The 72,089-nt window shown below is 34.0% G+C and overlaps 6 protein-coding genes across 10 annotated transcripts in view; 3 read left to right on the forward strand and 3 right to left on the reverse strand.

Annotated features, from left to right (window-relative positions):
• The window catches only part of CPR55 (cuticular protein RR-1 motif 55), a 9,424-nt gene extending 185 nt beyond the window's left edge, over positions 1-9,239 (forward strand). The window contains exons 2-3 of the mRNA XM_013326098.1: positions 6,812-7,088; positions 7,865-9,239. Coding sequence (XP_013181552.1) covers positions 6,812-7,088; positions 7,865-8,460 — 873 coding nt within the window. The 3' untranslated portion in view covers positions 8,461-9,239. The remainder of the gene's footprint in view (positions 1-6,811; positions 7,089-7,864) is intronic.
• Positions 9,240-17,385: 8,146 nt separating this feature from the next.
• Positions 17,386-24,595, forward strand: CPR54 (cuticular protein RR-1 motif 54). 3 transcript variants are annotated; one of them, NM_001312318.1, is given in 7 exon segments: positions 17,421-17,445; positions 22,122-22,240; positions 22,589-22,712; positions 23,037-23,165; positions 23,363-23,539; positions 23,573-23,614; positions 23,862-24,595. In NM_001312318.1, coding segments are annotated over 7 exon segments (918 nt in total). In that variant the 5' UTR covers positions 17,421-17,424; the 3' UTR covers positions 24,168-24,595.
• Positions 24,596-26,954: 2,359 nt separating this feature from the next.
• Positions 26,955-29,100, reverse strand: LOC106124707 (uncharacterized). The gene has a single exon (XM_013321630.1). It carries the CDS (start codon positions 29,065-29,067, stop codon positions 27,010-27,012), a length of 2,058 nt encoding a protein of 685 aa, XP_013177084.1. The 5' UTR covers positions 29,068-29,100; the 3' UTR covers positions 26,955-27,009.
• Positions 29,101-31,159: 2,059 nt separating this feature from the next.
• Positions 31,160-56,561, reverse strand: CPH28 (cuticular protein hypothetical 28). Of its 2 annotated transcripts, none has more exons than XM_013325963.1 (4): positions 56,459-56,561; positions 33,506-33,628; positions 33,114-33,284; positions 31,160-32,906 (listed from the first exon to the last, which is right to left on the reverse strand). In XM_013325963.1, exons 1-4 carry the CDS (start codon positions 56,474-56,476, stop codon positions 31,665-31,667), a joined length of 1,554 nt encoding a protein of 517 aa, XP_013181417.1. In that variant the 5' UTR covers positions 56,477-56,561; the 3' UTR covers positions 31,160-31,664. The 2 variants fall into 2 exon arrangements, with proteins under 2 accessions (XP_013181417.1, XP_013181407.1); XM_013325953.1 differs by having other exon boundaries at positions 33,114-33,299; positions 56,459-56,560.
• A 7,173-nt stretch (positions 56,562-63,734) lies between these two features.
• wap (DDB1 and CUL4 associated factor wap) lies at positions 63,735-67,864 on the forward strand. 2 transcript variants are annotated; one of them, XM_013325759.1, is made up of 8 exons: positions 63,735-63,996; positions 64,077-64,162; positions 64,403-64,505; positions 64,749-64,884; positions 65,128-65,378; positions 65,615-65,740; positions 66,452-66,633; positions 66,726-67,864. In XM_013325759.1, the coding sequence occupies exons 2-8, from the start codon at positions 64,098-64,100 to the stop codon at positions 66,922-66,924; spliced, it is 1,062 nt and encodes a 353-aa protein (XP_013181213.1). In that variant the 5' UTR covers positions 63,735-63,996; positions 64,077-64,097; the 3' UTR covers positions 66,925-67,864. The 2 variants fall into 2 exon arrangements, with proteins under 2 accessions (XP_013181213.1, XP_013181222.1); XM_013325768.1 differs by having other exon boundaries at positions 63,735-63,916.
• A 1,888-nt stretch (positions 67,865-69,752) lies between these two features.
• LOC106126874 (spermatogenesis-associated protein 5) overlaps positions 69,753-72,089 on the reverse strand; it is a 3,364-nt gene continuing 1,027 nt past the window's right edge. The window contains exon 2 of the mRNA XM_013324779.1: positions 69,753-72,089. This exon is cut by the window's right edge and continues 217 nt beyond it. Coding sequence (XP_013180233.1) covers positions 70,418-72,089 — 1,672 coding nt within the window. The 3' untranslated portion in view covers positions 69,753-70,417.

Raw genomic sequence — 72,089 nt, forward strand, 5'->3', positions numbered from 1 at the left:
AAAAAGAGAAATGTGTTTTTAATAAATTAAAAAGTGATATGAAAATGATTAATTTCCTGTTTTGGATTTTTAATAAAATAAATAAATAAATCAATAACTAATTTACATAAATTGATTTAATAATATTTTAGTATTGCATATTGTTATTAAACTTTTATTTGTTACTAGAGATTAGCTTTCCAACAAAGCTTTTTACTTTATGTTAAATTTATATGTTTGGGCATAATGTTTTTTCACATCACTTCAACAATATATTCGCGAATGCTTGTACGAAAACAATAAAAAGATACTTTAGTAGTAGGATGGAGTTAAATAACCATTCTTAAACAAAAGCAACGCTCATATATTATGTACACTACAGTTTCATTAGTGCTTTCGACCTTAAGTAAGAAAAGTAAAATAGTATATAGGCGAGCTATGAACATAAAAAAGGCTCGAATATTCTGGAATGTCGAACTTATTGTATTGGAGTACAGCGTCAGCAAACCGATGTGGAACATCGATGTGTTCAAGTACTTCAAATATATTCTTTTTAAAATTCGAAGGGACAGAAAAATTAACATAAGAACAAAAACAACATACGACTCGATGTACATAAAAACGAAATAGTTTTACCTACATATTTCAAAATATTATTTTGTAAGTTTTTGTAACGTCACTTTACTTTGGGGCCGGTAAATACTTATAAGGGATTCAATGGCTGCGAATACCAAGTTCTTCTGTCACTTTCAACGGGAGTATAACAATGTTATTTTTACTATAAAATTACAAAAGTATGCCTAAACATATTATTTAGTCTCAGTCCGACTGTGCAGTTGAAACCGAAAGTGATGTCTACCTTTAAGTAAGTTTTTATGCGTGAAGAAGTAGCGAAATGGTGTTAATCCTGCAAAATAAAAAGATCCATTTTCTATATATTTATAACACAAATTAAGAAATTGTAATGAAAGTGATTTTAGATCTACAATAGCTAAAAATGTCTCAATCGTGAGATGTGGTGATAGATAACAAAGAAATGTTGTCTTCACTCTTGAACATTCACTATAGAATTAAAACATCATTTAATAAGTTGCACTTTTGTTCAAACACTTTCGTAGCAATCGTAGTAGTTTTCTTAAAAGAATTAAGGTAAGCAGAACTCTGAAAACCTCTTCTAGTATCAAAAGCTAGAACAAAACACTATGATGCAACTCGATATGAAAAAATACGTCTTATAGCCTCACTAGATTACAACAAAACCTTACCTTTTTCGTAATAAAATACTAACAAACAGTTAAAGTCTTGACCACAACGTTTCGGTTTAAATTTTTATAATTTAAATGAATTCATTTATCTCAATAAGTTGTTATTATTAGATCTCAAATCTATAGTTTACAGTGGTAGAGCCCGCTTTAACAACTTCGCATGAATCGGCCTGGCTCGCCCGGTGTAATACCACGACCACACAGAAGACAGGCGTGAAGTGGAATCAATTCCGCGTACAGTCTGATGAGTGTGCGTGCCGGAGGCCTAATTTAGTCCTCTTTCCCTTCCCACCTTTTTCTTATAAGGAAAGGATGGGAAGTAGAAGTGGACTTTCTGGATGAGAGGATGCATGGAAAGGGAAAATATTTTCTTTCTGTGCATCCTCTCCTCTGTCGATTAAAGTTAGGCAACGTATATGCAATTGCGTATGTCTATGGGCAACAGTCACTTCAGCGATTTCAGGTGGCCGCTCGCTCGTTTGCCACCTTATGATATAAAAAAAAAACAAAAAAAAAGTTTTTCCCACGTTGAATCTAATACGTTTTTACTTATATAGGAATTTTTGACGTATATAGTTAAACAATTAAGTAATAATCAACTATAGTGTATTACAATTAATCAAAAATTGTGTCACAATATGTTACTATTAACTTTGATATGTTGGTCGATACTTTACAATAATTAAAACAAAGTATTTGGATCATGTTCGACAAGACATAACAAGCTATAATTACCAAGTTGCCATAACTGGTGACTATCAATTAAAAACAAAAACAATGTGTTGCCATATGCAAGAAAACCCCGGATCTTTTACCAAAGGTTTAATTACGTTAATATAAAGAAATTAGCTAAAATAGATGACCTAAACTTGTAATAAGCTTTGTTGACGAACTGTATTAAATATTCCTTGCTATTTACGTAGGTGTATTGACAATGCAATTCATGAATTTATTTAAATAAATCTGTGATATTCCTTTGACTTACTTTGAGGTTATATTGAAAAATATGATACCGTCGTCTCTTTTATTATCTTTGAAAAAAACAGAGATGACAATATGTTTTAGTACACTTATGTTAAACCTTTGATCATTGGTATGCTACAGTTATTATAATCATATTTATATATGTTAATAATTTATGATCAAGTTATACCTTAGTCAAGTTAGAAGCCTCAATCGCCTAATGGTTAAGGGTACGGATTTCCGATCACTAGGTCGGGGGTTCGAATCCCGCCATTCGACTATTGTCGTAAACCATATCCTAGCACAAGCCTAGAGCTTAGTTGGAATGGTAAAAGAAATATTAGTAAATTTGTAAAAAAATCTGCTAATATTTTAAATACAAAAAAAAGAAAAAAAAACCTGTTGAAATAAATAATGAACAGTGGTAGAGCCCGCTTTATCATCTTCACACGAATTGGCCCGGCTCGCCCGGTGAAATACCACGACCCCACAGATGACACGCGTCAATTGGAAGCAATTCCGCGTTTCGTTTGATGAGTGTGCGGTCCCGGAGGCCTAATGTAGTCCTCTTTCCTTTCCTACCCTTTTTTCTAATAAGGAAAGGATGGGAAGTAGAAGTGGACATTCCGAATGAGGGGTTGCATGGAAAGGGAAAATGTTTTCTTTCTGTGCATCCTCTCCTCCGTCGATTAAAGGTAGGCAACGCATATGCAAGTGCGTATGTCTATGGGCAACGGTCACTTCGCTATTTCAGCGATTTCATGTGGCCGCTCGCTAGTTTGCCACCTTATGATATAAAAAAATCTTTATTTCTTAGTGTTTAGGTATTGTTAACTTTCCAGTTAGTTAAACTTTCAATGTAATAAAACTAAACAGTGAATAATAAGATAATAATTGTCGCAAATACCTTTCTGATCGTTTTAGCATTACGCAAAATAATCTATAACTAGGTGTCAACATTCCAACATGACTGACAATTTAATTTAGGTTAGATGTAGGTGGTTAATAATAAAAGCTTTTGTTATTCAAACTTTCGTGAGACATTATACTAAACTGATATATAAACACGGCTAAACACTCACGTATATACGTCCGGTGGCGGCACCGACTAGTTTCGAGCCCATCGGGGGCCCTTCATCAGGATGAGTGGCACTGGTATTATTTCGCGGACGCGGCCCGTCGCTCGCTTTTGTCTTCATGAAGTTTACTATTAATAGAGTCTTATAAGTTATTAGAAGAGCTTTTCGATTGATTCAAAAACGGTCATAAGTACTTACTTATTAGAATCTAAGTTATATTTCGATGACTTATTTAAGTTTATTATATTGTGTACTTATCGAGTAAACAGGCATAGACTATTTTTTTAAAGTTAAAAGATTATTACTTTAAAATGTTGCTATGTTAAGGCTGTATCTATATAACTTATTATATCAATGACATTTAAAAAGGAATAGGGTCGTGAAAGCTTAATTTTTAAGGCGGGTCCAGTATATTGCGTGAAATTATTCAGCTTATTCAAATATCTATTCAACAAATCGGATATTTCACGCACATTAAACTTGTATAGATCGAGATTTGTCAATTGATATATAATTGTATAGGTTGCACTATTTGGCAAATAGTTGCGCAAATATGCCGCGTGCCAGTGTTGCCAAAGTAATCGACAGACAGCCTACTAATAACGTGCTTGGATTGAAAATTTACCTCTTGACTTCTGAGCGAAGTTGATGTTAACATAATATCCTATTTGTTGACCCATTTTAACGATTACTGTAGTATTTTAGATTAGTAATAAAATATAAAGCTATATAGTAAAACTCGTTGTTCATTTTTCTACATCTTTATTTTCATTCAGTTTTTCGCGGGTGATGTCTCGTTTTTTATTTTTGTTTTGTTTTTCATTGTGGCCAGGATACTAAAGTTTCGGCTACTAAAGAGTTTTAATATAACACATAATATTAAAAATATTTAATATCGAACAGAAATATCGAAGATCTGAAACCAATGTTCATTAAAATTTTATTATATTATAATTTATGGTGAATTAAAAACTTGATGCATTTCTTCCGGGATAAACCATTATTGACTTCCAAGTATAACCTACATTAACCATAAATAGTCCATAAAGTATATTAATTAACCAACACAAAGTAATTTTATTTAAATGGTATAGAGTCGGTAACAAGGCGGCCTTGTATTGAAATTAATTCTACGTTCATGAACGCATTGTGACCTTTACTACTATGGTAATAAGGACCACTAGAGCGTGTACTGGTTTCTTTGGAATGCAGACTATAAGTCGAATTTGACCACACCTGTAGTATGCATGAATAAGTCACGGAAGTTTTCACTGAGCTTTATAGAACACATTCTTTAGGTGTACTATGATTATTTATGTTATGGTTATGTGTGATTGTATATTATTACTAGTTGTAGCCCGCGATAGCGTCTGCGTGAAATTAAAAAAGTAGCCTATAACATACCCGCGTACATTAGCTACCTTCCCGTCAAAGTCGCGTCATAATCGGTCCGGAGATTAACGCGCACAAACGTTGCTTAGCGGACAGACATACAGTCAAAAATATAAAAATTTGGTTTTTAGTTATCACCAACTGAAATACATTATGTGTACGAAATATGATTTTCTCTCGATATTACATACAGACACACCCAATTTGATTAATATGTATGGATAGATGTCACATAATGCTTATAAGAATGCGCAGAAAAATCAATGTTAAAAAGGTGAGAGAGATGTGTCAGGACCTGCTTACACCTCTGAGTTACATCGTGATTTATTTTTTATTTTATAACAAGTCGATTTATTTAATCTGTCATATTTAGCTTGTCCTTAATTATGAAACGAAGTAATTGCAGACCTGTAACAATACTTGAACAACAAACCCTGATTAAAAGCAATTTTAGATAAGATCAAGCGCTATACAATTACGGCTTTTAAAACTAAACTTTACAAAAGTAATAGACTTCGACATAACTAACGATAGATTTATCACAACACCGGATCAATTTGTTATCTAATTTCTATAAAGTATTTGCTAATAAGTTAAATTCGTTAGAAAAACTGCAATTTCCTGCATTTCCTGCAAGCTTCCTGCGTGACTAACGCCCGCTAAGGCTATAAACAAAAACAGGCGGACCTTTCCGCGTACCCAAGGCCCATACATTCACCAACTGACGTCCGATTTACTCGTTTCTTTGTAGATTTTATCGCAATAACTGCCAGACACGCCATTCTGCACTAAAATCATATACATTTGTATTTTAGCACAACAATTTAATCATTGTATTGTTATAAACATTTTTATAGCTATACAATAAACTAAAACTATGTATTACTAGCTGTCGCCCGCGACTACGTCCGCGCGGATTTAAAATAAACTGAATTAATTGCCTATGTGTTCTTCCGGAATGCTCTATATGTATGTCAAATTTCATTTGTGATGATGAGTTGTTTTTTCAAGATTGTTTCTAACAAACATCCATCTATCTAAACATTTGCATTTATAATATTAGTAATGATTTGAATAGTAAAAAAACAATATGACATAATACGAACATCTTTATATATATATAATTATTCTGTGAGTGTGTATGTCACTGAACTTCTCTCAAACGACTGGACCGATTTTGATGAAATTTTTTGTGTATGTTCAAGGGGATCTGGGAATGGTTTAGATTCACAATTTTGTCCGCTGGACAATGTTTTTTTAATTAATTTTTAATTTATTAGTAGTTGTTGATTTTGGAATGTTTTACATTAGATCCGACAGACGGCGCTACCATCGCAGTGTCAAATTTTAAATAATATTCGAATTTTAAACGTCAATTCAATTTTTGAACGTCACGACAGGACAACGTCTGTCGGGTCCGCTAGTATAGTATAAGATATCCTTTCAGTGACAACTTGCTAATATTTATCGTCAATTTATCATATTAATTTTGATAGTCATGATTGTATGTTGTGTAAAATATGAAGACAATGCGATCATTAAAGTCACATTAGATGCCCATACATACATACATACATACTTCCCCGCTGTCATCCATCATCCTTACTTAACAAAACAAAATGGCTGTCATTTCCAATTCTAACAGTGCTTTAGCACGGTAAATAATGTTAAACTTATGTACTTATCGATGCCAATTTGTATTATTAAATATATAATACATACACAGGTATTTATACTAAATAATATAATAAGAAACAGTTAACGACCATTCAGTTAACCATACTAATGGCTATTGAAATTTTACATACAATGTAACTTCTGCGAATGTTTGGATGGATAGATGGATGTGTGTTAAGGTATCTCGAGAACGGCTGCATTGATTTCGCGGAAATTTGGCATATATGTAGAACATAGACTGGCAGAACACATAGGCTACTAATTAAGTCTTTTTATAAATCCGCGCTACCGATAGCAAGTCTTAAGTAAGAGTAACTACACCGATCGAAAAGTTAGCCTTGGGGTCTAATAATGATAGGACGTAATTACTCTACATTTATCTTAAGAGGGCTCTTCCTAAAGTAATAAATGACATTAACAATTACTATGAATTATAACCATTGTATCATTTTTCAGACTATAATATTATGCGCAGCGTGGCTGGCGTGCGTGCAGTGTCAACATAACCAGCAGGGTCCCACCACCACGCCAGTGCCCATCCTGAAACAGATCAACAAACAGAATGACGACGGCTCCTACAGTTACGGTTACGAAGCTGCAGATGGATCATTCAAGATTGAAACTAAGTATCCGAATGGTGACGTCGCAGGGAAATACGGTTATGTGGATGAGAGTGGAAAGCTGAGGGAGATATCGTACGGCGCGAGCAGCAAACGAGGGTTTGAACCTCAAGGTAATGGTTTTTATACTAACTATTAGATTAGGGTAATATGGTTATTTGCATGTTTAACCTGGTTAAACACAAAGTACTAATATTCCAAAAAAATGTATTAATATCCGTAAGCGTATTAGAAAAGAAAAAAAACGTAATAAGCAAATTTAAAAATAAGTAAAAAGGTACTCACTAATGTCATTTGGTATTAAAGAATATGTGCAGAAAAGAGTACGGAACAAGATTCTTTAGATCACTTTCTTATTGTTCGATCGACGTCAAAGTTAAATAACCAAACTAAAAAGTTGAATGAAATTACTACCTTTGACTACACTCAGTAAGATAGCATACTTATTACCGCAATTAAAATGCTATTAAAATTCCTACTTTGATTTCCAAAGAGCTCATTGAGAATTAACCGGAAGATGTTGTAATCGGCCCAGTTGTGTACATGTCGGTCTCTTACATTTGTTACCTCACCGACCTACATGTGCCCCCAGCGGTCACTGTCACACTCTAGCCTTAGTTCTCACAACTAAAGTATTCAATGATACTTTGATCGACTACATATTGTTTATTAAAATCTAGAGAAATAAGGGTAACTTAAAAACTAAATTATTGTTTAAAGAACTTTGTCACAATCTTAAATTGCAAATACAAAGTTATACTTATTAGGTTTATTGCTTAAAAAACAAAAGCAATTAAAAAATTACAAAATCTAAATAACTTTAACAAACTAAGTATAACATTTTAATTAATTAGGAATGAATAAATTAAAAGCGCATTCCTAATTCCAGGTCAAGGCATCATGGTGCCCCCGCCAACACTCAACGACCCTTCAAACGCACTGACCGACGGACAGGAAGATGATGGCCAATACCGTGAGGACCCCAAGATCTACGAGGATCCCAAATACAACGGCAGAGCTCAAGCTAGACCGGCTTCCAACTTCAGGCAGTTCCACCAACCAGCGCGACCTGAACCCCAGTACCAACCGGAACCACAGTACCAGGCCCAGACACAGTATCAACCCCAAGCGCAACCACAGCCGCAGTACCGTCAACCAGCACCAACATACCAGCCCGAGCCTACTCCGCAACCTCAACCATTCCGTTCCTCCCTCTTCACTCAGCAATCAAACCTTTTCAATCAATCGCCCCAGCAATTCCCTCAAGAACGTCCCCAAAGCCAAGTCTACCACCAACAGCCCCAATTCTCTTACCAGGCGTACACACCTCAGCCATACAGTCAGAGTTCCAACCAGGCTGCCAACTATCAAAGCTACCAACCGCAGAGCTATCAGGGTCAAAACTTCAATCCCTTCTCTGGTCACCCCGCACAGAACTTTGATCCTAGCACCGGATCCTATTCCATTAACTTCACTGGAAAATAATTCAATTTATACCTCAATATATTAAACTTATAACAAACCCAAAGCTTTAGGAAGGCAGACTTTTTTATAATTTTGTATCTAAGACTAGTCAATGTAAGCGAAGCGTGTATTTTTTACTAAAATTTGAAAACTTTAGGTTTACTTAAATTGTTCATGCCCTAGGTTAACAACACAGTTATTTCCCTATAAATTGAGATAAATAGTTATTCTTGCTTTCAGATTTACTTTTTTCTTATTATATATAATACATATATATTTATTCCTAATCTGTGTATATTATATTTATGACATGATGAAAAAAATTAAAGTGTTATGAGTACAAAAGAGTTAAACGCGAACAAAAATATTATTAAAAACGTAATAATTTGAATATTACTTTATTTGTATTATTAAATGTATATTATATATGTAATTGTATTTACCTTATATTATGACTTTAATCACAAAATATAATAAATATTTCGGAGGCCCAATATTAATCCTTTCCCCTTCCTATCCAGTTCTTATAAGATAATGATGGGTAGGCGAAATATTCGCTTTATGTCCTTCTTTGTCCATTGTTGGTAGACAAGACGCATAACCATTTACTTCTTGGATACCTTATACTATAAGAAAATATTGGATACAAGAATTGTATAATGATCCGGAAGCATCAATTATGTTCAGTAATGGTATCGATTGCAGCGCTGCGCATGCGTGGAATTCAAAATGGCGGCCGCGTTGACACAAAGTGCGTGAATCAATTGCGAATTATGTTTAATTAAATCTTATATAAACGAGTCGAGTGTTTTCTTTTCCTGGTGTGAAAGTTATTGATAAATCAATTAATAACCTATTTGTATCATAGACTCCTAGAATATCTTTAATATTTCTTAAGTCTTGTATTACTATTAATTTGCTATCTCTTTCTTTCTCTTCAAAAAAGAGATAGCAATAGTGGTTAACACTAGCTTTATTGTTACGTGTTACATTGCTATTATTAAAACAAATTGTACAATATCTAATATGTAAAGAAAAAAATATTAAGAAGCGTTATTCTTAAATAATTTTTAACGTTTACAGTATTAACTAGTTCACAAAACATGTAATATATTACTAAGACTCATTTACTAAGATTTAGCTTTGAAATTAAGGACAGATATAATGAAGGTCTTTGAATAAGGCTTTAATAAACAAAATGTTTGTAATTTATTACTTCGAAATCGACAAAGAAGGTTAGTAATTAGCATATTTGCTAAAGCTTTAATTTGCTACATATTATAGTAGGGGCTACGAATATAATCTTAGTTAATAGTATTTAGTCATTTTGATAGACAATCCACCTATTTGTAACCGAATATTCGGTGTGTAAAATTCATTAAGTACATTATCGTTAAATGCCATGGAGTACAGCGGCCTAACCCAGAACTGGTTTTTTGGAGGTTATGTATTTGACAGTTGTCACCTACAAACATCTATTTTCATGAATAAATGCAGTAATGCTGGCAAGATAAGTTAGAATCGATGTTGCAAGCCAATTGTGCAAAAAAAGTAAATAAAAAATATTTTTTTCAGTCTGCCTTTACTCCCGACGTCAAGGATAGAGCGTGAAAGAGACTGATTGGGAAAGTTGAACCCACCTTGTAGGATGCGAGCTAGGCAGAGAGAGAGAGAGAGAAAGAGATTGCCTGTCTTTTCTCTGTCTTTGATCTGTCTTTATGCGCTTTTATGTTTACGTATTGATTGACATTTTGCTAATGTCACGGATTATTTTATATGGCTACGAAATAATAATCAATTTGTTATAACATTTAAAAGAAGAAAAATGTCAAGCTTTATTCAGATTTGTCTATATTATTAATCCAATAAATGTATATTTCTTAACTTAACTTGATTTTTGTTACAGCATAGAAATAATGAACAAGGAAAATTTATGACGAAAGAAAACTATGGGGAAATGAATGTTAAGGCAAACAGAGCGCTCCATACACGTTCCTAACTTGTACATGCAAATGAATATTGTTAAGGAAGATAATTTCTGATCGCGTCATAACTTCATTCGCGGAAATCCTGTAAAGTAACATCTAAGAATTTTATACTTTAAATTACAAAAAAAAATCAAGAAACTTATCATGTGAAAGATTTTCCTTGATCGTTAAAGTTACGCAGACAAATAAGCCTAAGTAATCACTGACTAAATAAAACCATAGTCTTCATAAAACACTCGCAAACATGTTAAAAATGATTGTTTTCAATATTATTTCATCCGTCAATTTAAGTGTAGGTTAACAGGCTTAATCTTAGTTTGGACTTTACACGACTTCCGCGATGTAATGGGACGAATTCATGACATTGCGCCATGAGAAACACTTCCGTCAGGACATGGACGACGACATTTTTATTCAAACACCGTGTGATTATTATTAATACTTGATTTTAAATAATTATGTAACTTGGCAATTTATTCATAACTGAAATTTTTTGTTATAATCTTAAAGTGAAATCACAGTGGAAAACTCAACCTTATTAATAGTCACGCTTAGTTTGAATTTTTTTTTTTGTATAAAATATTAGCAGATTTTTTTTTTGTAAATTTACTAATACCTCTTTTACCATTCCAACTAAGCTCTAGGCTTGTGCTAGGATATGGTTTACGATAATAGTCGAATGGCGGGATTCGAACCCCCGACCTCGTGATTGGGAATCTGTACCCTTAACCATTAGGCTATTGACGCTTAATATTCCGAAAGTATATGTCGATAGTTACCTTTAATACATAGCACATATATCAATTTGTATATAAAGTCATGAAGTCCTTATTCTGGATAATTAATTTGGTCATAAATTTATGATAAGACTAGTTGTTGCCCACGATTCCATTTGCGCAGAATTAAAAACAACTGAATTAGTTAGCCTATGTGTTCTTCCAAGCTATGTTCTACATTTATGCCAAATTTCAGCGAAATCCATGCAGCCCTTTTGACAAATATCCATCCATCCATACAACCAACCATTCGTATTTATAATATTAGTAAGATAGTGCACCAAAACAAGAGAACCTTCATCTCATGCTCGGCGGGAGGGTTTCAAGTTTCCTATTTCGAAAGCCGTCACTCGGAACTACGTAGGCGTGACGTGTGCACTTCAAGGCTGCGACCAGTGTGTCACTGCCCTTATGTAAAGCAGACATTTAGGTATTCAGTAATATTAATACGTCTTAACAAAATAATTACTCTAAATGTCTTGCACAATTCTTACATAAGAATTAAGTAACAGTAGTAGGCTACCGCGCTATTCACCGAATCAGGGTAAATGAGCTAGTTTTAGGCAACTTTTTTTGTAACGTTAAAAATATCGTAATAGTTTGTGTGTTTGGCCGTTTCTTGTCAACATAATTTATGCTTGAGTATATGTTTATTGCAGTAGGTTTTTACTGTCGTAGCAACGTTGTGATAATATTACCATCCTCCTTTTCTCTTTAAAAAGAGTGGTCTATACAAATGGTAGGATTTTAAATCCGGCTATTCCGCCGTGTTAACATGTGAGAAATAAATTCCACACGCGACAATTTCATCTAATAAACAAGCATCGAAGAAAAAAATTAAGGTTGTACTTAATGATTATTCGTAATTGAATTTAAATCAACTGGTTTGTTAGTTGCTTGAGGTCGAAATATCGTAAGTGCTACAGACCTCCGGTTTCGTCTTGCAACAAGTCGCGTGAGCTGCGCCTGTCATACATAGAGTATTGAAAATGTAGAGTTATTAAATTACTTAATATATTATAATGAGTATATTATTTAATAACATAAATAACACTTCTGTAAATCTATTTATTACTATTTTAAACAATTTTAATCCATAAAATAAGTTTAAATATATCTTTATAAAAATCCTAAAGGTTAATAAACAGGAATAAATAATTTGTTGTCATCGTCAAAACTCTTTCTTAGTATAATCGTATGTTATCACTATGTAACAAAAAAATTAAAAAACTTCAAATTGTTATGGCCTGTTTTTTTTCAAATAGAATAATAGAGAAAAAAATATGTTTCTATACATGAATTTCGGCAAACAGCAAATAGTATTTATAATTTTGTCCTCTCTGTTGTTATATACTCTACGTTTCACATTGACCACGAAATAAAGTGTTACGGAGCAGTTAAATGTCATTTCCTTGTCCAAGTGAACCGGTATCTGTATCAGGTACTCGTATGTATCGAACTAGTGTGGCCCATACACAAAAACAATAACACAACAATTTATATACAGCCTTTTTGATACCAAAATAATCAGCAAAATGTATCCTAGTGGAAAATAGTCTTAAATTTCAATCGTACTTTGAGTTAATATAATCTTACAAATATTATAAATGCGAATGTTTAGATGGATGTTTGTTAGAAGGTATATCTCCACAACGGCTGCGTAGATCTCACTGAAATTTGGCATAGATGTAGAACATAGTCTTGAAGAACACATTATTTAAATCACACAATGAATAGATTTAACTAATTGTAGTTAAAGATCTATGCGTAATCTATCTGTACTTCACATGATAGTAACAAGGTCGGGTCTCTATTTCCGTGACAGTTAATTAGGTTTCTTTATTTGCCTGCATTTAATACACTGCATTCAAATTCGTCTGGCGGCGGCCATTCGATAATCTACTGAGGGTCAAACACTCACTTCTCGTTTGAAGAAATATTATTATAATATACGAAATACTTCACATTATATAACAACTAGTAGTCGCCTGGAGTAGTCTATGTGTTCTTCCACACTATGTTCTATATGTATGCCAAATTTCATCGAGATCCGTTCAATCGTTCTGGAGATACCTTCAAACAAACATCTATGTATCCATCTACGCATTCGAATTTATAATGTTAATCAGATTCATGCGTATATACGGAGGAAATAAACAAAACACGATATACAATCTTTTTAAGTAACAATTTCATTACTTTATAAAACACCTAGGTCTGTGCTATCTTCAATTAGAAATCACTAAAATCCAGTAGTCTCATATTTAGTAACAAAAACTTGTAGAAAAGGAAAAAGTTTGTTCCTAAATCAAATGTTATAATAACATGGTTTGTATGGTATCACTCCATAATAAAAGAAAATAACTTAATAAAAGCTAACAATTGACTTCACAAAACCTACGTTTAATAAACGTTTCTATCTGCTTATAGCTTACGAGAGCCTACATAATGGTAGTTTCACACGAGGGCAGATAGTAGACAGAAATTTACTTCCACAATTTCAATGCACATGACGATACAAAACAATACAGTCAGTGTGCTTTCAAACAATAGTAGTACTGTTCTGTTCCACTGTTCTGCCTTTGCCGTCTTCGTGGTAAATAAGATCTAGTCCACCTCGTAGGCTGGTCGCATTCCTACCACAGAGGTCATCGCTGTCAGATAGACGCACCATTTACCTGTTAAAACATCATTTAACTGTTTATGCTGCGTTTATATAATAAAATATAATCTTATCCAAGATGCAGTATTTAAAATAAAGGACAATAGCATTTGATTTTTATTATAATTACGAGACGCCCTTAAATCGTTAATGGAATTTGGAATTACCTCCGAAGATATCTCCAGAATGGCTCCATCGTACTAGACAAAATTTTAGTATAGCTGTAAAAAACAGTTAATATGGATACGGCTTAATTATTAAACTGATATATAAACACGGCTAAACACTCACGTATATCCGTCCGGTGGCAGCACCGACTAGTTTCGAGCCCATCGGGGGCCCTACATCAGGATGAGTGGTACTGGTATTATTTCGCGGACGTGGCCCGTCGCTCAGTGAGCGGTGAGCACGAAAGTTTGAATAATGGCTTAATTATTATTCGAGAAATTTGTACAAACGGTGTGAGATATAGATATAGATATAGATTTGATTTATTTATTTACTCAATAAATCCACAACGATTTAAAAGCGCAGATATAGAACATAGTCTCGAGTAAAATATGAGATATTTTTTATCTTTCTGTTTTCTGCGAAGTCGACGTCGCAGGCAAATGCTAGTATTGTATAATACTCTCTATTGTCTTATTATTTAGATATTATGACAAATATCTTGTTTATAAGTTGCCAATGAATGTCATCTGTTCCAAAAAGATGATAGATTGTTGTGTAAAACGAGCAGGACATTAAAAATGCATTAGACTTGTTGTTTAAGTGTAAGCAATGAGAAGCGAGGACGAAACAATGTCGCTAACACCTTATGAGAATAAGGCTTTATTGAAGTATTAACTTTTCGAAGAAAAAACCTTTAAGTAAAATACACAATATCAAGTTAGAATTTAAAAATTAAATTGGTTGTAGAGTATTGAAAATCATCGACCCTTAGTGTAGATTTATCATATTAACACAAAGGAAGACCAATTAACAACTCTGTGTTGCATTTAAACCTAAGCTACCAGTTTGGTTAAAACAGATTGGAATAATTGCGTCTCTTTTTGTATTTGTGAAGGCATAAAACACGAACTACAGATTTTAAAAACATTTTGCATTTTGAAAACATGATGCAATTTTACGTTTTACACTAAGCAACGCTCTATGCATTGTGTTGTTTCCAACCTTTGTTAATAGATGTCGCTGTAACGGCTAATGTAAATTCCCTATTCCTGAAACAAATGAATCTTAGTAAATGCTGGTGTAGTTTTGTAAAGGAGGTTATTTTTTTATTTATTTTTAAATTAAATAAAGTTGTCAAGTAACTATTATCTAATTGAAATCAATTTGTGGTCTCTATAATTCGTAATCATCAGCAAAGAAATATAATATTTTCTTATTAAACATAGCTATATTAAATTAAACTGTGTTAATTTTCGTATTCATAAGTTACAGTAATTTCCTTCAAAAAAGGTCTCCGCTTCTTGTAAATACTGTAAATTAAGGATATGATTTTTTTCTGTTAATATTTTAATTCCAAGAACAACTACATTAACAAAAAAACTATCGGATGTTTGAGTCAACTCAGTTCATGTCCTGTATATAACTATATTAATAGTTTCATTACTTAATCCATTCTATTTCAATGACCTGTATAATATAAGCTGTCCCGGATATTAAGATTTTTTTTTAACAAACTATTTGTACGCCCGCGACTCTGTCCGCGCGGAATTATACTTAATTAGTAGCATATGTGTTTCTTTCTGACTATGTTCTATATGTATGTCAAATTTCAGCGCGATATGTAGCACTTCTGGAGATACCTTCAAACAAACAACCATACATCCATCCAAACATTCGCATTTATAGTATTAGTAAAATCTAGAAGTTGGTACCTACACAAATGTCGCAAAACTCACCTAAATTTCAAACAAGGAATTTTTAATCTCTTTTGTTTTTTCATCACTTATTATTAGGCTTCGAAGTTAGTGTTGGAAATTACGTCACTAACCCTTGGTTTCTGAGACCTACATGTCTGTATAAAACATATCGTCATCTCCTTTTGGTCTCAGAAACCCACGATTAGTTATATAATATGCCTTAATTACAACTAGCATTGCAATATAATTCCTTTTGGTAGATAATTAAAAATATATATATCGGTTGATCTAGGTCGCGTTAGTTAGTAGGCGACCTAAGGTTAGAATAAAAACGTACCTCGCCTCTCATGATACGAGACGCATTGTGTATTCGGACACCGTTTGCTCGACTTAATACATAAAACATCGAACTGCACACAATAATGTACACTTTCTATCTTAAACACTATATAATGGTGTAAATTGTATCAACTTTCAACTTATTTATACATACAATTATATTTATATTAAAAAAAAAAGTCAAGTATTTATATCTCATGTGCTGACTGTCAAATTATTTAAGCTATTGCTATAAGTGTAGACTTGTAAATAGCTATATGTTAACTATCTTGTGTCTATTATTGTTACTTTCTAGCTGTAAGTCTACCATGTAAATAAATAAATAAATAAATATTCGTTGTGGAAATAATATGTGCTGACAGAGCACATATTATTTCCACAACGAAGATGGAGTTGATATGTACCATATTGAATGAAATCTTACTTCTTACATTATAAATGCGAAAGTTTAGATCGACGGGTGGATTGATGTGTGAAGGTTTCTCGTCGATGAAATTTTGGCATACATGTAGAACATAATCTGGAAGAACACAATTAAGTTTTTTTTTAATTTCACGCGGACGGAGTGCGAGCATAAACTAGTGTGAGAAATAAATAAAACAGTAATAAATATGTAAGAGTATTAATATATTTATTTCAAACTTGTTCTATCAATATGTGTAGAAAAGAGAATTAATTGCGAAATTGTTTCAAAAGATTTCAACAATTTCCAATCGTTGAATTGTCGCAGTTCAATATACTTTTGCTTTATCGTTACTTTATATAATTTTGAAATAGCATAATAAAACTTTACGTACGCAACAATAATTTGTACTCATAAAGCACAAAGAGCGGTGAAAGCTGAGTGGTTACAAACTTACAATGCAAGTCACAGGTTGCAATCTTTTCAAGCAAAAATGTCACATTTTCGGGATACTGTACCTTCAAACGTAAATCTAAAATTATTACTTACTTATATTTTTGGTATAAATTATTCCTTTGAGTTACATTTAAATAAAAATAGGCAATTAAATCTGTCAAATTTTCTGCTACAATAAACTAAAAGTGTTGGATAGCGGTGGTGCGTTGATCATCATAAAAGGGTGTTTTTTATCTTTACCCTCTTCCCCGTTTAACCCCTGACTTCTCAAATACAAATGTGTGTGCTACTGCATCTAATTCGGCAAATATCATTAATTTTACTATTAGTACTCGATAGTTAATACAGTAACTAAAAGATAAGTAACTACAGTAACTAAAGGATACAATCGTCATCCCCTTTGCCGAAAAAAATATGATAAAGGTGTTCAGTGAAAGGTTTCCCGGCAGTATAAAAGTGGAGTGCACAAGCGCCGCGCCTCTGATTTGACGATATGACGCCGCTCGCCACTTTGGTACGTGATAATATTATTAAATAAACATATAAAAATGTCAAATTATTATCAGGAAATAGAGTAGTCATTTTTATCAATATTTTAATATTTAAATTTTTATTTGTCTTATTTCTAATGGTTGTTTTTGAATTTCGAATTTTACTGTTTTTTTAAGTTTTAATAAAAAAAATCTACAAAAAAGGTTAAATATTAAATAAAAATTATTACTCTAAGCTTACGAATTTGCTCTATTTTTGTTTTAATTATTATTAAGTGATAGCTTTATATTTAAATATATCGTAATTTTGTGTAACGTGCCAGTTTTTATGACATTAATACAATGACCTTTTATAGCAAAGTCAAGTGAATTTTCCGCATTAGTTTTACTTTCTAATAGTTAATGTGTGCGTGTGATACTCAAGTGACGTCACTGGTTGCCTTAGTGTGTGTTAATTAAAGTGTTGTGCGAAGTAAACGCTTGTGATGACATAGTGATAGAATATAGTTCATATATTTATAAATAGTGGTCAATCTACGTTTGCATTCAACTTATAGGATGTGAGTTTCCATTGTGTAAAAACAATACTATCGTCCCATTCATTCTCTTTGAAAAAAACAAAGACAAAATATATATTAATAGAAATACCACGGTTCACGTTTGAAGTTTGATTGATTAAATTGCATATTATAGTCGGTTTTGGCTGTCAAAAGACTCGTATTAAAACATACTGTTGTCTCTCTTGTATCTGAAAGAGTGAGCAGGATACCCATAGTGACTGTATTCTGTCTTCTTTTGCTTTCCTCAAGTTGTTTTTCAAATAGTTGGGTAACAAATAGTCAATACCCATTTCCATGTTTCCCAACCGAAATTAAACGATAAACTTTCCTACGACTATTAAATTTAATTACGATTAGGAAAGGGATTTATTAATTTTCACATCGTTACGCTTGGATACATAGTTAAGCCTTGAGGGCTCAGCGGTGAGTGTGCGGGGTGTCGAGTGTCGGTCAGTGGGTTGCAATCACTGCACGTAATGCCTTTGTGAAATTGTAATATTGCACGATGATAATATTGCATTGCAAATGGAAAACTTTAATCATCTATATTTTGCATAGTTTAAAGACATACAGTTACAAGCAGAATAATTGTTCCTTTTTATTTTCACATTTATAATGCACTTTTGCACTAATTCATTAATTTACTTATATTTATCTTATCATTAATTAAGTTAAAGTAGACAAAATAGACGCCGAAATATTTTTTATTGCAAATAATTTTTATAGTTAACGACTTAAAGTTTTTTAATCACGGACTAAACTTTGGCACATCGTGGAATTAAGTTTATTATTCAAGTGTTTATTATATTCAAGTACCAAAGTTTCTTTTTTTATCAGAATGTTAGAAGTTGTATGAAATATATTATACTTAACCAATGTAGTACACATACAATTTATGATAAAGGACTAGGTGTGTAGGCGTGGTGGGCAGATAATACCTCGTAGGTCAAACTGCACAGTAACCAGACGACGGTATAGTAACTATAATGAAAAGGTTTTCAAGCTCTTTATTAATTTAATATAGATATATGTCATACGCAGTGTAACTTTAATAGATACCAGAGTTCTCCCTGAGTAGAGGTTAGCATTAAACATGTCATTTATTAACTAACAATTTAGTTTATGCTAAAATGGTAAAGATGCTTCCTCAACGAAAGTCTTGTGATAATTTCTTACCCACCTGTCAACTGTTACAACCGCGAATACTAATTTGTTTAAATCAGTTTTCGTTTACAACGATCTTTGTCTTTTTTTTTCAAATAATCTTAAATACTAATTGAAATTGACTTAATTTCTATACACCTATGTAATCGTATCAATTCTTACTATTAACTTAATATTATAAATGCGAATGTTTAGATGGATGGATGTATATTAGAAGGTATATCCAAAAAACCTGCATGTATCTCGATGTTATCTGGCTTACACATAGCATATTCTGAAAGAAAACATAGGCTCCTGAAGTTTTTTTAATTGCATGCGGACGGTGTCGCAGGCGACAGTTAGTCTTTTATAAGCAAGTTATTGTGTCTTTTTAAATAAATTATAGGAAATGAATACAATATTATAGATAATTAAGTTGCTTTTATCAGCGCAAATAGACTTGATACTTTCAAGGTTTGCATCGATTTAAAAGTAACGACATGTCAGTAACGAGTCGCTCCTTTTTGTTTTATTCATATCACAGAGGCCACAACTTGACAGAAAAATTAAATACTCTTGTATCCATGATTGTAGAAGTTTATAGGATTAATCCATATCGGATATAATTAACTATTTGGTTCATTTTCAAATACGATTTCTATGTGGTCATTTTATTAACAAAAACAACTTTCTAAATAAGCTTTACTGAATAATTTTAAATTTCTATAACCACAATTTACAAAACTATTATATTGAAATATTTAACGAAATAACCATTAGCCACTTTTGTGCTTTACCTGTTAAATAACACTTTAATTGTCAACATTTAAAGATATTTGCTATATTATTGTAATTTTTTAAATATTTAAACGGGACTATCCTGACAGTGACAGATATCATGTCCACTCTAGTGTTAGTGAACGGCATGCAACCGGACCGTGGCCTCTAAATATTTCTACTTTCCGATTCGACGCCCTTTTGTATGAATTATAGACACTTGAGGAACAGATCTCGTCCCACTATAAACAGTAATAAGTGAATTTAATATACCTTCATTAGAGGTTTTATATTTTTTTATGCGTTATATATACGGAAGTTGCAGCGAAGCGCTACGAATTATGTAGAGATGATACTGCTACGTCGTAGCGTATGACGTCACAGTTACTTACTTTTTGCTCATAACATGTTATACGTAATTTGGCAATTTTGTCATTAATTTGGTATATAAAATGCTTATTATAGGACGTATTTAGGTTATTTTTTTCATGGGTCATATTTTACTGACGACATTTTTAATAAATTATAAAAAATAAATTCTCAGAAGATCTTCGTGTATGGTTCACTTTTGCAATAAGGAAATTGCGTTATATACTTTTTAAATTTTTTCAACACTTAGAAATGAATTTATTGAGTAAATAAAAGACCAAAATAATAAATAAAAGACATACCATTTAAGACATTAAATATAAAGGTCGTTTTATTTTAAAATTAGATAATTATTGACCTTGACTTACTTTCAAATCATTGGCATGTCCCGTGCAATAAATTTTATCTGGTAACATTGTCGCTTAAGTGAGTTACACATTTTTAAGTTGAAACTTAGGTAATAGTCTATTAAAACTTTTAATAGCTTAGTGATAACGATTTATATTAACCTAATTAGATTCAAAAGTAGACAAAACTTGAGATTTATTTTTTATTTGTCATTTTATAACGTAGCGTGAATCTAATGAACAACTAATTTAGTTTTAGTCATGAACAAACTTTAAAACCATTATAAAGAAACTAAATAAACACTAGATAACTATATTTTACATCAAATACTTATCAGGATGATTAAATGTTCTAACACATATGCAATATCTCGTTTATTTACGTAACTTTTAAGTAACTTTAAATATAACAATATATTTATTCGTGCATATCAGAGATCGTTGACCTCTTCTATTTTTTATGTAGTATTTATTGCGTGGTAAGTGCTCGCGCGTGGCCATTGTGTCGGCTAGTCATAGCGCGGCAACCGAATGGAAATTGAATGAAATTTGACACGTAAATTCATCATTGCGTGAAGTAAATGGTACAAGGGACGTACTGCAAGCGAACGATTCCAATGCAGAGACAGTCGACTGTAAAAAATGTTGCTTGCATTTGTTTCTCCATGTTATTTTTCTTATGTCTTAGTTTAGACCGCAGCGCTAAGTTAAATCATACAAGCAAACTAAAATCCGTTTTGGGCCTTACGTGCGATGTGTCCGGTGAAGACAAAAGAACGCGTACTTTAAGCGTCAACTCATGCAGGTCCCTGGTGACTTTAGTCCACTACGATGGTCCTATGCGGATTGACTAATTGATATAATGTCTTATATATATAAAATTCTCGTGTCACAATTTTCGTTCTTCTCCGAATCGGCTTGACCGATTTTCATGAAATTTTGTGAGCACATTGAGTAGGTCTGAGAATCGGCCAACATCTGTTTTAGCCCGTGCGAACGAAGTCGCGGGCGACAGCTAGTTACATATATAATTTGGTTGCCTTAATAATTACAAAATACGCTAACGTCGATGTCTTGGGCTAAGTTTATTTTCGCGAATATAACAATAATTCTGTGGGTACGCAACCGCAAGGTCGCTCGCCATGTTTCACGTCCACTTTGACCAATCTAGTAATTGGAGTAAATGTTTAGAGTAAAAAATATTTAAGTCACGTTTGTTATAATTTTTTTAAGTATAATTCAATTAAGTTACGATACGCTTTTAAATACTAATATAAAAAGCTTTACCGAGTCTTTCTCGTGAAACTCGGGGAATCGTAAAGATTTTCCAGATAAAAAAAGAGATATAATAACGAAATTTAAATAAAAGCCCTAGCAGTAATTTTTTTAGTAGTATAGATAGATATTTGTTTGATATAAGTACTTTATTTTGTCATGTAAGCATAGTAACATGCTAGTATCACACGTCCAAGTTATCACCAGAATCCTGTCATTTGTTTCCAGTTATTACTGAGCGTGTGTGGCGCGCTGGCGCAGTACGCGGAGGACCGTGCTCCCCGTTACATCGCCACGGAGCCCAAGGTCACCTCTACACCAGTGCCTATACTCAAACAGATCAACAGGTACATACAACATTTGTTAATTTTCTCTTCTAACATAATATAGTTCTATGTAATAGTTCTTACTGACTAACTGCAGCAATCGGTTCGTTAAGTTTTTTTAACTAAAATATTAGCAGATTTTTGTGAATTTACTTATATTTCTTTCTACCATTCCAACTAAGCTCTAGGCTTGTGCTAGGATATGGTTTATGACAATAGTCGAAGGGCAGGATTCGAAGTCTCGACCACGTGATCGGAAATCCGTACCTCTAACCATTAGGCTATTGGCTTTTTAGTCGTTAAATAAGAACCTTATAGATTTAGTAACAGATATCTGCCATAACTAATTCTGTCTGAATTCTTGTTTAGGCACAATGAAGACGGTTCTTATACTTATGGATATGAAGCCGCCGATGGTTCATTCAAAATCGAGACAAAGTCTGAAGCCGGCGAAGTTAAAGGCAAATACGGATACAAAGACGACACCGGTAAAGTAAGTAATGTTTAATGTATTATCGGTTTTTAGGTTTCATTTATTAAAGAAAAGTAACATAGTATAATATAAATAAACAAAAATATCATTTGCATTGGTCCGACATCTATCAGATGATAAAACTAAACTAATGCCATTATTTAAACTTCAAACCAGTCCTAGGATATGGTTCCTAATAGTCCAATGGTAGAATTCTAAACCACGACTGCAAGTAGTCTCTTCTTAATCAATATTTTATTTGAAACTCCCAAGTCTTTTGAAGCCAGTAATAACCCCTACATAGAATTTAAAAAAATGTTGAAATATGCTTATTGTCAATTCCAGTTACGTGTGATCGAGTACGGCGCCAACAAATACGGGTTCCAGCCGGCGGGTGAGGGCATCACTGTCGCGCCGCCCACACTCGTAGATGAGTCCACCAGGGATGAAGGACTACGGCCCAGCAAGCATCAGGTACTGCTGTTTTTTAAACATCTTCTTGGCTCAGAACATCGCACGGATTGCTTAGCGCAGAAGATAATTTTACATGAACTGAAACATACGGGGATACGGGCGGCACATTCGCGACAAAGTTTAACGGCTAATGTCATATAATATAGGTGATTAATATTTTAGATGCAAATTGTTAAGTAATCATAAACAATGTGCAGCAGGGTGGCAGATCCCAGTACAGAGCCCCAGCCCAGGCGCAGTCTATTGACTATGACTACGAGGAGCCAGCACCTGCACCGCGTCCCGCACCCCGCCCCGCGCCCCAGCAGCAGTACCGCCCGGCCCCTCCGCCGCAGCCCCAACAGCAGTACAGGCCGGCACCTCCCCCGCAGCCTCAGTACCGCCCGGCACCTCCGCAGCCCCAACAACAGTACCGCCCCGCACCTCAATCAGCACCCACACCTCCTAAAGTACGCATATCATTTTTGTCTTATTAGGTCCTAGTATTTATTGGTAGATACTAAAGTGTTGTAGATAGATTTTATAACAGATTTGAGGATGCTAGCCTGTAATAATTATGTACATTAAATAAAGTAAATTTAAGGTGACGATTATACGACTAATTCCATCACTATGGGCATTTTTACTTAAATTAATAATGATTTGAATAAGAACATTAAAATTTTATTTTAATCCAATTTATTTACATTACACCAGCCACAATTCTTCGCGGGTGCAGCACCAACACCAGTAGAGCAGGATAACTTCTTCAATCCAGAGCCCCAGCAGAGACAATACAAGCCCAAGCAGGAGTTCAGGCCGGCTCCTCAGCCCCAGCAGTTCTCCTCCAGGCCTCAAGAGTTCAACTCTCAGTTCGACCAGGCACCGGCCAGGTTCCCAACACAGAACCAGATCCCACAACAACGACAGTCATTTTCCATGCTTGATCAACTCCTGAAAGAATACTCCTTACCCCAAGGAGGTTCAGCACCTCTCCATGATATCAGCTTCGGGTCCTACTAGTTTCGGAATTAATGAATTTTTATATTGTAAATATTTAGTGTACTTTTTTAATTAAAAACAATAAAGAAATCTTTTGGTTTATATAAATTCTACAATTGAACATAAGTTTGTTCAAATGTAGCATTTTTAAGAAAACTAAGAAGAAAGTTAAATGCTGTGAAAATACTCAATAAAATATGATATAAATTAGTATGTATAAAAAAACAATTTGGATTTTGTTTTGAATCGTATCTGTTAGTTAAATAGAGAAATTAAAAAGAACCTTAAACGGATCTCAATAGTATTTGTGTTATAAAATAAAATTATTAAAGATTTTTATTCAATCTATTCATTGAAAAAAAACAATATTAACTGTTTAGTTGCCATTTGATCACACGAATTAACGTGAAAACACATATTAAAAATATTAAAATTTATTTATTTTAAAACATGTATTATTCCTGCAAATCCCGACCTACTTACTTTAATTCTATTGTTTTCAAATTATAACTATATGTTCAAATTAATGCGGTAACTAACCGTGGGTTTCTGACAACAAAATTACCTTTTATAACATGATGTTATCCCTGTTTTGCCAAAGATAATGACAGGAATATGTTTAAAACAGAGATTATGATCAAAGAAACCAACGATTAATGACGTAGAATAATCGACAGTTTTTATAAATATTGTCATGTAATTTAAATCTTTTTCATCTATGTAACTTCTAAACCACTTTGAAAAGAATTGACGAATGTGGTACTTTATCATCATCATCATCAGCTCACTATACGTCCCCATCGAGGGGCTCGGAGCCTACCCTAAGTTAAAGATAATTAGGCCATAGTCAAACCACGCTGCCCAAGTACGGGTTGGTTGACTTCACACATATCTTTGAACTTCTTCTCAGATGTGTGCAGGTTGCATCACGGTGTTTTCCTTCACCGTAAGAACATAGGATAAATGTACATATGTAAATCGGAAATCGAAAAACACATTGGTACATGGCGGGATTGGAACCCAGGACCTGCAGATTGCAAGTCAAGTGCTTGACCCCTGAGCCACCGCGGCTCACTTTGGTACTTTATATCTTTTCCCAATTAATAGCTTACAAATACAATAAAATAATAAGGAACGTGTATTAGATATTCTACAACTATTTATATTGTGCAGTTTGAGGGCCGTGGGACAGATTCCCACAATATACAACCAGTTGAAACAATGGATCTCTTACTTGCACATATGCTTGTTTTCCCACTCACTTACGCAACAAGATCGTTATTTACTTTGTCTATATTTAGAGTAGAAGCCTATGGATATTTACTTTGTACAGTTGGATTTTTTTTTAAGTATACGCGAGATAAGTCTGTACTGGAACTGTTCTTTGACAAAATAAAAAGTACCTCTAAAACTTTTAGGTTATGTATCTTATATCTTTAAATGAGCAATTCTTGTATATTTATTCATAATTGGAATCTCGGAATCGGCTCCAACGATTATCATAAAATTTAGTATATAGGGGGTTTCGGGGGCGATAAATCTAGCTAGGAATCATTTTTAGAAAATGTCATTTTATTCGTGTTTTATCGATAATCAACTTAAACATAAACTTAACTTTTTATATCGGTTAGATCGAAAAATATTATTCATATTTCATGATTTTATTAGTAATTCGTACTTAAATATAATTTCCAAAAAACAATTAGAAAAAAAAAATACCGAGCAAAGCTCAGTCATCCAAGTACTTAAGAGTTAAAAAAGGAAAGTACACAATAATAATAACTAAATAATGTCATACTAGTTTGTGTGTATATAGACAATTTAAAGGACGGACTCCAAAACTAATCTATTGAACTTACAACAAGAGAAACAAGTGAGACGCATCAACAACTCGGGGCTGATTATTGACAAGACCTAACAGTTGAAGATAGCAAAAACCTCTTTTATCACAAGATGAATTTTTAAACGCATGAAACTTAAGAGTTACTGGCTTCAATTTAGTTCTCGTACCGTGAAGGTTACCTATTGTAGGCCGGGTAGTGTAACCCACGGCCTTGTGACTACACACACCTGTGGGAGAGTCGCCCTTCTCATTATGTTGACTAAACACATATTTTATCAAACAATAGTATACTCTTTTTTTGTTTATAAAAATACAATGTTCTAAAGCAGTATCAAATTATTTAACTCTTTTGAAATAGATCGAAAACAGGATCATCACACACGCCATCTTTTGGCTACATCGTCTCTTAATATTGTACCTAGATCAAGTCTTATCATTTTAGTTCATTGTAAAAAAAGAATGACTTCAGTGTCTTGTCAAAATGCACTGTGTAAAAGTGCACTGCACTTACACTTGTAAAAGTGTAGTGTGTATAAGTTAATTCAACTATTTACAATTGAATCTTTTACCATTGGATAAATTTGTTCTAATTAGAGGTATATAGGTATTCAAAATTTTCGTTATGTAATAAATAATTCTAAATAGATCGACGAGATTAAATCACAATCAATGTGTAAGAATCTGTAACGCAACATGTAACAATGACAGACATGTTGTGGAACAATACAGTGGCCTGGTTGCTCCCACACTAGTTTTTTTGATTACTACTTGTGTCTAATATATGAGCCTTTGTTCATTGCGAGATGGGATGGCCTAATATTTTGTTATCTTTGGTATATTCACAAATTAAGTATTTAAAAATAATTAAGTGACGTAAAAAAATTTAGTCTATTGAAATGATTACTAGTGAAATAATTTAAAGCAAAACATTTATTAAAAAATCGTACAAAATATTTACAAAATTGGAGAATTGTACTAAAATATCACTTGTAAATTAAACCTAAAAGTAAAAGAACTAACCTAATGTCTATGCACGGGCTTCGCCTGTGAGCCCTCCTCACCGAGGATCTGCACGTTCCTGACCTGCTTCCGTGTGGGTGCGGCCGTCGTCAGCTCGGTAGAGGGCGCTGGCGTCGGCATGAAGTCGGGGTTGATGGCCAGCATCAGCATCTTCAGCAGTAACGCCTCGCGGATGTCAGCCGGCAAGTACTCTGGCGTCTCTTCGATGTTATTCGAAGACGAGCCAGTCGCGTCGTACGGCCGAGAGTACAGCCTCCTCCTCGGCACGTACCGCTGGCTCTCGTACAGATTGCTGTCGTAGTTCATCTGATTCGAGTACACGTCTTGCCTGTACTGTTGCTGCTGGTCGTATCTGTAGTCATATTGATCTTCATCCATGTACCGTCGCGCCATCTGGTGACGATTGTAGTCGATATTCTGCCGGTAGACCGGCAGCGGCTGGTACGGAGGACCAGGAGCTACGATCTGATCCATTAGAGATTGTAAGCGATTCTGACGAAGTATCAAAATCTGAAGGAGGCGTTTTAAATCTCTCGTGCTCACTGGCGCTTGTATTGAGTTCATTTCTTCGAGTGGGTCGTATCTCTGCTGGTACACGACCGGTGTAGGCGTAGATCGGTACGGGTTGACGAATCGGGCTTGGTATCCTTGAATAGGAACACCTCTCTCGTCCACTGGGATAGGAATAATTCTACCGACAGGTCTCATATCATACGGAATCGTCACTGGTTCCGCTGTGCTTTTAGTTGGATGAGCTATGGGCGTTTCCTTTTCTATCTGTTGCTCCAGTACTTTTTCGGGGTACTCAAAGTGAAGAAATGGCCGCTGATTCCCAATAGGTACCGGTGCTCCCGGATTGTCTCGCAAATATTCCTCGGTCCTGAAGTGAACAGTGGGTTGGGGTCTTCGGTAAATCGGTTCCTGGTATAGTCTGCCGTCTGTATCTCTGTGTGTTTGTATATGGACAACCGGGACGGGATTCGTTGTAACAACACTTTGTTGATCGAAAACCCGACCTGTACTGGCTTCCACCGTTGTTTCCTGCTCCTCTGCAGCATCTTGGTAGTGCCGCTGCAACTTTTGTCGAGCAGTGACCAAGCTATGGAGCGGGAGAATCCTAGGTCGCGAAGTAGTGGTAGTGAAGAGCGGACGCACCGATCCGTGAGATTGATGACCGCCATATACGTCAGTGGAATCATCTCCTACCGATTGCTGCAGACTCAGCATGTGCAGATTGGGGCTAGTTCCAGGCAATTCCCGACGTATTGTATTCGCTTTGTTCGCTTCGGGCTCATCTTCGTCGATGTGCTCATGGACCGGCTTCACTGTTGATGGTAAATTCGTAGTCGTTTGTTTTGTAATTAAGTCGTCCTTGACTGTCGCTGAGGTAGGTTTCGAAATCTGAGTCCTAGTCTTAGATTCTTCTCTAGATTTGTATAGATTTAAGATATTACTTGTGGTCTCTTCTATTTTTTCAGTGGTAACATCGAGATTAGTCGTTGGTCTTGTAGGCACTGGCCGTCTTCGGGGTATAGACTGTATAACAGTTCCTCTAGTTGCACTCTCCCTGATGCCGCTCCTTGTGGGGTACACGACGGTTGCCAACGGTCGTCTAGTTGTCGATGAAATAGTCTTGTTGACTCTGACGACCATTGTGGGCGTGCTGGGTGTCGTACTCGTCGTTACCGGGACGGGGGTGGTGTCGCCGGACGACGAATACGTCACGCGTTTTATCTCTCCATCCTGATCGATATATCCAAATGTTCCCTTGACGTTCCCGAGGACATCTCTGCTCTCGATTTTGAAGGTGCCGTCGTCAGCCTCGTACCCGATAGTATATGATCCGTCCTCGTTCAGTCGTCGTATTTGTTTTACGATTTCCACCTTACCGGGGTCTGCCGTTTCGCTGACGGTAAGAATTTCTTTAGTGGAGTTGGTTGAGGTTTCGTGTGTCGTGGCATTGTTGGGAGCGCTGGTGGTTGTATCAGTAGCGGCGGGCGAGGTGGCTGCTATGGTGACCGCCAGGCACGCGGCGAACACGAGATGCAAACACAGCATGGCGCTAGGCGCTAGGCCGACGGGGGCAGCATGCCGGCGCTACGGCGGCGCCGCGCCCGTTGCCTCCCTATATAAAATATCGCCCCACTCGCGGCCGCAGCGTGCGAACAACTTACGCAAACCGCACCATTGTTGTCATTTCATTATCTGAAACGGAAAATCTTTTTTCTATGCGTCTGCACATACTGTAATCGCAATTGTCTAATTATCCACGAAATTTCTAGAATGTTAAATCGTGATGACAGTTTTCAACACTTTATAAATAAGTATTAGTTGTAATATTGCAAGCTGGATATGTTGCGTCTTCAATGAAATACTAAAACTATTTTCTTGTACTCTAATTAGTGGATTGTTTGGTAACGATGGCGGTGTCTTTGTTAATTCTTCTCACGCTGCACCTCAAGGTTGAGTTGTTTGTTTTGTTTATCGTTAAACAATAAATCAAAGTTCATGTTATTTTAACAAATCTTATTGCGCACTGTAGGTTTGTCAGTGTTAACTTGCATTAAAAGTGAAGGTTCGTAGCCTGATTATTTTATAAGTAAGTCGTTTCTTAACTACTTTTTTTTATATTTTTGAACATACTATGTTAAAGAAACAGCAGACAATCAAAATTATCAATCTTATAGTACGTATAATGCATTAAAGGAAATGGTAACGTCCTGAATCTCATTAAATTTACACTCGACTCTTCATGAACAATGGTAAAGCTAGATATATAGTTAACAAGACTCTTAAGATATAAATCATATACACTGATGTTAGAGAGGAGGTTATGTAAGAGTCAGTAAAATTATTTCCCATCCTCGTTCTCTTTCGCTATGATATCAAACTGTTCACATGTGCTATCGTTTTTATAGATCTTGTATCAATACATATATTACATACTTATATACTTACATATCACAGACGTACATCTATCGAAAAAAACAACAACTACAATGTTACTGACGCCCGTTACTCAGAAGGATAGGCAGAGACACGGACCTCCATTTGGCGCAGTCCTGACAAGCCCTTCTCGCTTCTTCTACATTAATATCTACGCAAAATTTATTATTTCATTAATTAAATAAATTATTAGTAAGATATTCTTATTTACCGGTTTAATATTAAGTAATTGAATTTCATACAATAACCGTAATAATTATGATTTATTTTATTGCATTCTATATTGTTTAAGAGCCATCTATTGGTGACAACTGAAAACTTTTGTATAAAGCTTACAAAAAGCACTTTTTGTCTCCAAAAGATGAAGACAGATGGCGGGAAAGTATCGTTTCAATTGTTTTCCCTATAAATTGTTTTGTTTACACTTAACAAATACTATTGAAAACTATCTGATAGAACACATAGAAAATCGAAATTTTTAATTTCAAAACCAATCCAATTAAATAAAACAAAAAAAAATTATATTTGTCTACGTCCTTGCTTATGTTTTATACTAAACAACCAAGCGATGACATTATATCTGGATGTTTAAATGATTTTTATAGTTTCATCTCTGGATATCTCTCGATTGATTATTTATAAATAGAAATCACAGGCAAAATAATTTTGTTCCAAGTGTTTCCCAACGTTATCGTGGCCGCATATAACTTGCGACTCTGCAAATTATTTCGGTGTTATTGTGGTTGATGTTAATTGTTATTTATCTTCCAATCAGTCCGAACGTAATCGTTCCTTTTACAAATTCTTAGATCCGAATCATCGCTAATTGACAGCGGTGTAACATTATCGTGTGTAACACATAATTATTATTGTATCGATTATACAAAAAGCATGTGTTACGTAACATGAATAATGTAACATTTAATATGCTTTAATACACTTCCATATTATTAAGAAATTCTTTTAAAATCGTTAAGAACTAAATTCTTCGTTAACATACTGTACTTTATCATAGTATAGATTATTCTTAACGTTTTATTGATTAACATAGTATGGTTATTTTGCATGGCATTTGCCAAATGCATACTTACTTTTGTTTATCCAAAGAAAATTGTCGCCACAGCCGCCCCGGTCGCTTCAATTAAGGGATTATAATTAAACACGTTGATAATAATATAAAAAATATAATTTATTATTAAAAACAAGAATTATTACAAATTACTATTGCAATTTTTTTTACACAGCGTCCCACACGGAACTATCGGAGACTCATGTACAAAATGTTTCGTTCGTAACATTACAAACTTACAACTAAACTTTACTAAGTACAGCCGTCACATTATTAACTGAGACATCTTATACAACTATCGGACTCTTTTACACAAAATCTGTCCATTAAAGTGGTATTAGTGTGCTAATCGTAAAAAAATATATCGATATGTGATAGTGATATACTTGTGATATCAGACTATCCATGTGCTTTGTAGTAATAACTCTACACTAAACAGTACTCAGTTAATAATGACCGACATTACGATAAGGTACAGAAGACACAGAGTAATATGTACAAATGCGGCAGCCACTGTCCCCACAACTAAACACGTGCAACCACACAACAACCGAGCGACCGATGACATCTGACTTGTGATTCGTTATGGCCATTTCGGACTAAATCGATCGCTAGCTGTAACAGTTCATACACTAAGCAACTAGAACTGGATGCCGTGTCCCCGCAGGAAGGCGTCGATCTGACCCGAGGACGGCGATTCCCCGCGAGGAGCCACGTAGTAGTATTGCGGAGCGGGTCGTGGAGCCGACTGGCTCTGTGCGGGTTGATTCTGGGCCAGGTGCTGCGCCTGCGCTCGTGCTGCGGCACGGTCCCTCTGTAGCTGGCTCTGCTGCAGCTGCTGCTGTTGCGCGAACAGCTGCTGTGAGCTCTGGAACTGTGTCTCGGATTGCTGCCTCTGGTACAACTCTTGAGGGTTGGCCACCTGGTGCCTGTATAGTGGCGCGCTGGAAGCCGGGGGCCCAGCTGGTATTTGCGGAGATGGGATGAAAGGTCTCTGAGCCTGAGGTTGCCGCTGAGCGACAAACGGTTGCAGTCTTTGATTAAGATTCAATTCTCCCTTTGTTTGCGGAAGCGTTTGGTAAAGTTGAGTATTGTACTGTCCACTGGAAGGATCGTACACTAATTCGGTCGAGTATAGAGGGTTGCCGCTGGGCGCTGGAGCCGCAATAGTAGTCTTCTGTTGTGTGTTCAAGGACGAAGGTGTGGTCGATTGGTATTGATTTTCCCTGTGAAATTTAGCAAATTCGGCAGCAAAATCTATTTGACCCGGTCGTCCAGTTGTCACCGCTACCGGAGAAGGAGACGGCGAATAGTTTGGTTCTGGGCTGTACTGAATCTGGGGTTGGGGCTGAGGCTGCGGTTGAGGTTTAGGAGTCACTTGCACCAATTGTGGCCTGAAAGTGGTCGCTGGAGGAAGAGCCCTGGGGGTGGACACTGGTAGAGGACGAGGAGTGATGGCAATCTGTTGCGGTTGTTGGTAAATTGGCCTCCTCACGGGTGCTGGGCGCTGCACGACTCGCGGTCTGATTTGCTGGAGAGGTTCTTCTTCGGGTTCCTCTTCGTCGGCGTCTCTGAAGTCGTTCTGGAAGTAGGTAGTCGGTGGTCTCGCAGTGGTGGGCCTGACGGGCGGCCTGGTCGGATAGTTGGGGATACCGTCGTCTCTCTCGCCGGATTCGGGAGCGGCGGACTCTGGTTCGTCCTCTTCGTTAGGCTTGTTGGGGTCGCAAGGGTTGCCGGACACGTAGGTGAACTCTCGCTTGTTGCCGTCAGGGTCGATGTAGCCGTATTTTCCTCGGACGACGCAGTCAGTGCCTCTCGTCTCCTCTTTGAAGGAGCCATCGGCCGCTTCGTATCCGAACGTAAAGCTGCCATCGTCATTCACCTGAAATTTGAAACGGTAGTTTTAAATAAAAACACCTTTAGCAAACACCATGTATTTCAATGATGCAATAAATAACGACTGACGATCTGACTACAAAATTGATATCATGGAATATTATGTTAAAGTGATATCTAGCAATAACTAAGCAATGTAAATTTTTCGAACACTTATAAGTAACTAGTGTAGATTAGACAAAGATATACTGACTTTATTGTAGTTGCGGATGGTCTGCACGGGTGGCTGCTTGGGCCCCTCGGATTGTAGCTGCTGCTGCTGCTGCTGTTGCTTGTAACGTGGCGGTGACCGCTGCGGTGCGCGAGGCTCGTACTCCTCATCGATGCGGTCTGACGCGCGGTACAGGTCGTCGTAATTATCCGCCTGGACAAGGACAACCTGCAAGTTTACAATTAGCCACTTGTAATAAATCCTAGATCTTGTCAAATGAATAAATTATGCATTTTCATATTTAGTGGGTTTTTATCTATTTGATACGAGTTAAGAACTGCAACTAAAGAAGATTTGTAGTCACTGTTTTTGATCTAAAAATAAGTAACAAAAGTGCATAAAACTAAAAGTATAATGATAAAATTTAGACTCACCCCGCCACCTCTCTGTGGCCCCTGGGGTTCATATTCGTAGGCGTCGTCCACGGGCTGTTGCAGTCGGGGCCTTGTGCGAGCCTCCAGCCCGCACGCCAGCACCGCCAGCACAGCACATAGCACCTGCAATAGTATACATTAGAATATAAATACAAGAAGTCATAATAAGTATGGAAGCTCGACATGGATTTTTCATCACAACTCTTTATAGTGTTTAATTCTCTCAACATTTTAAAGCCAAGACATCCAAATTTAACAAACACTAACGGAATGTTATTAATGTACAATCTTACGATACTATGGGAGAGAGTAAAGGAAACAATAATATATTATTTACTCGGACAATTTTGAGGTTTAATTTTAAACCGCATAAAGGTACAGCAAAATCATCAATTAAACGGTATCGTATTTCCGCGTATGTATTTTTCATAATTATACGACTCAATGGATGTACTTGACCTTTGACTACTCTTTACCTATAATTTGATTACGTGACTGAAGATAAATGTATAATTAAAGATTTAACATTTTTTCATGGTGCTTGTTAAAATTGAATAATATAATAATTATTGAAAGATATGAGAAATCTTTTAAACTACACAATACCTTTATTTATCACATCTAAGTCCGTATTCGCAAGGGACGTTAAAACGCATACAAATAGAACAATTTCATTTACATTCATAAGACAACGCGTTTAAAACAGGACGCTATTTTTTATGTCGCGCAGTGTTGCATTATTGAGCACTTGGCGAAGGAAACAAGAGTGGTTTAATAGTGTTCATCGCTTGAGAACCGCTAACGCAGAGTTTTAACGCGGGTTAAAAGCGCCCGTGCGAATGCGGACTTATTTATTTCATTAGTTACTTAATCAAAAAACTTAATGGCGAAACAATGAATAATAATTTCATAACTCTCCACCATTGTTCATTGGAACATGTCTTGTTAATGCTTTTATCTTGTAAATAGTAAGTGGAACCATAGAAAACATTTATAATAATTAACAAATAACAAGTAACATTAGGCTATAACTTAGGGTAGGGAGCCCCTTGGTGAGAACGTATAGTGAGCTGATGATGAAGGAATGATGATGATGAAGTAACATCAAGTGTTAGACATCTTTCAAGTATGAACTGTTGACTGCGTGAAAGGTGATGACGTGACGGCAGAAATAACGATGATACAGATCAATGTGGAAGACGAAAACATAGTTCATCCTCAACTAGAGTTCTTTAAGATCAGAGATATGACAATGAGCAAAGAATTCAGCAAAAGTCTGAAATATGTTGCTTGCGCATTACGCATTATTGTAGTCAGTCAAACAATTACGAAACACATTCCGACCTAGTCATACGATGTAATAGCAGGGCGTTGAAGGAAAAAGTAGAACTGGTGAATTTGGTGCGAGCGCATTACGTAAACCCGGCATAGTTTCTTTTATGGTGACTAGACGATATGGGACCACTTTATTTTTTTTAGTATAGTCATAGGAACTATACGGCTTGCAAACAAATATATTTTGTTGCATAAAACTATGAGTTTATGAAGATAGATGTTTTAGATATCTCCTTTCATCTATGTCTAGTTATTAGAAAAACCTTATGAACATACGTTTATTTTACAAGCATTTAATGAAATAAGTGAAAGTCTAGGGAGAAACTATTGCGCTTTGTGACGCATTTTTAGATTTAGCTAGAATAATTGTGAAAGTTAAATTTTATGTCGCACTGTACTATTACCATACATTGTTTCGTCATGCGACTGCGAACTTGTTATTTCTTTTATCTTTTTGAAACGCAACGAAATCACTGGAAATACATTGCAATAACTTTTACACGAGCTTTGTTTGATGTCGTAAAGTGTTAAAACGACACGGTTAATTATAACTGTCGACTGACGTTTTGCGTATTAGCACTTCTTTCAACATTCAGTTAGTTCATTGTTGCTTTTTATAAACGCTGAAAGTTGCTTGATATTTTTTAATTAAATTTTTGCTGTTAAAAAAGTCATACTAAATTTTTTTTAAACCAATTCCTACTTATAGCAATTCATTTTTAACTGTTTAGTTAATGTTTTGATTCGGGTTTTACCACATATTTCTGTTAGTCAAATCTCTTTATTTGGTACCCATGTTGGGGTGGTTTTACGTAAATATTTTTTTTTTTTTGCGGCGGCCATCTTTGTTTCTATCTATCTCGATCATAGTTCTTAAAGATCAACAAAGATGTATTAAATTGTAATAATAATAAGAGAAATCTGCAATAAGGGACTATTTACGATCAATTAAGGACAATAAGCAGTGTTTCAATAAAGTTCTGTTTCGTGTATTGTATAACTGTTATCCAGTGAAATGATATATTTGCGGGATATCTCCAAACTGTGGTGTAATGCGGTGATATCAGATGTCCAGAGCTGTGGCTACATTGACACCGCTCGACACTAATTCTCCCAGCTAATGTTATAATGTAACGACTCGTTACTAACGAGAGGTGCTATTTCGAAACCGATTTAAGGACGAATTCCCTTTCAAAGTTTTCAAATTAAGGTTATTTTAAGCCACGTGGTCGATAAGCTGGCATGAATAAGCCACATGGTCTTTTCGCTTATTTATAATGGCATTGTGATATGAATGCAATCAACTAGCATTTGTTTTTTTTATTGTAGATTTAAAAACTTGTTTGTCACCGATATGTATAATAAGTCTTCGTTTAACTTAGAATCTTTAAAGGTATTTTTCCTTTTAAGTTATGTTACTATTGTAACGCCTTGAAAGGGACGAACCAAGTTTAGATAAAACAGGTTTTTATAAAGTTCGTGTACTTTTCAACATTGACATTTATGAAAATAGTAAAAAAACATTAACTACTGCCATAGTCCAAAGTTATATTATAGTTCTTTTCAAATATCTTAGCGGTCCCAAGTTCATCGACGCGCTGCGCAGTGCTCTCCCCCCGTTTCCCACTACTCCACGGTATAGCTGTTGTGTGTTATGCGCAGTGATTGGCCTGTTGTTAAGAGCCGTCAAAATATCTGAAAACAGCAGTACTTATTTCTAGTAAAAAAGCAAGAATTAAGTGTGTATTTTTTCACATTTCTGTCATAGGTGTGGAAGTATTAGTGCGTGAAGTTACGAAGTTAGTGAGCTGTAATAATAAGTTACTTTGCGTCACACGCACACGCGTAACATTTACATCGATTTATAAATAATTGCTTTTTAATTTCGTTAAAAACAGCCTTTACCTCTACCAACCTAATCACAAAAATGTACCCAAATACTACCATGACAATAAAACTTAAATAAATCCTTCTTAATAGCAAGCAAGAAATGTTTGACATTTTAATTTAAAACACCATAAAATAATTAAGAAAAATATTTACAAATGAGTCTATTTGTTTTTTATTTAATGAGGTTACGGCTTATTAAGTTGTAAAAGTTCAGTTGAACCGTTAGATATTATCGCGCTGCTTGGCCAAGTGTTGGCGAATTTAATTTACATTAAAATATGCTCTGATAAGCCTCGGCCAAGGCTGCAATTATGTATGCATTGTAACTAACCAAACTAATTGCACTCATAAACGAATATTTACTAATTTAATTTTAAAAATAAATGTAGTAAAACATTACAATGAAAAATGGATGTTAAAATTAATCAGAAGAAATCATACCAAAGCAATGAAATACTTTAAATTAAAACGTCAGGTAAATATCAACTGTTTTCTATATTATTTAATGTGCTTTATTAAAATTAATAATAATTGTAATTTAAGGACTTAATATTCACGCGTAAAAATAATGATTCCATTATAATTAAAAAAAAACTCGTTTTAGAAACACTAGATGGCGCTGCACTGTGTAAATTCATATGTATAAATGCATGCAAAAATTCAATAATGTGCCTTATTTTATGTAATTTTGGTATTTAATGAAGAAGTCGGATATCTTCTGGTGAATGAGCTATTTTTAAATCAGTTATGAAAAGTTATTACATAATTTATTACATCCGAAATCCGTAACAAAATCACCAAACTGACGTATTATATTATATTTTCGCCTCCACTTTCCCCACGTTAACTTTATAACCTACAATTATGTCGACAATGTCGAAAGTGGACTGGCACGTCAAATCGCCATTTGATTGAAGCTATTTATTTGTCGTTTGGGAACTTCTTTGTGTGTGGTGTTGTCACTTTCAACGTGTGTATGTGTGTGTGTAGTGATGACAACTGCTACTAGAGGTCGCTGCTTGAAGCGCTCCGTGTATGACGATCCTTACTTGATGAATATGTTAAAAAGTGGTTGAAGTTTGTAGAAAAAAAATAGTTCTTAATTAATACTATACTCTTAATATTATTAAATATTAAAGTATATCCAAGACTAAACTTCGTCTCGGTTAAAAGTTTAAAAATGCAAAAATGCACCCTGTATTTTTCCTTTCGAAAATATTTTGTAACCCAGTTTAAATGAATTCCATTCATTACATTCGTTTTTGAATATCAGTTACGCAAGTTATTTGTGTACATAACTGTGATATATACCACATAATATCAACCTTCGAACATTCTTCATAACACGTTTCTTATATTGGGTAGAATATAACGATTTTTGTAAGTAAAAAAAATAAAAAAGTATGACATCACTAACTGAATCTTTAAAGTCTTTGTCATCTCGCCTTACAACCCTAAGGGCCATACCTATTTTATTCTACAAAAATCTGCTAATATTTAGCAGATTTTTGTTTATTACCAACTAATTTCTATGCTTGTGCCTTGTTTTACTATAATAGTCAAATGGCGGGATTCGAACCCCCGACCGCATGATCGGAAATCCGTACCTAACCATTAGGCTATTGACGCTTCCACTTTACCACAAGGAATCCAATTTAAAACCACTTAAAGAGTTATATGTAGCATATTATGGATCGCCACACGTTCGAAAGCGTTTTGCAGCAAATAAATCTATGAGAGTGGCTGCGTCGTGATCAGAATAACATAATAGATAACAATTTTCCCCTGTTCAGATAATAATAGTTCAACTACGTTGTGTGAATGGCTTAATATAACTTAACTATACTAGTTACATTACGTACTGCTTTGCTAAGTTATCGAGCTTAATATATTAACCTTCATGCATTTTTGTACTGTTAGGAAGAAAATCTGACACTGTGACTGCATCGGCGCAATACTAGTCTTGTTAAAATATCAACGTTTATGTCCCCTCACTAATAATTCTGACACTTGGTAACGAAAGCTCCCCATTCGCGTCAAATGATTCTAAATAAAAATATCAAAAGGTACACTCCATTAAACACGGCATTACTTTTTATACGGGTATCCTAAGTGATTCAACCGTAATACACGATACGTCACGTTAACTCACAATGACGTTGAGTGAGGTAAATGAACAAGTTTGAAGTGAACTGGTGTTAGAAGTCATTTGCGGTCATTTGCGGCTCAGTGAAACCGAACGGCTTTCTAGCATCCGGCGACGCATGTGTAATAACCACGGCGATAGCGAAAGTATCAATCGACATTAGAATACATATTTGTAATTGTTATGCGAATCTTATGTCGTAATAATACGCAATGGAATCCTACTTTAATTTAATCATTAACTAGATCTATGGTCAATCAATTATTTCATCGATTAAAAAAAATGTTTCAAATTAATCAATCATTTGTTATTTCAGCCATTGTCCTCTTTTCTTAATCATGTAATTAATCCCTCTTACCCCGCGACCCGCGAGTCTGTCCGCGCAGAATTAAATAAAGTCTTAGTAGCATGTTCTTCCAGACTATGTCTACATCTGTGCCATATGTCAAGCAGAGAACATGTTGTGTTGAAAAAATCTCTCCAAACATTATAATAAAAAAGAAATCAACTGACAAACATACTATAAGTACAAACTTGAAACTTAACTTCTTTCCTCAATACTAATATATTACAGAAAAATCAAATATTTAATTCAGATTTTGGAAACTTAAACAATGTAATATCCAAATGTAAATAAGTTTACTGTCTACTTTGTTATGTTGAAAGATAAAGTTCCGTCATGTAATTAGTTAAACTCAATCAATGAAACACACAAGACGGCAACAACAATCAGTCATGTTCAGCATTCAGCAAGTGCGTGTTGACACGATATTGCCTCGTTTATCAATATAACTTTGTTACATTACATACTAGCTGACGCCCGCGACTCCGTCCGCGTGAATATATAAAAAAAAAACGTAATAATACGTATGCCAAATTTAATCGAGATCCTTTCAGCCGTTCTAGAGATATCTTCAAACACCTATCCATCCATCCACATCACATTCATCTAAACATTCGCATTTATAATATTAGTAAGTTAAATAAAAAGCTCTTTAAGGCATAAATTCGAAAAAAAAGAATAAATAGTATCCTATGTCCGTCTCCTGGCTCTAAGGTATCTCCTCACCAACTTTCAGGCATATCAGTAAAGCCGTTCTTGAGTTATAAATATTGTAACTAACACGACTTTCATTTATATATATAGATGAAACATTAACATTCAGAATTATTAATATATAATAATATTATATATTAAGTAAAGATTGTATAAACAGTACACTGTATCAACCTTGATACAATTCTACAATTGTCTGAATTTATCTGAACTTTACAAAAAATGCGATCGGAACGAATCTCTTGTGATCCATTCAATCTATTTACTCTTAACATTGAAGTGATAAAGTTAAATACATCAATCAAGGTAGTTAACTTATGTAATACTAGCGGACCCGACAAACGTTGTCCTGTCTACACGTCGTTAATTTGAATAAATTAATATGAAGTTAATATTTGACGAAAATTGTGAATCTAAACCATTCCCAGATCCCCTTGAACACACACAAAAAATTTCATCAAAATCGGTCCAGTCGTTTGAGAGAAGTTCAGTGACATACACACTCACAGAAGAATTATATATATAAAGATTGTTATTGGCCATTACTGAACATAATTTACAACCAAATGTGGTGAGGATTTCAGCACATTCCTTGCCGCAGACAGAAACGTTCGATGGCTACTTAAAGTCGCTTAGTGTAGATTTCTCATATTGAAAATACTGTAAGAAACTATGAATATATGTACGATTAAATGGCAAATAGGTTTTTCTGTTCGATCAACCAGATAAGTACTAAGTCTACAATAAGCCTTTATGTTTCTATATATTTAAAAAGTTAACGCAACTATGGATTTCCACAATGGCAATTCAATGAAACACATTGTCATCCCTTTCATTTTCATTTATAAAACGGAGACAACTATATGTTTCAAGTGTTATAAATGAATTTCACAGTAATTAGTAGCAATGTTATCAAGGAGAAAAGTGAAAGATGCATTTAGATCGCTTCTTCATGTTAGGCAAGACGTCCTCGCGCTGACCATTATCTCTCGTTGTCAACGCTTTTGGAGTGCGTATGTTCTGAGTTGCGACACGCGGGATTCTTATTTTCGCAAGTGTTAATTTTATTTTGTTACAAGTTGCGATGCCGTGTGAGAGAAGATTCCAACTTATTCTCAAGCTATCGGATCCGATGCGCTGTTATTACTACACACTGAGTCGCTTGCACGACCTTTTTGAGGTTATAATTTTGAAAAGAATTGTTAAGTTTTAATTGCTCATTTAATTGTTACATACAATATTTAACATTTAATTAAAAATACTTTCGTGAAAAATAAATAATTAATTAACAAAATCTTGTATTAAAATTCATAACGACAATACCGTTCCGTTTCACCTTTTAGCAGTATTGATGACTATCACAAAATATAACATGTCTAAATCAAATTATAAATTGAGGTAGTTCATCCAGTAATGGACGACTCAACGTATAAAATATAATTCTGATATCGTGATCAAGGTAAATAACATAGGTAGTGACCCGTAACAAAAGGCATTCGTATATCGTATACAGTAGAGCCAATCACTGGAATGATTGCCTTAACGCTCTTGAACATATTAATCTAACTCTGTGAACTTTTAGGCTCCCGCGCAATTGCTCAACGTAATAACGTTGATACAACGCGAAGGTAAAATAAATATATTTTTATACAGGAGTTATCTACTTGCTAGTATTATACAAGGTCTTTTACCTTACGCAAATATACTGGCAACATTATTATTGTTATTTATTGTTTTTAGAATATGGCGTATACATTATTTACGGTAATTAAAATCTTTAACTGACCGTGATGTTAGAATAAGTTTGGGATTTACAAAGAATTTGTTTGTAGCTTTAATCTCCAGAGACCTAAATAAGTAAAAATATCTTATGATATTGGCTATGGCTAGAAGGAAGGCATAGGCTACTATTTTTTTTTTAATTCCGTGAGGTCGGAGTCGTGGTGTCAACAGGTATTCATAATAAAACAAATTCATTAAATCCGTAGTCTTTTGTAATAGATAATAATCGATACTAATCGAATCACGATTAAATTAACGATATCTAATATAGTTAGCCAACGTTTAATCGATTTAAAATATTATCAAGTCGTGTCATCTTAGAACTGAAATGATTTTACTGTACAATAAAAAGTGTATTGTTAATTTGAAAGTACATACGATGGCAATATAAAAGATATATCTTAATCATTTTACTAACATTATAAACGCGATGTTTGTATGGATGGATAGGTGGATGATTGTTTGAAGGTACCTCCAAAACTACATGTTTACATCTGTAGAATATAGTCTGGAACAACATACAAGCTAGTGTTTAAACCTTTTAAAACCACGCGGACGGAGTCGCGAGCGACAGATAGTTACATAAACCTGTAATGTTAACGTGTTATAGATAACTATAATATTATACACAACAAATTAGTTTAAGATTTTGACAGCTATGATCAAATTGGTTAGGTTATGTTTGCAAACAACAACCATTTTTTTTGTTTACATTATAAATTTTAACAGGTACTGTTATAGCTCAATTATTCTAAATAAAATTATTAAAACAAACATTTAAAGAAAGATAATAAAAGAGAAAGCTTTACAAATTCAAATGGTCGACCTTTCACTTTGACATTTAACCTTGACAGTCGCCATTTTGTAATTAAAGACGGCCATTTTATATTCGAATGTCTACTATTGAAGACCTTGATTTATTGTTTTAGCATTTTTATTTTATTGTTTATTGAATAACGAGATGATATAAGATTTACTTCCTGGAGTCATTTTACAAAAATAAATCAAATGGCAAGGTGAATAAACATTTTGATTCAAACTAGTAAATTATTTTTATCCTTTTATTTACGAATATATTTAGCTTGAATAAGGTCACTTGTACGAAATAAAATAATGGGAAGTCTTATCTCCTTAGCCATTTGCATATTTGATCGTGGGAAAATCTAGTGAAATAAGCTCTGGCTAATACAATGTTTTATATTAGCTATCAAGTATTTTTTTTAAATCGAATGTCAATTTCTTTTATAAAAGAACCAAAAAATGTCATTTTAATAGAGATATGAACATGAAAATACAGTCTGGAACAAATTTGTTAATTCAACGGTGGCCAGATTCGTAGACTTCACCTAATTATTAAGTAAAACTAAATATTCTGCGCATCTTTATGAAATTATTAAAAAAATGACACTTTTATTGCTTGATCCGAAATCTTACGTCCTTGGAGTAATAAGATTCTATGACCTTTTGCAGTTAGTGGCAACTTGCGGCGGCTTACGGCGGCGCATGCGCAGGTTTAACGACACGACCTGCGTGCGCCGGCGACTGGTTCTCACGGGGTCAAGATTATACAGTGAAAGTGACACATGACGTAGTTAGCTCGCTGCACTGCAGGTGCACACAAATGCACCAAGATTCTAAACATGTTACGAAGACTTAAGTCTATATAACAGTACAGCAAAAGAGTGTAACAAGTTGCTGTACCCTCAAAAGCATAGTATAAGTTAACACGTACCATCTTTCACAGATCACCGTATAACAGATAGGGTCGTGGTCCAGTACTAGTTTAATTGTTTAAGAAAGAAACAGTTTTAAAAAGTACTTCTATAAATCTAGCATTAAGAATGTATAGACACGAATATTTGAGATAAGTAATAGTTTCACAATAATAAAACTTTAAAATTATTTTTGGAAAGTCTATGGGCATAATGAAATTAAAAACCTGCCAAAAGGTTTTTTTAAATTTTTAGCTACTAACTTTTGAAATTATAAATAAATCTTAAAGCGATTGAATATGTACTTATATGTATTTAGCCAAGTTGTACTACTGCAGTTGGTGGAATATTTCTACGATGTAATTTCCATCATCAGTCAACCATTCACTAATTAACATGTCCCAAACTAATCGCGTTTACCTTTAACCTCAATATAGTTAATTTATAAGGAGATTTTGTAGTTTTTAAATTAACTTAGATGTACTAAGATGACATAAATACCAAAATATTACAAAATTTATTACTTATTTCTTACGCTATGTACTTATTTTACTTTGCTTTAAATAATTAAAACGTTGTTTAAATAATTGAAAATCTTATATATAAAATTCTCGTGTCACAATTTTAGTTACCATACTCTTCCGAATTGGCTTGAATGATTTTTATGAAATTTATATGCATATTCAGTACCTCTGAGAATCAGTTAAATATTTTTTTAATCCCGCACAGACGGAATCGCGTGGGAGAGTTAATTTTAATATAAAAGATATGTAAACACGGCTAAACACTCATCCTGATGAAGGGCCCCCGATGGGCTCGAAACTAGTCGGTGCCGCCACCGGACGTATATACGTGAGTGTTTAGCCGTGTTTATATATCAGTCTAGTCTCACGAAAGTTTGAATAATAAAAGATATGATATGAAATTACTACCATTTTACCCCTATGATCGTGGTACAACGGTCGAGTGGTTTGTAAATTTAAAGTACAGTAACAGAAATAATTTAACGAGAGATATATAAAAAATGTAACAAGAAATGGTGTTACTTGTAATCAATGTATAAATTAAGTTGAGAAATATTAGATAATTGTAATATCAAGTTATATCATAGCGGATAGTCTAGTTAGTCAGTGAACTATTTACGAGCACCACTTGCTTATCGACATCAAATAACTTGCATGCAACTTGAGCCTACTTGGAATACTTAAGTAACAATAATAATAAACCTGCTTTGAAACGAATCGCTTATTGAGTAATGTTACCTGTTTGTTACCTTGCATCAAATTATGTTGCTATGTGTTAGGGATACGTATTTATACTCTAACAAAGTTTATTTTTAAATCGAAGTTGTAAAATTAACGACAAATAAACTGTACAATATGCAAGATATTTAATAATAGCTAAAATTAAATATTTTTAATAGTTCTTCTTCTAATGCCTCTCCATTACTGGAGGTTGGCCGTCAGCTCAGCGAAACCTTTCCTGTCTTGTGCCAAGCGAAAAAGTTGTTCAACGCTAATAGTTATTGCCCGGATTTCTTCGGCACAGAATTAAAAAAAAAAAACTAGTAATAAATACAGCTTTGCCATTTGAGGATTGAGAAGTTTTTCCCAAGTTAAAGATTTTTACACGCCAGTTCATTTGACTCGGAGTTGATTCAATGCACACAAACAAACAAATTTTTTCCTCTTTATAATATTAATTGCATGAATAGTGATATAACCAGTCTTGATTTTATGGGTTTAAATACGCCATGAACTATGTCCTTTTTTTTTCAGAGGGGAATGCTTTATGCATACTCCGCGCCCCGGGGGGGGGGGGGACGCGGTAGTTATGTGGGATTCTCCTCCATAGCGGAGGCATACCCACTAAACCCCTCTGTTCCTCCAACGCATCGGGACGGGACCACGGGCACGCTTTCGCTCTCGTCCGCGGCCCGATGAACTATGTCCTGGGATTACCTTTAAATTTAGTTAGTTTAGTTGATTACGATAAAAAATAATAGTTAAATTATTTCAGTTTTATACGTGAATCATTTAAATAAATACCATAAAGAGAATACAATTATGTCATGAAATTTAACGCATCATATCATTGTTTACATATATGTACAGTCATTATTACCGAACCTTGATATATAGGAACCGGAATTAAAAAGGGTACACGCAAATATCATAAATTTAACTCCAAGTGGTCCACTGAACTTATCTTAATTGGACAAGGTTGTAATAACATCGGACTTTAGTTCACCTTAACATTAATAGTTTTACGCAACTTTACACTATGTATATCTCCTACATACTATGTAGACTAAGTGAATAACTTTATTAACATATAGACTTAAGTACCTAGCTCTGAGCTGAATATATAAAAGCTAAACGTACTTAATACCATTTTACAAAGGTTAACTTTTGAAGTCTAAAGTTTATACATTTTAATACAATTGTGATAACTAAAATTTTGCATACCAAGTAATAAGACATTCGAAGTATTATAAATCAATGTTCAAATCTTACTTATATTATAAACCCGAATGTTTAGATGGATGTTTGAAAAATTCTTTTTTTTATTGGATAGACATTTTATAGAGGAAAGCTTTAAGCTACATAATATTACGCTGCGACCAATAGTTTTGTTTAATACCGTGCGGACGGAGTCGCGGGCGACAGCTAGTAAAGATAGAATTAATTGTCACGTAACATCAACAGGTGCGTTTAAAAATGTAATAAAAGCAGTCACTTCTAAGCAATCCTATCCATCAGTATACTACGACATTGTACATTTTTACAGTCGGGGACATTTATTTCCTACCCATTTGTGAAATGTCAGTTATCGTCGAAAATTTGTTATAACAACATCCACATTCGTTATCTTATAGCTCTAATGGTGGCAGATTGATGTACGATATATGATCCTAAGGGGGAAGGGAATTTTACTATACATACATACAGTCAGTCACACAACCTTGGTTGTGTCCTTTCTAATAACTTATATGTATGGAAGTGTATCACCAGTTTGTAATTATTATATTGATTGTAACAACGCTTATTTGTCATAGTAACTAACTACAGCTTTTTATTAACTACTAGCGGTCGACCACCGTCCGCGCGGTGTTAAAAAAAATATCTTAATAGCCTTTGTGTTCTTCCAAACTATGTTTTACATCTATGTCAAATTTCAGCGAGATCCATACAGCTGTTCTTGAGTTACCTTCAAACAAACATCCGTCCATCCATCCAAACATTCGCATTTATAATATTAGTAAGATATAAAAATATAGTACGTATAATTTAAATTAAAAAATGCGGAACTAGTACGCCTTAAAAGCTTAAGTTGGAATAAACAATCGATCCAAACAATAATATTGTAAAATTAAACAGGTTTTCAGGTTAAATATCTTGACCTACCAGTTGGATATATAAGTACCATCATGCTTGCGGAACTCCATGAGAAGGAAAAGCCCTCAACTGCCTTTCGAAGTTTTCACCATATTTACTTAAGAATGAGAGGTACATTGATAAACAACGCATTACAGATAACTACGCCATGACTAACAAGGCAATGGAATGTGGACGATTCGATTTCGATCCAATAATATAACGTACAAGGTTGCATGACATGAATGTATGCGTTTACTGTCATTTTATATTTTGTTATGTCTGGTATGACAGAATTTTTTAAATTACATTTATAAGACCTCGTTGAAAGCTTTCCAAAAATTTACAATTCTGGTTTACATATACAGGATGATATTTTAATGGATGGATGAAAAACTTTGTGGAAGTAGATTTCCTCGATAGCTATCGTATAACAGTTAGTAATATTTGCGATTTTCAATATATCTGCATATATAATGTATTGAAAATAAACGATAGAATAAAATTAATCTATTAAAAAGCTCTACTTCTGCAACGATTTTGATCCGACCATTAAGAATCAACCTGTACGTTATAAGAAAAAAATGTTTAGATTAATTTAAATTTTACATTGCCACAATAATAAGTTTAAAGTATACATACACCTGGATCATAAAAACCTTCGTTAAATAGTTAACTATGGTTTGTTTTTCCGTGGAAAACTGCAGAGCGAATATATACTTACCTGAAAAGAAAAAATAATTATAAATAATAATTCACAAATAATTAAATTATTCACATTGCTATGAAACTAAATAATTTAAATATAATCTTACTAAATAAGTAAACCACAACAAAACAAATGAATTAATTAATACTATATTAAATAAACTATATACTAAAACTAAACCAAACTAAAAATAACACTAAAAAATATAAAAAAACGACCCCAAATCGCTGCGCTCGCAATAATTCAATAGCGAATACTAGATAATTAATTTATATTTAATTTTATAAAAGTATTATAATTTAAAGACGTAACATGTAAAGAGGACTCAATTAGTAAAATTAATAGTCGTAAATAACTCCACATTAGCAAACATTTAAACCATTAACCTTACTCTAGTTTTAATTGTAATAATTTGTTTATTTGCCGCAAGCGATGCGTACTTTTTGTATTACGACACAGTGGAACCGCGCCTTAAACTTGTTAATTTCACATCGGTAATCACATGCCTATTGAGAACGATTTCAAAACTACGTAAATATAAGAAGTTTCCAAAGAAAGTTAAAATAAAAAAAGACTGCGTATCATGGAAAAATTTAATCGAACTTTTGTACACCAAATTCCAAATAAACGCTGTGATATTTGATTCAAGATGTCAAGGTGTAAAATAGCACCTTTTGCATTGATTAAAATTAGTGGTTTTATATACTTTTAAAACCAGGAAGTAATAATATAAATGAACAAAATATTACTAGTATAAATGGATGTTAACTGTCGCCCGTGATTCCATTATCACATGAATTAGTGACCCATGGATTTTTAAATGTTATGTTCTAAATCTATACCTAATTTTAGTTGGGTTCGTTTAGCTGTTCTGAAGATACATAAAATCAAACATCAATCCATCCATCTAAACTTTCGTATCAAGATAAGACAAGCGTACACACACATAGGTGCATTAAGCAGGTACTATGTACGATTGTGGAATGTCGCGGTTCAATAGATATCCGTAACTTTTGTAATTACACGATAATAAATATGATATCCAGTTCTTAGAGTATAGAGTTACGTAACAAAACCGTTTCAGTAACTTGATATATACGAACTTATACGAAACAAAGATATAACTTATTCAAGCAGTCTAGTAATTTGACTTGAGTTTACTACAATAGTTTCCACTGCTGAAATACATGTATAGATACATTTCATTGCCTTCGTTTTTTTTCAAGGAGAACGAGCGATGACTAATATTATTTATATTCTAATGCTTCCAAAGTAGAAACCTATGGGTACTTAATTTAAGTTTGGCATTCAATACTTTAAGACCAATTCCAGGTCTCCAGAACTAAATATTCAATTCTTTCCTTGTAAGACTATTCGAAGTGCATGTTCGAAGTATTACGTAACAGAATGACCGTAGGGCTCGGTAACCAACTGGTCTGAAGGGCGGAATGTAGAGCAAGGGACTCGCAACTACCACGCTGATGTTATTGAGCAATAAGATATTACATGCTATCTAGTTTCTATATACAGTTGGCTATTTTAGTAGTCTCCTAGAAATCGCCCGCGACTCTGTTCGCGTGGAATAAAAAAACTTAGTAGCCAATGTGTTCTTCCAGATTACATTCTACTAGAGCTGCCTTCTAACAAACTTACATCCATACATCCAAACATTCGCATTTATAAGTTGAGTTGACGTATGTTTTCATATGTGATTTCGTGCGTTTAGACACAATTTTGTGACAAGAAGTCGGAAGTATGTAAATTATTTTTTCAAGTAGAAATTACTTAATAGATGAAGAACCAATAGGCAAAATTAAAAAGTAATTGAAAACAAGATAGTGAATGTAATTGAAGTCTTATATTGCTCTATATAACTTTACAAAACTCTAATAATTACATAATTTCAAATCAGTCGTTAGAAACATGAAACAAATTACAAAGTACAGATCTTTGACTAGGAAATAGTATTTACCTCGCTCTAGATGACAACAATCCGACACTTAGACCCTTCAACGCTTGAAATTATGCAAAACCAATACTCTATATTTAATTGATTTCTAAATACAACTTCGTTTTAAGCAAGAATAAGTGAACAAAACCGACTCAAAACGTATTATTCCCTTAGTTACTTTCAAACAGATATATAACAGTTATTATGCAGGTTTGTTTAAAATTGAAACAATTCTAAAATAAATTAAATTCTTCTTATTTCGTTCACAATTTATTCCACACTTATAGCTTAACTTTTATTTCTATTTGAGACTACAATTTCAATCGCAATGTATTTATATCGTTAAAGGCAAGAAAACTTAACAATATAAAGTTTTTTATTACTTATTTCTGGTCTGTACAAGGCTGCAGTAACAAAGCCACAATGTCTGACGCACGCCTCTACAGAATTTATTGCACTTTGTGTAGAGGCCTTCTCTGATATACATCTTTTATCTGAATCGTACTTTAAACACATGTGAACGTCCTAGCGTTGAAAAAGCTAAGCTGTAAAGTTTATTTATAAGCTAGGCTATAAAAGAAATGAGTTATTCAATTTATAAATATATAATTATATTTTAGTTTCTTCGTTATTATAAGTATATTCGTGATCGTTTAAAAACTACAGGAAGTTTTGAATACTTCGCTATTATGTTATTGTCGTAGCGTTTGCGCGTTTATGTCTTTTCTTTGTATTTAAGATATATATATTGATTTTTTATTAAAAAGGTCTTAAATAACAGACATTTGATATCGATACTCAATATATAAACTAATTAATATCTATCTAAAGCTCTGAAACTACTTACGGGTATGAATTTATTTATTTCCTCGATTTGAGATGAAAACGTGCATCGTATAATCGTGAAAAATAACAACCTTCCAATGATTTCCATTTACGTAACAAATCCCAAAAACTTGCATGTGAATGTTCAACAAGCCATACAAACTTGTGTAATCTCTTTCACTTTCTGAAAACAACGAACAATGTCATTAACATTGTTTTCTCTACAATTCACACGATTTTACTTCCTTTTAGTTCAACGTAAATGAAACAATAACTATATTATTTGCTTACTGACTCGTAATTAATGTTAATATTGTCGAAAATAATTAACTTAATCTTACTAATATTATAAATGCGAAAGTTTAGATGGATGGATGTTTGTTTGAACGTATGTCCAGAACGGTATAATGGATCTCGATGTAATTTGGCAAAGATATACTAGTAGTATCTAGTTATTAAGTGTTTTTTATAATTTCGTGCGGACAGAGTCATGGGCGACAGTTATATTTAATAAATTAAAAGTTAATTGAAAACTCTTCTAGAAATAAAATTCAAGAAGGAAGTAAGTGCTCTCCATTGATTAATAACACAAATTAATTTGTTGCTAGTTACGGATAATTAGTTTGACACACGTTATTGACTTTATCACTTCCGAATTATATGTATGTGTACCGTAATATATGTATGTTTAACTATAACATTTATAATGTTACAATTTAATACAATTAGTACTCTATTATTATTATGTATCACTAAAAACATAAGCAAATGTGTACAATGTAATTTATTTGAGTCACAGACGTTAGGTAAAAGTACATACTCATTTTTAACTACTTTGATGACTATAGAACCAATCAGACCAAAATATTAAGACACATATTTAGCTATATTACTTCGTAAGTAGCATATAAGTTCTTCCAGGCTTTGTTCTACATATATGGAAAAATATCAGCGAGACCCATTCCGCCCTTCTATAGATGCCTTCTAATATACATACATCAATCCTAACACTCACATCTTAATAGTAGGAATATTATTCACGTTTAAATTTCTTTACTTGAATTTGTGAAACAATTTGAAAGTCTAGGAATTTTGAAAAACTCGCAACACATAAATAAATGTGTTGACAAATCTATAATTAAATGCGCTGAGAAGGTTTTTGCGGTGTTTTTCCCCAAGCGTGGGAGCGGCGTAAGTAATATATCATTGTGTATATGTTTAGTGCTCTAGCAAGGCTGCATTACCACTATTGCCTTAATTACTTATGACAATGAAAATTGTGACTGTAACATTGTATTAATTAAGTTTTATTTAAGTAATAATTGTGAAATAACACTACTAATTAATTTAAAAGACGACCAGTTTAAAATTTTGAATAGAAATCGAGATTACGTCTGTAACTATTTGCCGCAAGTGTGGTTGAAAATCATTTAAAAAGCCCTTAGTGTTAATTATGATTTTATAAGAAATGACTCTATAAGAGATAAATGAACTTCTTAATTCGACAAAGAAAATAAACAAATACCTACACAAAGTTATTTTATAAAATAGTATCAAGTATTAGAATACGCAAAAGCTCTCTCTTGTGTCGCAAAAAGCTGCAACATCAATGTAGAGATGACATCGCGCAATCTGTCAGCAGGCATGCGTACGCGCATGATTTATGTATGCGCAGGTCGTGTTATGTTATCTTACATTACGGGTGACCTGCGCCTGCGCCGGCGACATGTTACTTATAAATAGAATGGAACGGCTAAGCGCATCTTCAAAGTGTAGAACTTAGAAAACAAGATAATTCCAAGATTATATAGTTTGTTTATGACTTATTTTTTAAATATAAATTATCGCAAACCACGAACCAATTTATGTCTCAAATAAGCTAAAGCTAAATAAACAAAAGAAAATCAAATTCCACGCACAGTAGCTTAATCAGTTATAAAAACTGCGAAATCTAATATCACACTTAAATTGTGTTTACTTATTCTAGATTTCTTTATTATATTTTGTAACTTAACTAAGTTAAAATGTGTCATTCAAGGTCACATTTGATCCGGGGCGTGCGGTGGCAAAATACGACCCAGTTCTCAAGCTTAGGAACCCGGAATTATAACGGTCACGATTTTTTAACATATAATACATTAAGCTTTATCTAGGAGGTAATACACGAAATCTTACGTAAGACATTAAAAAAAGCCTTTTCTTCGAGACTTTACTTGACTTTTAAGTAACCTTTTTAAATGTTTAGTTTGTAAGATATTTTGTAGGTTATTTTAATTACTTTATCTTCTTCAAACATTTAATGCTAATACGATTATCAATTGTGTAGCATTAAACGTGTTAAAACGTTAAATAGGTTAGAAAATAATTTAAAAAGGTTATACAAAACTTTGATTCCTAAGTAAGCAAACTTTTATCTTTATTCCCCATTAATCTAGATTCTAGACTAATAGTAATTTTACTGCGGAATGCAATCAGCTGACGTAGTCACCAGTGCAGCGGCGATGTTACCAAACAGACACAAAAAAGGTAATCATAGCTAACTGCCCTGTGACGTCATCTGCATATTGAAACATATACTGTAATCAATTTATGAGACACATCGCCTGTGCTCTATTGATTTATATAATAAGTTAAACTAGCAAATAGTTTACTAGACGGCCATACGTATTTATATCTTACTTGTGAGTAGTTCTTTCTGGGTATTTTTTCATTCATCCAAAATATACTATAGAGTTATTATATAAAATTTTATTTTTACATGACTGTTAAGATACCTATACAGATGGTCCACTTTAAAAGTGGATTTAGTGTGCCATATGCAAATTGAGTTTTTAATTAACAAAAAAGTCATTTTTAAGTAACTATCGTCGCCGACGAATTAAATAAAAAAACTTAATAAGTAGCCTGTCTCCTTCAGGCTATGTTCAACGTCTATGCCAAATTTTAGCAAGATCCATGCAGCCGTTCTTGAGATATCTTCAAACATTCAACATTCGCATTTATTAGTAAGGTTATTTTTTGCTTCCAAAATTAAAAGTAAATATTAGTCGAATGTAAAACATTTATCCTTCCTTAGTGTAGCAATCAGTGATTACACGAAACATAATTATTGTGTAAACGAGTACGGAGACAACGACCTTTGCCTGTGGAAAGTATTCATCCTCTAACGATAATGATGATTATACGTCAATTCTAAGTATTAACAACATCCTATACAACTAACTCGTGTCTGTGATCTATCATTAAATCTTCAAATAAAGATATTTACTACTTCTTTTTATTTATTTTTATCTGTACAATGTATACTAGCAAACTTACATGCGGCCAGTTCTTTTATCTTATTCTCTTTTTAAAAATTTAACCTTTCTAATGTTATAAATGGCAATGTTTTGATGGATGGATGTTTGTTGGAAGGTATATCCAGAACGGCTCAAGTTATCTTGATAAAATTGGGCACAGATGTGGAACGTAGTCTGGAAGAACACATAGACAATTCGTAAGTTTTTTTTTAATTCCGTGTGGACGGAGTCGCGGACAACCGCTAGTGAATAAATAATGATATCTACTACTTCTTTTAATTTTTTATTAAGCTAGTCATAAACTTTTAAAAGAAAAATTATGATATTACTGGTAGCAATAAGTATCCCCAGATATATACGTGAGAAACTATGCGAAAAATTAATTAAATTTAGAACATTTCTTATCTGTGTCAATCGAATGCCTTAAAACGAACTGGCTGAGTTACAGAATTAAAAAAAAATTGACCAACGAAAGATAAATTTAGCTACCTCTATACATTTTTTTGCAAAATAATGAAGTTGAATAAGCTATTTTATCATAATTTTTTGTGACAAACAAAACGAAATTTACTTCTCGTCTTGGTCCTTGACCTGATGGGATAATACTTTGTAAAATAAAATTTTGTAATTCACTTCTAAAACATATAAAATCGAATCTGAATAAGCGAGAATCTAAGAGACCGCAATATTTACTCGCTTATAGAGTTTCTCTCTAACTAGAGCTTCTCGCTCTAAGAGACCGGACAATGACTCTCACGTAGTAAGTCGAACCTCTAGTTCGACTTACCTACATTGGAATGTAAGAACGAAATATTCCTATGAAAGATTTACATTAAACAAAATATGTATATCTAGATTATTTTATATCTGAAAACAGTATAAATATTAAAGTTAGGTAAGTTCTACATCAGCAGGTTGTCAGAACCAGTCTAAAACTATTAACACTATTTATGTCACCGCTTTTCACTATCGTTTGAAACTTGTAACACCTGCATATAGCTACTTAAGTTTATTTAAAAATTAGCTGTCGCCCACGACTACGTCCACGAGTAATTTAAAAAAAAACTTAATTAGTAGCCTTTGTGTTCTTCCAGACTGTGTTCTACATCTATGTTACATTTCATCAAGATTAATTGAGTCGTTTTAACGATACCTTCTAACACGAACTTAAGAAACTAAACTAAGCTTTCGCATTTATGATATTAGTAAGATTAGTGGGATGTTACAAATATCTTTATTATTTATAGTATGTAAACTTTAGTAAAGATATATTTAACGGGTGCTTATATACTGTGGATACAGACTTAGTTAAAAAGTTAATGTAAAACTTTGTTAATAATTGTTAGGTTTATGTGTTTAAGTAAATGTTACTTTCTTTACTAGTAACGAGCTTTATCAATACTAATAGTTATTCATGAAACTTGACTAAAATATAGGGTAAAGCTGAATTTTATCCGTTTTAAGTACATAAGATTCGATATAAATCTAATAAAGGGGTCATTGAACCGGACCAGCAATTGTCCTTTCTAACCGTACCTAGGTACAGCCAGCAGACACAAGTAGGTACATTCAGGTACAGTCAGCAGTTGCCCAATGTACCTAGGTTGCTACAATTATGCCAATGGAAAATTTGCATTTCATTTAAACCGGTATTCTTACTATGATTTGTGTAATTGCAAATCGAGCGAAAGATTCAGTTACTAGGATAGTAAAAGGTCGCTAAATGATTCAATTTAATAATTTAAATCTAAATAATATTGTAGTCCCTTTCAATATGTAATAGAATAAAACTTTAAGACACTAATTCTTTGTTGTTTTAAAATTTTAATCTGTTATAAAATCTGTGCAACATTAAAATTTTTAATAAAAAAAAATATTTAAAAAATAAAAAAAGATTTTCTTTTCGTATGTTAATTTCTAATAAAAAAAATATTTAAAAAATAAAAAAAGATTTTCTTTTCGTATGTATTATTACTGACAGTAAACACCAAAAGCTTATAAAAGAAATAAATTATTTAGGTAACATAGTAACAATGTTTAACTAAATATAAAACGAGTTTGTTTATCAGAATGATCTAGAAACAGATATTCGAAATGGCCGCACGACCTACAAACAAAAGGCACACAGTAAGTTCACACAAAATGTCTTACTCACTGCCCACGAATCCTATTAATGCAATTACATTCAGCACGCAGACAAACGAAAGCTAAATTAAGCTTGAAATAATAGCAACAACTCCTTACTTGAACTATTTTAAACGAACATCTTAAAGTTTTTTTTTAATAACTGCACAAAACATAATCTGTATTTTGAATGCGCATTTTTAAATAACAATTATAATTTGAATTATGTTTCAGTTTAAATTAAATACTGAAAGGAAAAAGAGTAATCATTATTATTTGGCATGATTCTTATATAATTAAAATAAAAAAAGACATCTTGTGAAAAAAAATCATGGCTCAATATTTTAAATAAAAGAAATATATAATAAATTATAAGCATATCTCGGTATTAAAAATTAATGGAATTATGGTTTAAGGATGACCGCGCACACAAACTGTAAATGAAAATTTTCAAATCACTGAATTCACAGTTCACATAAATAAATAATCCGAAAGTTTCTTGTACGCGTTGTTCCTGAAACCACAATCCTATTTTATAAAAAACACTATTACAAATTAAGGGAATTAACAAAATTCATTAAATAAAAATTAAAAATGTGAAATTATTTCGCACTTTCCTCTGCAGTTAACTTAAATAATTTGTATCAAATTAATTTTAATAATTATAAAATCAATGTATTTAATTAATTCCAATTGAGCTTATAAAACACAACAATCCTATAAAATCACTTAATTTTGACACTTACGTAAATTTTGGCGGTCATTTTGTGGTTGAACTGTCAACTGTCACTTGTCACTCGCGATCGGGGCGCATGCGCGGTGTGCGCGCGGAGAATGGCGGCGGCGGGCACGCGCGCAATATATACCCTCCCACCAAACGCGTTATTATATTAATTACGTTTGAGTTTTCACTGTAAAGACACCAATCGATCTGGATCTAACACTTCCTATTTCCATAATCCAGAATCGGAGTGGCAACAATTTGTTCGGAGAAAGTGGAAAAACTTTTTCATTTAAGTATTTATTAACAAAAGCGACAAAATTGTTGTTATAATAAATAAAGGCATGTAAAGTCATATTATAAAATATTTCATGTAAATATTTTATATTACATATCAAAGCTTTAAATTTCGACAATATATCAATATTTGTAGGTTATAATTTGCACTTTTATACGCTCTAGGGAAACGCTAAACACAAAATAAAATTGCAATTTCTAACCCCAAAGGATTTTTCCCCATCCAAATTTCTTTTAATATACCTTAGCAAATATTTGATCGCAAGAAGAAAATTCATGGCAATTTCCAGTAAAAATAGACATTAAAAAGATTAGCTCGTATTTATGTTAATTGTACTGTTGATAACTAACGAAAGATAAAGAGATAGATTGAAAAAGATAAAAAATCAGTTTCCAGTCAGACTATAATTACGCATAATAACTATTATGAGGTAAGTAGCAGTGGGGAATTGTGCAACAGATCAACTTTGGCAGCGTTCATTATTCATTCAGCAGTGTTTGGCGCCCACTTCGGTGGCAAGATGTCTGCTAAATATATTAAATGTTTTATGTGCAACTCCGTGGGAAGGTGAGGGATACTATATTCATGCGGCGTAGGCAGCGACAACAAAGAACATCGGTTTATAACACTACCTCGAAACTGTTGAATAATTCGCTGGTTCGAAGAGGAAAATTTCGTTAATACAAACGTAATCTCATGGGAATAGTCTCACTTCAAAGCTGTGTTATGTCAAAATCATCATTTTTTTAGTACAGTCAACAAGGGGTGAATTGGTACACTAAAATCTCTACGACAAGTTGACGTGGTGATATTAGGGATACCAAACGATTAGCAGATTCGTCGCCTACTTTTAATTCCAAGGAGGGAGAAAGTGGAAAAATAAGTATTGTTAGGAAGAAAGTCCGACACTGTGCCGGTGTACTGGCGCAACACTAGCCTTGCTGAAATGTCAACGTTTGTGTCACCTTACTAATCATTCTGACATTTGACTTTATAGTGAAAGCGCGCCATTCGCGCCAAAGGATTCTAATTAATAATGTTTATTACTATATTGACTTTGCTATTCCCTATCCTGCCAAATCTACTCTAGTAAAGATCAATGCTCATAACACTTAATACATTGAATACCACTGGTGATGGCAAATGGCTTCCTCCTTTTCCCTATTACAGTTAACTCGTAGGGCGTGTTGGTGGCACTCAATGTGTTAAAAAAGACTATATTTTACTGTAATTTGCAACTTTCGCTGTAACATTAATTTGAGCAGAAGTCACACCCGTAGATGTTATGTCTGTCGCGAAAGCTAAGCAATTCCCATGATAATAAATTCATTTTTTTAGAACATAAAAACTTTTTTTATGTTTATAAGTATGTACTTAAAATTAATATTATCTTCATAAATGGACGATAAACTAAAATGGTGAGAAAACTAATTTTACTTCAAGTAAACACACTTTTTTGAGTTATTTATTTTGACATTTTTTAAACTTTCGACTAATTTGTGTGACTTATTGCCTATATGCTTGTTCTTTAAAGTAGATAGTTGTACCCGCGGCTTCGTTCACGTGGAATTAAAAAACTTAGTAGTCTGTATGTTCTTCTAGACTATGTTCTACATCTATTTAATATTTCAGTGAGAATCGTTTAACTGCTCTGGAGATACGTAATATTTGTCAGATTAAGGGCCCCCTTATTAAACATGATTCAATTCTGAGTGTCGAAGTTAGATTTGTAGTTTATAGATAATTTAGATTTAAACTTTCTAATAATATTTTTTTTATAAATGCTAATACTTGTTTATCGTAGAGATAATCGCGTTATCTTAATTTAACTGATGCGTAAGTAAACGGATACAGTATTGAGTTTGTCCATTGGTACCCCATCCGCGGCGTCCGCTGCTCAATGTAAGTGTTGCCTAACTTTCACACAAGGTTAAGTTTCAATGAACCATACTTGTTTTCAGTATGCAAAATATACTGCACTGCATACATTGAATCATTCCTAACACGTAGTAGTTTGCAACATGACTTGTATGAAAAATAATTATAGACGTTTAACCATATTTTGACAAATAGAAAAAAAGAACATATAACATGTAAGTGTGCGTTAGTGTAAAATAATTTCATTATTTATGAAAAGTTTTCCACCTCTATATAACTTTAAGTCTTTAAAATAGCAAATAAAACTTCCACCACGGTAATGCAATACTTAAAAGTTTTAATAATTATTCGCCAAAATATTAATTACGTATCAACATAATATGTGGCAAGTAACAAAATCTAGCAAAGTAACATAATCCGGCAATAACTATACGACTCAAAAGTCCGCCTAAAAGGACAAAGAGAATGGTATTAACGTCGCAAAAAAATTCAATAATGTTATTAGCAAAGGTATTGTAGCCGGACGGACAAGGGCATTGAGGTATTAGCACACAAAGCAAGGCCGGCGCGTGTCCGGCTGTCCGGATCGATGAATCATTATACGTAAGTACTGTATGTACGTACTTACACCCATGTAATTAATTACATATTATAGCAGTGAAACAAGACTCTATATTCTAAAACTGCACGTGGGAAAAGTTTTTAGTTTTGCGAGAATGATTTTAATGAGTGTCTCGCCTTGACTCAGTGTGTCTTTCGCTCACGGCAGTCGTGAGTCCTGCCGGGCGGGCCGGGGAGCCGGATGTGGGACTTGACCCAAATTTAGAACAAATCAGCATTAGAAAGACCTCGCAACGGTAGGGGACGCATAGTTTTACTCTTGAGCCACTAACTGGTCTTAGTTACGACCCCTAATGCCAATCTCCCATATTAAGTCTTATTAATTTTTAGTTTTTCATGTTTTATTATTTTTCGGTCGTTAACCTTATAAATATTCTTGTAACGATATATGAAGAGGAGATTTGATCGTAAGTGCTGTAAAAACTTATGAATTATTAATAACAGATCGCACATAGCACTAACAGAAGTATTCAGTTTATATCAATTGCACATACTACAGAGTTACAGTTTACAATTAGGACAACAATGTGGAGAGTTGCCAACACTTTTCCTCCATTTTCTGCACTTACGCAAGGATAAAGGAGACCTCTTCTGATAAATGTACTGCTATATATAGTTAGTAGGCACAAATATTTTTATTGCAAACTATTGTAAAATATATCTACAGCAGCTTTATAAAAGTTGTAAACACAAAAACGTTTATCATAAAGCTATTAATGATTTGAAAATTTTTATAATCTGCATCTTTTGGGATCGTAACAATTGCACAATTTACACCTGTTTACAAATTGGCGCGCAGAATAGCATTTGACATATGTCAAGACGCCATTATTATCGAGGCAAATGCATTGATTATTCAGCCAGTAGGTTTGTTACGATACGTTCGGAAACCGAGACGAATAACTTTGCCGCGGGCCGCATCGCAAGTTGAACAATGCAAGTTTGTGTTTGCATTGAATTAAAACAGTTTTCAACTCTATTAACTGGTGTTAGAACGTATGTTTGTACAGTTGTACGTTTGTATTTGTTTAGGACATGCGTTTAAGTTGCCACATTGAGCCGCTGTTCTAGATATGTCAAGGACGGTTTGCAAAATTACTTTTTTCGATACACGTACTCTCATCTAAACCTGATTGTGTGTGCAGTTTCATTTGAACAACCAAAGATCAATGACATTTAATGTTTTGATTTAACATCTTTGTACGATTTATTTTATATCCATTACCGTTTCAGCATTTGGTTATCTACTGGTAGACGTAGGCCTGTCCCAATGATCGCCAACAGTCCTCCGACACACGTGACTACCGAGAGTGACGTGACGCCTTCATGCGTTTATGCCACTGCCCAGAGCAGATCATCGGTCTATCTTTTAATAGACTCTGCAGTAAGGCTACAACGTTCAAATCCGAGTTATCAATAAAAGCCAACACCCTTTAAGGAGATTGCTTTCTAAATCTTTGTTCAAAGTTATTTCCATAAATAAATTAAATTTATAATAACCTAAATTGTAAGAACGAAGAGGCAATTTAATAAAAATCATTAATATAACCAAACCAATAAAGTTAACAATATTTCCTGGAACTTTACATCGATCTTATTTTTTATTATTAACACAATTTATAATGCCATCTTTATTAATTACATCCGAATATAGTTTCCTTAATATATTTACATAAATACATAGTAAGCATATCTTATTATTATCAATTTAATATATGAACAAATAATATGACTCAGAAATTAACAAAGTTTTTCGTGATTATGTAAATATGTTTTTTATTTTTTATAAAAGAAGGTTTGCATCAATACAACATCCTATGTGACCTATTTTGACAAGTATTTTTTTTTTCAATCGTTCGTATTCTTCTCTGCCTGCCAGTATTACATCTCAAAACATATAAAGTAATCTATGTCCAGACTATCATCTACATTTATATTAAATATTAGTGAAATCCGTTGAGCCGTTCTGGAGATATCTTCTAACAAACATTTGTCTAAACATCCAAACTATCGCATTTTTATTACGACATGGTACATCAGTTAGTCAGTCTGGTCCACTTGAATCAACTATCAATTGTTATTTGCAGGAGGGCGTTAAAATATCGGTCTTTATTTTATTGTTTTAAAAGTAAAAGTAATACTAAATTTGTATACTAGAATAATTTTTATTTCATCGTTATAATTATCAAGGACAAATCAGTTGTTTTAATGCTAAACCTTTCATGTTAATAAGGAAATCCGTATGCCGTAAAAAAACTAAGTAAATAAACGTATGCGCATTTATATCACCTATGTTATATTTCCAATATATCACCAATGACTACCAAATACATTTTTAATATACGATGATGCGTCATTGAGTACATCTCGTTTCTTAAATTAGAAACAGCTAATTATGCTTATAAAAAATGTAAATGAGCTGATATCATTTTCCCTTGATTTATGTTATATTATGTTACTATTATACATGTTACTGTTTTTAAAGAATTGTGTTTATTCTTCTAATCAATTTTTTAGTTGCTTTATTACCAATTTTTAAAATACATTCTCAATTTCTCTCGTCTTATGTATGGTTTACATTATGCCAGTACAGAAAAATAGTAGCGCTAGCTTAGCATGGATTGTTTTCAGACACTGGGCAGTTACACAAAGCCAGCGCTGATTTTGAGCGTTACTGTACTATGTATGTATTTTCAAAAATTAAATATAAAGCAACCAAAAAACTGAGCGGAAGATTAAAAACAATTCTTTAAAAAAATAGCGAGGTGTAACAACGTGTAATAACATAATATAAAGCTCAATTGGTCAAGCCTTTCGGCTTAGTACTTAATTGTTTTAGCGCAGAGGCAAAGGTCGTCGGTTCAAGGTGCACGCCAGTCTCCGGGCATTGTCTCCAGTGTTGCCCGTTGCTGCTGTCCGCCTAATCTGATCGCCGTGAGGCCACTTCCCTGTAGCTGCAGTATTGATGGATTTCCAATAATACGAATATGTTTGACCTTTACCACAAGGCTGTAATAATTTACTATATTGTTACGATTAAATTATTTCACTATTGTCAATATGGCGCTGATTTCTCTTTCTCGTCTTACATTTATGTTTATCAGTGTAACATTTGAATGTAACAAAGGATTTATAGAAATGATTAATTTAAAAAGCTCGATCTAATTTTATATCGATGCCCTAACCTTTAAATATGAATTGGCGGGCACCTGTCAAAACTTGACGGATGGAGACCCGCCTTGGACAAAAGACTAGTTACCGCTCGAACCCACCTTGACCTGACAACACGCTACGCCCTCTTGTTATTGTCTAATGTTAAACAATAAATTGAATTATAATCGTGTGTGGACATGTGTTACATTAGCAATAACCTACTTCAATTAATAATAAATAAGACCGGTTAAAAACCGGATACACGCACTAACAAATTATTATTAGCAACAAAGTACAAGTATAAAACGAATAAATTAACCTATAATGGCTACTATTCATACATGTCAGTAGTATGTGTAACCATGCACCTGTTGCACTCTTTTTCTGATTCTTGTATATAATGTTATGAATTATTAATAAAAATCAATATAAGCACCACATAGTTCAAATACAATATCAGCAAATCACCTGAAAACAGTCGCAGCCTATAATTATGACACTGTTATAATCTACACAAAGTTCTATGGTCAATTTGACCACCACATATCCACATTGACAGATTGAGAACAATCGCGATTTATTCTGTAAAGTTATTTCACATTCAATAACAAAACATTACATAATATCGTAAGTACTTGACAGAATTTACGCAATTCGTATCACTTATCCCTATTCGAGCGGCCACGCAAAAGAAAGCGGCGTCCTTAGGCGGCCACGGCGCCTGATAGGAATCTATAAGTTGATTGTACTACCGAATATGTCATTGTCGGAAATCTAGGTTGCGATGTAATTCTATGCTCCATAACTTACGTTATAATTTGTTAAGTAATGACTTAAAAGTAATATTTTTCCTTATTTTATTATAAGTCACATGATATGAAGCCCCTAACTTAAAGAGATTTGAATTTTTAATTATTGATCTTATTAATTCGTAGACCTGTGGCGCCCCTTTCAGTACAGCACCCTGAGCGGTGTAACGCGACCTATCCTAACGCTGGCAAAATATGCACAAATTAATTACAGTAGTTACTTCGTATTCGCATTAGAGCGGTAAACGATCCATGTCGTGCTAATATTTTAGTAACTTTTGCTGATAAGTTTATTATGAAAAGCGCCATCTGTTGATGCAAAATACCCATGGGAAAGATCGACTAGACTAGACAATAGATTTCCAAAAAACAATTAAACATTGTAATTGTTTACAATTTTACAGCTAGATAAGTATATATTTTTGTATTCTAGGAGTTTCATTAGTGGGGTTGAATTTAGTTTTTACTTAAATTCAACACAATATTTTTAGACGCAAAGCGACATATTATCAATGTCACTATTGTCACTAATACGTCAAAATTATTGAATTGCTTTTGGTTTGAATGATGCTTGTTTTTTACATGTGATAAAAGATAAAATAAAAATAAACCTTGTGCCAATAATAAGTATTTAAATCATTTTAAATAAATGATTCCGACATCAATACAATAATTTTACTGTCCTTTGGTACACGATAGATTTCAAGACTGGACTAATTTTACGGTACACCGCACTATTTAATTGATTTAAGTAAAGAAATCGAAATTACAAGACTATTCGAAGCTAGGACATATTTATATAACGTAAATATGATTCTATAATGTTGTTACGTGTAATTTGTATCGTAAGCGTTGTAATTAATCAAGTTTATTGCATTTTCAAGTGTTGAAAGAGATTCGATAACATGTCGATGCCACATAGCAGCTCAAGTACTACCAGTTCCAGTACAAAACGCAAAGAGATTTACAAGTAAGCAAATGAAGACTATTTTATTTAAACTGTAATTAGTAAAAGGCTTGTTCATAATCTATTTTATTTTACAAAACACAAACAACTTGGAAAACAAAAATAACATTAACCTTTATAGTCCTTAACTAAACAGTTACAATTTCTGAAAGATGGTGGTAAAGAATTTACATGCTGTCTGATAATGTAAGTAAGTCACAGAATTGTGGTAATACCAGTATTGAGAGTGAGATATTGTTTCAGATATCAAGCACCATGGCCGCTGTACTCCATGAACTGGTCAGTACGACCAGACAAACGTTTCAGGCTGGCACTTGGCAGTTTTGTTGAAGAATATAATAATAAGGTACCAATAAAATTGTTTTAAAATAATCCTGATAAGCAATATAGTCAAAGTATTTTTAGGTCACAATCAAAATTAGTAAATAATTGTACTATTGAATTATGTATTATATAATAATTATATAAGCTTATTTGCCTGCAACTTTACATCTACAAGGTAAAATTAAAGTGTCGCTACACAAACAATCTGAGCTCACTTTTTTTTTAAATACTAATACAGATTTTAATATAACTTATGTTAATTTAGGTACAAATAATATCACTGGATGAAGAGACAAGTGAGTTTAGTGCAAAGAGCACATTTGACCACCCCTACCCCACCACCAAGATCATGTGGATACCTGACAGTAAGGGGGTGTATCCTGATCTACTTGCTACTAGTGGTAAGTTACTGCATTTTGTTATGCAAGCAGAATTATATGATTTATTTAAATATTTATAAGCATAATAAATTGCTATTTAAAGCTCTTACATACTAAATTGTATTTTTTTGGAATATGATCAAAATTGTTTTGGGTAAAAACATGAACAATATGTTCCAAATTTCTTATTAACTCATATAGTGCAGTTATTAATTATTTATTTAATATAATATTTATTCACAAATGCTATTTATAATTTTCTAGGTGACTATCTTCGCATATGGCGCGCTGGTGAACCTTACACATTATTTGAATGTGTTTTAAACAACAATAAGAACTCTGACTTCTGTGCACCACTCACATCATTTGACTGGAACGAGGTGGACCCCAATCTGATTGGCACCAGCAGTATTGACACCACTTGCACCATCTGGGGCTTGGAGACTGGACAGGTGCTGGGACGAGTCAATGATGTCTCAGGACATGTTAAGACGCAACTGATTGCTCATGACAAGGTAAAGTTATTTATGGTGGAAAAACAAGCAGTATAATACAGATGAACGGACAAAGCTCTTACCTGTGGTTTCATTTCTTAAGTTATTTTTTTTTAATATTTGATTTAATACAAAGTAAATAACAGCACCAGATCACTAATTTACAGCTGGATTAAACACTTTTAAAACTTAAAAAGTGCTAGATCTTCGGTGAACTGAAGGTGGTGTACGGGGAACTGTAAATATGTAATGTGCAGGAGGTGTACGACATAGCGTTCAGTCGGGCAGGCGGCGGGCGCGACATGTTCGCCTCTGTGGGGGCTGACGGCTCTGTGCGTATGTTCGACCTGAGGCATCTCGAGCACTCCACCATCATATACGAGGTACTATCACTAGCAATTTCATTTCTACTTCAACATACATACATTTAACAGTGGCAGAGCGAGCTTTAACATCTTCGCACGACTTGGCCCGGCTCGCTCGGTGAAATACCACGACCACACAGAAGACAGGCGTCAAGTGGAAGCAATTCCGAGTACAGTCTGATGAGTGTGCGTCCCGGAGCCCTAATTTAGTCCTCTTTCCCTTCCCATCCTTTTCTTTATAAGGAAAGGATGGGAAGTGGAAGTGGACTTTCCGGATGAGAGGATGCATGGAAAGGGAAGATATTATCTTTCTGTGCATCCTCTCCTCCGTCGATTGAAGGTAGGCAACGCATATGCAATTGCGTATGTCAATGGGCAACGGTCACTTCGCTATTTCAGCGATTTCAGATGGCCGCTCGCTCGTTTGCCATCTTATAATATAAAAAAAAATACATTTGTAAGGAATCTGAGAAGTATTTTATAATATTTCATATGACAAAATGGAACTATCATTTGAATAATACACCTGACTTAACTCAATCACCGTTCGTTTCTGACCAAAATATTTGTACAAAACATGTCATCCCTGTCATTACCTTTGACAAGACAGAGGTAATAATACGTTTTAAACTGGATTTAAAAGCAATGGTCCGAGTAGCATACATGAAATGCGTTGATGTGTGGCATTAGTGAGAGTGTGAAAGTATGAGGTTGTAATGATGTTGCCAGGACCCGCAACACACGCCTCTGCTGCGGCTGGCGTGGAACAAGCAGGACCCCAACTACCTGGCGACGGTGGCGATGGACGCGTGCGAGGTGGTCATCCTGGACGTGCGCGTGCCCTGCACACCCGTCGCCCGTCTCAACAACCACCGCGCCTGCGTCAACGGCATCGCCTGGGCCCCCCACAGGTCACCACCACCACCACCACCACCACCATCCCCCATATTTATTTATACTCTGATGTCAGTTATATCTGAAGTGTGTAATATGTTGTATTCAGTTCATGCCACATCTGCACTGCGGGAGACGACCACCAGGCGCTGATCTGGGACATCCAGCAGATGCCGCGCGCCATCGAGGACCCCATCCTCGCGTACACCGCCGCAGAGGGCGAGGTCAACCAGATCCAGTGGGGCGCCACCCAGCCCGACTGGATCGCCATCTGCTACAACAGGCACACCGAGATACTGCGCGTATAAATGTATTTCTTGTACTACCATTCATATGAAAACTTTCCAATTCAACAGTTTTACAAATAACTTCGGACTTCTACAAATCAAATTTAACTTTGTAATGCAAATTCATATATAAATATCCGAATTTGAAGTTAAAAAGTAAACATTTCTACAATAATTTGTAACTATAAGGGTTAAAAAATTGTAGCCATTTAAGAGAAGGATACATAACAATGATGTCATGTCATGCACATACATGATGCTGTGCGCACACAAATAATTGCACAGATTTACACATTTATAATAATGTCTGCAATATTTATCTTAATATCATTCTTATGACACACAATATGAGGTGCAAATTAAAAAAAAATAGTGTGAAAATATTGTAGACATTGATTATAAATTAAATCGCTAAGCGAATGAGAATAATTCCTTAAAAGTTTTGGATATTTAAAAGAAATTGATTAGATCTCAAACAAAATTAACTCAACCGTTGGTTATTGAGATTAAAATGGGGATTTTGGTCTCAGAAATCCACGGTTAGAGTTCTTAATTTATATCTCGCTGAGATATCAATATTATGACCTTAAAGATAACTAAACTATAAAAAAAACTTAAATTGGTATTATAAAGAAGAAAAATTAGTTTGTTTGCATTAAATAAGCTCCGGAACTATAAAACCTGATCTGAATCCTCTCACAGTTGGGAAGCTAAACTATCCCGGGGTGACATAGGCTATATTTATTACTGGATTTTTTAATTCAGCACAGACGAAGTCGCAGACAACAATAATGTGACAAAAACAACTGAAAATTAATGAAAATTTGATTATTATAATGGGATATACTGATTAATCTTTTAAGACTGATCATATGAAACATATAGCACATTGTAAGCATTTTATTGCTTAACTAAATGATGTCAAGGGTTATAGGTTATGTGAACCTCCTTATCAAATACATACAAAGATTTAATCATTGTTTATATGTTTTTGCTTATATAAACAATGATATAATCTTACTGAGGTAATAAAACACATTTTATAGTTAATAGTGAATATAAATTTAATATTTAGTGTATACGTTTTTACAAATAATTTACCGTAGTTTTTTGAGACCAAAATCTCTGTATCTGTGTAAAACATCATCATCCCTGTCATTATCTCTGACACATTAATATTGAGTTATAAACGAGGATGTTGGTCTCAGAAACCCACGGTTAGTGCCACAAGTTGATTTGCGTAGTGCCCCCCCCCCTCCCCGCATACCTTGACACCCCGCTATATCATTGTGTTGTTCCAAACTGACAAGATATTTGAATAGCACTATTATTACGCATTTTTACTTAGGATGAGTTTCCACGTGTGTTCAAAGCGTATTTATTATCTTGTTTTCATTAAAAAAAACTGAGAAAATGAGATATGTGAATACATGTGTTTGTCAGTGAAAACTTTGTACTTGTTTTGGTTATCGTCAGTTTCGGAGACCATTATCTCTGTATAAAACGAAGGTTTTGGCCTCAGAAACCTGCGGCTGAAATCGGCGTGAATCAATATTGTAGTGCATCATAGTGACAAATAATTTCAGGTTCTATGTAGTGATAAATTGAACCTATGATAGTGTTAAGTTTAGTTTATATTTATACTGTATAATGTTTGGTATTTCCCGGGTTATATTTAAATTTGTTGAATTATATTTGTGATAGTGATGACCTTGAGGTTTAGGTTTGCAAGGTCAAGTGTGAATGAAAGTGCAACTGACAATGTTAAGTTCTTTATCACCAAACTGCCCTCATTGACAAAGTAACATTCGATTAGAGGTAACCGTAAGTTTCCGAGATCAAAATCTCTGTATAAAACAGTTGTTCCCAAACTTATTTTATCTACTGCCCACTTGAGAATAAATATTTTTTAGCGCCCCCCATATTTTCACATATTTAAAAACCACTATAACTTCAAATTAAATTGATTAATTATTGTGACCTATATATGTATATTAACGGAGAATTCTAAACGAAACTTTTACTGTAACCCGTAACTTAAGACATGCAGCGCCCACAAGGGGGCGTTGTCGCCCACTTTGGGAAAGACTGGTATAAAACATATCGTTTTCCCTTTCATCTTTGATTAAAAAGAGATAACAATTTGTTTTAAAAGGGGATTTCGTTCTCAGAAACTCACGGTGAATGTATTAGTAATAAATATATGACATATCATTGTTACTCCATACATTTATGACTTTATCAAGGATATTAATCAAATGTTAATTTGTATAGGAGGGCAATTAGTCTCGAATCTAATTATTTTAAAGATGGATTTTGTTGTCTGTACAATTTCAATCTTAGCCTTCACTTTGTAATCTGGTCTAGCTAAATATGATTAACCCTTAATTCGACGAAATTTTTTCTAGCAAAAAACTGTTTTTTTTTTTTAAATTACGGAATTTTCTCTAAACTAGTTCAGTAGATTTTTTTAATTAGTTCATCACACTGGAGACCATCGAATTAAGTGTTAACGTCACTCGTCGTGTGACTGTCCACTGTCGGCACACATAAAAATATATTTCATACAATGTTGAAAAACAATACCAAGATGTTTTTGCAAATGTTTCTGCAAAGGAAATGGTAATGTTTGATTATTTTGAGAGCAAGCGATTCTTCATCCAGGGCCTTTATGATTAGAAACCTATGTAAATCTCAATTTATTAGTATGAACTAGCTATTGGCGAAGTAAAGTGGATAGAATTTTGATATGAAAAACCACTTCCCATGCGAACAGAGGTTATTAAATGAAACATTAATTTTGTATACAATGTTGTACAGAATTTATTATATAATAGTACAAAATATAACATCAATTGGAAAAAAAAATTAAATTCAAAAATAAAACTTCGTTTTTTTTTTTAAATAAAGCAATATTTAAAATCACACGTAACATACACTAGTACGTTATATTGTTAACCTACATATGTCTCGTTTGACGACTTAGGCTTTGGTAATTATAGAAACTATGACTGAAACTTTACGCCGAGAACATCTTATATCTAAGGGCAAGTCACCTCTAACTTGGACTTTGCTCAAAGTCCTTTTATGGGACAGTAAGAGTTGAGAACACAATATATGTTATATTTCATGAAATCCATAGACAACTCACAATCATCTGCATACTTGCAACATTGTCAATATCGGAGTATATCCTCCGATGTATTGCTCAGACAAAATTATAATGTTAAGCAATTGTACAAGTTATAGTTGTGTGGGTAGTATGTGATTATTTTTATTTTGAATTAGATTTTTATTTAATTTATACACCAATAGTAGTAAACATATTTTGTAAGCTTAAATATTATGTAATAAATGATATAAATACTAAATGTTTTTATTCTACATTGACTCATAAAATTATCATATTAGTATACACGCCAATGACTTAATAAATAAATTTTGAAGCTATAAAAAACGAAGCACGAACATTTATTACAGACACCGATATAAAATTACTAATATTATCAGTTACTTATACAGATCTTTGCCCCAAAGCAAATTCTTCATACACCTTCAACAAAGACTGGGGTGTGCGGGGTTTAAAATCTATCAGTACATGTTCAAAATGTTCCATCTTGACCTCCTGACAATCTATGTCCTTCTCCAGTGCGTTAAGAGCTGCTTCGTGGCACAGCGCATCTAACTCCGCACCTGAGAATCCTTCCGTTTTGGCAGCAAGGCTGTGCGGATTCACATCATCACTAACACTCATTTTTGACAATTTTAACTCTAATATCTGCAGTCTCGTCTCAATGTCTGGTAGCGGCACGTATATCAGACGATCCAGTCGCCCTGGTCTAAGCAACGCTCGGTCCATTCTGTCCGGGCGGTTGGTAGCAGCTAGTATTGTAACAGCGTTCAGTGGCACCACACCGTCCAGCTCTGTCAGCAGTTGCGCCAGCACTCGCTCGTGCACTCCGGCTTCGCCCGCGCCCCGTTCTCCGCCTAAAGCATCCATTTCATCAAAGAAAATAATAGAAGGAGCCACCTGACGTGCTTTTCTGAACAAATCCCTGACCGCCTTTTCTGATTCACCAACCCATTTGGAAAATAACTCGGGTCCTTTGATTGATAAGAAATTGAGTCCACTTTCTGTCGCCAAGGCCTTTGCGATCATGGTCTTTGAGCAGCCGGGTGGACCATACAGCAGCACTCCACTTGGTGGCCGAATGCCCAGCCTCCTGAAACTCTCTGAATGCTTCAGAGGCCACTCCACTGCTTGCCTCAATTTCAGTTTCAAATTATCCTGTCCTCCTATATCGGACCATCGCACGTTAGGAACTTCTATTAAAAGTTCTCTCATAGCGCTAGGCCTAACAACCGTCAATGCCATTAACAAATGTTCCTTGAGTATGAAGTCGCTGTTATCTTTTATACACCTCAAAGAAGCTTGTGTACAAAGGTTAACAATATCAGCGGCGACATAGCCGTGAGCTAAATCAGCGATTGAGTCAATATCCTGTGACAAAATCTTGCTGGGTAGACTTTGTAACAAAGTATACAAAATCTCCTTTCGTCTAATTCTGTCAGGAATGGGCACTTCAATTTCTTTATCCAGTCTCCCGAATCTTCTTAACATTGGATCTATGGCTTCCGGTTTCCTGGTTGTTGCGAGAACAAACACTCTATTGCCTTCCGAATGTAAGTTGTCTAATAGTGAAACAAATGCTGATGTTACTCTTCTTTCCTGCTCCGTGCTGGCTGATGAACGTCTAGGGCATATTGTTTCAATCTCATCGACTAGAATTATAGACGGTTCATTAGCAATGGCTTTGGAAAAAAGATTCTTCATAGTAGCCTCAGTTTCTCCGAAATACTTGCTGAAAATTGTTGGCCCATTCAACTCTATGTGAAAACAATGTAAATTTTCAATAAGATATTTGCAAATGGCAGTCTTACCTATACCTGAATGGCCATAAAGTAACAGACCTCGTGTTGGTTGAAAGTTGGCAAATGAACTTTCAATATTAAATGATATCTTGATTAATGTTTTGATTTCCTCAAGAATATCATCTATACCACCCAATGTGACCGGTTTCCTTTTGTTTTTTTCAGCAGTCTTCTCTTGCTCCCAAACGGTATTTTCACTAAGAACATACCATGCTTTAGTGCTATTCTTATCTTCCTCTGAATTAATTCTTGTC

Source organism: Papilio xuthus, unplaced genomic scaffold, assembly GCF_000836235.2.
Source record: "Papilio xuthus unplaced genomic scaffold, Pxut_1.1 DF828952.1, whole genome shotgun sequence".
NCBI lineage: Eukaryota > Metazoa > Arthropoda > Insecta > Lepidoptera > Papilionidae > Papilio > Papilio xuthus.

Excerpts from the sequence above, each read along its gene's own strand:
- CPR54 (XM_013321071.1), top strand. The coding sequence starts at position 17,425 with ATGACGCCGCTCGCCACTTTG. Across the intron at positions 22,713-23,036 it reads ACAAAGACGACACCGGTAAA|TTACGTGTGATCGAGTACGG; the intron begins GTAAGTAATGTT and ends TGTCAATTCCAG. Across the intron at positions 23,166-23,362 it reads TACGGCCCAGCAAGCATCAG|CAGGGTGGCAGATCCCAGTA; the intron begins GTACTGCTGTTT and ends AACAATGTGCAG.
- LOC106124707 (XM_013321630.1), bottom strand. The coding sequence starts at position 29,067 with ATGCTGTGTTTGCATCTCGTGTTCGCCGCGTGCCTGGCGGTCACCATA.
- wap (XM_013325759.1), top strand. The coding sequence starts at position 64,098 with ATGTCGATGCCACATAGCAGCTCAAGTACTACCAGTTCCAGTACAAAA. Across the intron at positions 64,885-65,127 it reads TGATCTACTTGCTACTAGTG|GTGACTATCTTCGCATATGG; the intron begins GTAAGTTACTGC and ends ATAATTTTCTAG. Across the intron at positions 65,741-66,451 it reads ACTCCACCATCATATACGAG|GACCCGCAACACACGCCTCT; the intron begins GTACTATCACTA and ends TGATGTTGCCAG.
- CPH28 (XM_013325953.1), bottom strand. Across the intron at positions 33,300-33,505 it reads GGCCACAGAGAGGTGGCGGG|GTTGTCCTTGTCCAGGCGGA; the intron begins GTGAGTCTAAAT and ends GTAAACTTGCAG. Across the intron at positions 32,907-33,113 it reads CCATCCGCAACTACAATAAA|GTGAATGACGATGGCAGCTT; the intron begins GTCAGTATATCT and ends TTCAAATTTCAG.